Raw genomic sequence first — 72,089 nt, 5'->3', positions numbered from 1 at the left:
AATGTTGTACTCCTTTAATTTCAAACATCAGCAACAACACACCATGGTTTTGCCTTTAAACAGGCTGGAGGTATTTTTGGGTACTTTTATAGGTGGTGTTGACCTCCATGCACCTGTCTGTTCTCCTTGTAACTTTTCTGAATTTTATTTTATACATACATATATATATATATATATATATATATATATATATATATATATATATATATATATATATATATATATATATATATATATATATATATATATATATATATATATATAGATAAATAGATAGATATTTGCTGTGCTTTATTTTACAGCTTTATTTTCAGCATAATCTACAGCATGGATTCAATGAGACAGCATGCACTGTAATTGGTCAGTATGGAGAATTACAGTGATTAGAGGGAGAGGCCTGTGTTATTCAGAGTCTATGGAGAGTTTTATTAGTGATGATTACAGCCACCAATAAAACTGGCATGAAGCAATTAGTCAAAAATTAAAAGGACTGCTACTTGCCACAAGGCTTGTTTCTCTTTTTGACATTTAACTAATGATAGCAGCAAGAATGTAATAAAAGATAATTTACTTTGTTGCAACTGGCATTCTGTCTGGTGCTGGTGTTTCCTTTATTGAAGCATTTGGGCTTTAATTACTTCAGCAGTATTGCTGTCTTTGAGTCTGGGTCTTTCTGACTGTATGTGTTGGGGATTTTGCCCAGGTTTGGAGTTTGTTGCTTGGTGTCACTGTTTGGGACTACTTCCGGAACTTGCAGTTGTCCCTGTTTTTTGCAACCTATTTTGCAAAACTTAATATCTTTCTGCCAGAGGCTCCAGTGAGCTTGACTGTCATTTCCTTCAGAGACTGCTGATCGATTGTGACCCTCTCATGGTACTCCTTCCTAGACTGTAACATGTATACAATTCTGAGGGTCCTGTCATTGGAAGACTGTGCTTGTGCTTCTGTGGAAGTGTCATTTGGATTGGCTTGGACCCATTGTTATTTGTCATTTGATAAAGTCCAGGGAACTACCACACTGAAAATACACCCCTAAGAGTTGACCCAGTTGTTTGGGATTTGGGAACTTACATGGACAGTAGCCTAACTTTTGATCAACATGCGCTTATTTTTCTAAGAAAGTCTTTCTATATTGCACAGATTATAAACAAAAGGATTGTGTCTAGATCTAGGGCTGTGAAATACAAATGGATACACTCAGTATTTCCAGATGCAGACCTCTCTACATTAAGCACAGTGTCCCTTAAGAGCACACTGGGAACACAGTCAGCTCAGGGTTTGGATTTATTTATATCTGTTTCCCTCCAGAGCCCCACTAAGGCTCCCCACTAGCACAGCTATAGGGTTAAGTCCTCAACTGAGTGCCCAAGCCAAGTCCTCCAGCACTCTCTCTCTATGAAACCAGTGCTTCATGTCCCTGCTCAAAGTAGCTGACATACACACACTGTGAGATTTGATTTTCACACGTGCGCGCTCACACACACACACACACACACACACACACACACACACACACACACACACACACTCCTGGGAATGGCTGGCACAGATTTACCTGCTGTTCCCCTTCTGCCCAGACTATCAGGTAGTTATCAACTGCCAGTAGACACTACAAAGCCAGCTACCTAAGTCTCTTGCCAGGGTACTCAATTATACTGAGTGAAATTAATATTAATACAAATGGTAATGTTCACCAAGTAGCCAGGCTTCAGGAGTGGCTACAGCATCACCAATAGATTTAAGTACTCTCAAAGGTTAAAATATTCTCTAAAGGACAAGCCACATTGAAAAGTTTAAACATATTTAATAATAGATAAAAGAACATGAAAATACAAAATATCAATTTGTAGTAAACACTAGAGTTTCAATCACAGGAAATATTAAAAATAACACAGCTGGAAAGATTGCCCCATTTACAGAAAAACAATACTTAACTATTCTAATTATATTTTCCTGACTGAGCTAGAGAATTACTATTCCTACTTACTTAATAAAGCAAGACAAGATGAAGTAGATGAGGGATCCTTCTATGTCATGTTAATCACATCACATACATCTGGTCATCTGACTTCTCATTCCCATGCAACTCTCTATTGCTAGAAACTGCCAGGATTTAGCACCTACATGTCAATAATACACACACAAGAACATTGTTCAGAACTGGTGCAGCTTCTGAAAGTCATAAAACAATTACAAACTTCTACTCCTACTACAGAGACTAACAAACCATGCTTCTCACAGGTATTGCATCTCTGGCTTCATTTAAAACTGTGAGATAGCATCATTATGGCCTAGGTCGAGTAATTTAACTTCTTACTATTTTCTATAGTTAGCTGGGGCTGTGCTTAACATCTTCTCTTCCAGTATCCTCTGTTAATATATATATATATATATATATATATATATATATATATATATATATATATATATATATATATATATATATATATATTTAATTCAGTTACAATGCAGTTAAGAGCCATTGCTGGTACAAAAGCAGCTTTACAAATCCATTTTTAACACAAGCATCTGTACAAATCACTTTGGCATTCAAATGACATACACTTCTTTACTAAATTCCAGCTAACTGTGCTGGCATATGTTACACATCCATGACCCTACTTCTCCTGTAATAGCTGGCAATACCTCACATCATCACAACAAGGCCTAAACAACATGTCCTATATGGACTGACTCAAAACCCTGTCACTATAATCAGTATCCCACAGACTGTTTAGAGGTGACCTGTGTCAGGCACACAAGGCATCATCCTTCCTGTTACTGATAGGTTCATGGGTAGGTACTAGGCTATTGGCCCAAGGGTCTAAGTAAACCTAGCCAACAAGGTTCCCTGGCTTACACCACCAAAGAAAGTTAATTTCCTGTGCCCCTGTCTAACAGAGCCACAGAAATTATCCCCAGGGTGTATTTCCTATTTCCCATCCACTCATCAAGATTTTTCTTGAAGAGTGCTAATGAGGAACTTTGCTTGACATAGATGGGTAGCTTGTTCCAGAGTATAGGAAGTTTCTGGGAAGGGAATCTATCCCTCCAGCATGTCCTGTTTATTGTGGTGACAAGGTTTAGGTCCCTAGAGTGTGTAGCTCGGAGGGATTGGGATTTCTTTAGGTGTAGCATGTCCAACAGCTCTAGGTTTAACATAGCTTTATATGCTAGGCAGAGATCCCCTTGGAGTAGACAATATGCTACCAAGTAAAGCTGGAGTTTTTTTAAGACAGTCAGTGTAGGGCATCTGTTTGAGGCCAGTAATCCTCTTTGTGAGGTACTTCTGTGGCCTTTCCAGCTGCTGCAGATGTCTTGTGAGATACATTCCAAAAGGGGTGTTGTACTCTATAATGGGTCTAATGAGTGCTGAGTAGAGGGGAACAATGACCTCTTTTTTCCTGGATGAGAACCCTTTTGTGATGAGGTGTGACACATAGAAGGATTTCCTGACTACTGTGGCGATGTGATTTTCAAAGGAGAGACTACTGTCCACCTGGGTCCCAAGGTCTCTTATCACACATTTGGCACTAAGTAGACTGCTGTTTATGTGGTAGTTTATGGGTACAGAGTTTTTACCAATGGGGATGAGAATCCACTGTTTGGCAGTGAGCTTGAGGCCATGCCTCTGACACCAGGCATCTGTCTCAGCGAGGCCCTTTGGTAGGATGTCCACATAATTTGGGGACTCAACTATGGCTCCTAGTTTGCAGTCATCTGCGAACTGTGTTAGCCAGAGGCCTTCTCTGTTAGCCTGTACTTCAGAGAAGTAGATACCAAACAGGATAGGTCCCATGACTGAACCCTGTGGTACTCCACTTGTCACTGGTTTGAAGTCAGATTTGGAATCTACAACATTTACAGTGTGGGTTCTGTCAGTGAGCCAGTTGGCAAACCATCTTGTGATGTAGGGATTTATACCTAGTTTAGTGAGTTTAGCTATAATTCTAGAATGGGGGATGGTGTCAAAAGCCTTGGCGAGGTCAAGATAGGCTGTGTGAACCACCTTACCCTCATCTACGGCTTTGGTGACTGCCTCAAAGAAGTAGATCAGGTTCAGAAGGCATTATCTGCCTTTCACAAACCCGAACTGGGTGGGGTCCAGAGTTTGGAGGTTACCAATATCTTTGTTTATGAGTTCCATGATGATACATTCCATGGCCTTGCAGACCAGGCTCATCAGGCTAATAGGGCGATAGTTCCCAGGATCAGTGGTGGCTCCCCCTTTGTGGATTGGGATAACTGTTGCTGTGCACCATTCAGTGAGCACAAAGCCTGACATGAGACTATGATTGAACATGGTGCTTAGGTGGGGAGCCAGTTCGTTCTGAAGTTCGTGTAAAACGCAGCCTGGGATGTTGTCCGGTCCTATGGATGCTGTGTGTTTGGTTTTAAACAGTGCAGCTTTTACCTGCATAGATGTGATTACAGGGACTCTGCATTCTTCCTGTATAGATATGGGCCCTTTAGGGGGTGAGAGGGGAGTAAAGTTAGCACTGAACCTATCTGCCAGGATGTTGGCAATATCAGTTGGTTCTGTAATTTTTGTGCCATTGTGCTGTAACTCAGAGCAGATCTGGGTGTTGCCATTGAGATTCTTGACATAGCTATAAAATGCTTTGTGGTTGCCCTTGGAATCAGTGGTGATTTTGTTTTCGTAGCTAGCTTTAGAGGATCTTATAAGGGATCTCAGCTTCTTACTGAGGCTGATCAGGGAACTCCTCTCTTACTCTTTTGCAACAGTTTCTTCCTTCTGTTGTAGAGTTTGTTTATGGCAGGGGACTACCAGATTGCCTTCCTTTTTCTGGAGGATAGCATTTTGGTTCTGTTTAGGATGGCACAATCCATGCATTTGTGTAAGTGCTTATAGAGTGCATTTGTGTAGGATTCAGCAGTTGTAACTGTATTGTCCATCTGCATGGGTGTCATGAAGTTCGCCACTTCTGTCTTAAGAAGCATGAAGTTGGCTTTGGCGAAATATTTTGCCATGGTTTCCTTAATGGTGGGTGGGGGGCTGGATGCGGATATCTAGGGTGATTAGCTTATGGACGGATCTGACTAACGAGGAGTTGACTTCAGGTGTGGAACACCGGTCACTCAAGTTGGTAATGACTAGGTCTAGGATATTGTTGCCCCTGGTGGGGGTGTGGATAAGTTGATCAGGGCATTGGAATTTATGAATTCCAAAAAGCGTTGAGCGAAAGAGTTGGTACATGAGTAGTTTTCCCAGTTAATGGTGGGACAGTTGAAATCGCCCATTATTAGGGTGCTTGGTTGCACCTTAATATTTTCCAGTATATCAAGAAAAGAGGAATGGGAATCCTGGGGCATGATGGGGGATCTGTAGCAAGCTACAATTTGGACTGCAGTTTTGCCTAGAGTTAGTTGCACTTGGATAACCTTGGATGCATTATGCTGCGCATCTAGCCTGGAGTTGTGGATATGCTTAATGAATATGGACACACCTCCACCTTTAGTGTTCTGGTCCAGGTTATATGGCCGAAAAGTGTGGTATGAGTTATAGCCTGGTAATGCAGGGGTGCTCTCTAGAGCCTTGAACCAGGTCTCAGTCACAACACAGATATCAATGTTCTCCATTTTAAGGATTGCCTCGAGTGACTGCATTTTGAGATTTAGACTTCTAGCATTACCCTCAGTTTTTGCTTGCCTGTTCATGTTACGGTGGTGAATTTGTCATTTGAACTTTGCCTAAAAAAGTTACCAAAGATGAATTTACTGCACATTAGCAAGTCAAATGGCATCAGAAGTACTTGGTCTAAGGATGTAAACCCCTTCTGCAACATCAACAGAACAGTTTAGAAGGAAATGTATATCTTGCAGATGATATTACTGCTGTGGAACAGACTCTCCATCCACCTAAAACAAAGTTCATTCCTGTCCATATTCAACTGCAACTTAAATCTATGGATGGAAAACAGAAAATGTATCCCAGGACTTCCCCTTGTACTACTAATAGACAGAGGCAGCTCCTAAATGTTTTATCCCATGCATGGGTCCCCTCAAATTACCTATGGTATGATTCCCATTTATTCTCATTAGGGGTAATATATAATTATCGACCATGGGATGGGTAAGGCCAATATATAATTAAATGGGATAGGTTATTTCAACCACAAAAAGGGAAACTGGATAGGCTTAAAATGGCCTGCAAGGACAGCTAGCCTAGTATTTACCCAATGAACCCATAAATCAGTTGCAGAGAATAAGTTTATTCCATACATATTCTTTATTACTTTGACAGCTGATTGTTCATGATAATGCATCACTTACCAATTATTTATTTTTTGGTTCCAGTTTATATTGCATGTTTAATGCTTTTAATAACCACTTAGGAAATAAGAACTATTACAAACCTGAGGGTGAACTTAAATTTAGTCAGTAAGCTGACATATAGCTGGCAGTAGAGCTGGGCTCTGAACTCAACTTGTGACTGGAGAATTAAAGGTTTAGGAAAAGACTTAACAGGACTCTAATGCCTGAGTGATTTCTCTAACTGATTAACCAAAGAACTGCTTACTCAAACAAGCAAGTCAGCACAAAAAAATTTTAACAATGTTGCACTGAGTAAGAAACTACAACACATTTCAGCCATTTCATGAATGGAACAATCATTTGAGAAATGCTGAGCTTCTGCCTTCATAATTGTGCACATCAATTTCACAACCATTCAGAAACAATAAGCAATCAAAGCCTTTGTTTGCAATAAGTGTGAAGTGAACCAGGACAAGCTAAAATATTTTCTCATCCTGAGCTTAACCATATGGCAAGCTGCTTTCAAGACTGAATATAACTAGCTGGGCATTACAAACACAATGCATTATTATGGATCAACACAAAACTTGAGAAGCAGCAAAAAGTAAACTGTTCACTGTGTAAAATGCTTCATGGAAAAGACATCACTGCATAAAATCCTAAACAACATTTCCACAAATTAAATAAAAGCCAGAAAGCATTGACAGTTGTCTGGGTGCCCATAAATTCATCCTAGGGCCTGACTTATTTGTCCTCATTGAGGTAGGAGGTGCCCTATGAGGGTGGGTATTGGCAATGTGAATTGGGATCTAACTCTGCCTTGTAACCTATTTTAATCTATGAATAAAAACAAATATGCAGTGCAATAGAGAAGTAGTAAAGTATAGTGTTAGCATCACTTAATAAGTAAAACTTTACTAGGCCGCCAAGATCCTTCCCTATTTCATCATACACCATGGTGCACGGCTTCTTCTATCCTGAGGTTAGCTGTGTTTAGTACAACATTAATCGACATACAAAGTCTTCTTCACAAAGGAGAGAAAGGAGTGCAGATATGTTACTCAGGATGGACATGCTGTTCTAGATCCATTTTGTGGTAAATACATTAATTTTGTAGATGGTAAGAGGAGATCCATCCTTAGTAATAACAAGACAGAGCCTCAGTCTAGTTCTCCTGGGTGGTCTCCTTCATGAAAATATACCCTTTATTATGGCAACTGCAAAAGAAGAGCTACTGGACAAATATCATCAACAACCGTATGTTTAAACATGCAGTATTCAAGTCGAATGACCTTTTGGGGCAGTCGGAAAAGACCCGTTGTGTTTAGTATAATACAACATAAAACAGTAAAAGAAAATCTGGCAAGAATTACTTCTGAAATTTTCTGACCTTGTTTATTTTTTGAAACAAAAGTTGGCTGTCAAAGTATATATCAAATCAATCTTAGCTGATGGCACATTCCCATAAAACAGAGCAGACAGTCTCCAGGACTGAACTACTAAGGGAAAAATATCATAGGATCATAGGAGATTACTAGGCTATTGACCCGGAGATCATTTTAAGCCTAGCAGTTTCATCCCAATGTAATACCAAAGAAATGCAAGTCAGTACCCAAGATTGCATTTAGTGATGACTGCCCATGTCCAGGAAGGTTCTGGGCACTATCCAAGATAATAATTTATAGCACCCCATCCACTCATTGAGGTTCATCTTGAACAGTATAATAGAGGTGCTCTGTTTCACATGAATTGGTAGCCTGTTCGAAAGATGCAGCAGTCACTGGGAGATAAATCTGTCACTCCAGCATGTCCTATTTAAGTTGCAGACCATATTTAGGTCCCTGGAATGGGTAGCCCTAGTCCCGTTTGATTTACAGATATATAGCAAGTTCTTTAGGTCTCCCCTAAGAAGTCTATATGAAATGGAGTATAGTGACAGGAGCTTTAGTTGGTCTGTCTAACGCACATGCAGGAGACCCCTGACCTTCTTTGTTAGAAACCTCTAAGGCCTGTCCAGTTGCTGCAGGTGCTTAGTACGGTACATGCCAAATGGGGTATTATACTCAATTATGGGCTGGATAAGTGACGAGTTTAGAGGGGTTATAACCCCTTTTGCTCTTGAGGGGATGCCTTTACTAATCAAGTGTGCTACGTAGAAAGCTTTCCTTACTACAGTAGACACATGGTGGCCAAAGTAAAGGTCGCAGTCAACTTGTGATCCCAGGTTCTTTACCAATTAGTGGGTACTTAGGGTATTGTTGTTGATTTGATAGTGTGAAGGGACATTGTTTGTGCTAAAGGGAATGATGATGCATTTCTCTGCATTCAGTTTGAGACCATGACTAATACATCAGTCGACCCCCCTGGAGTATACTAGCATGATTTGGGGATTCAATGATTGCACATAGTTTGCAGTCGTCTGCAAACTTGGTCAACCACAACCCCTTAGTTTTGACCTGAACTTCTGAGAAGTATATACCAAATGGTAGGGGGGCTCAGCATGACCCTTGTGGCACCTAGCTGGTAACAGGTCTGCTGATTGATGTGGTGTCATCCACTTTGATAGTGTGTGTCTGGTTTGTGAGCCATTTGGCAACCCATCTTACAACGAAGGAGTTTACATTCAGTTTATCGGTAATGCCTGCTCTGCTTCATTTATTGCACTTGCCCATACCTTGTATTTTTAAGCTTTAATGTCTCAGCCTAATCGCACCGTATAATTTAACTGCATAGGTGACTAGACAGCCTAATTGTTACTAGTGTGTGTGGTGGAATTCTTTTCTCACTAAATCTCTCTCTGCTGTTTTTATTGCACTCTTTTTTTTCATGATTTTTCCACTGCTGCAAAAAGTTTTAAAAATTCTGCTACTGGTGTGCGCCACAATAGTTTTAACTTTTAAAAGTGCTGTTGTAGTTTAGAGTAGCCCTGGTACAGATTTGCTGTACTCAAAATTTTCTGGTTTAATCTGAACTTTCTCCTGGCCATTCTTGTTGGTGGGAGCCCCTCTGCATCCTACTGAGAGTAACATGCTGACCAGAACTCCCTGGTGAAATGGGACAGGTCAATGGCTCAGTGTGTGGCTCCTTATTGGATAGTTTTTCTCCAAAGGAAGGCTCTCGGTGGTGGTATTTAAATCTCACGTTTGAGCGGGCCTGCGCTTCATCCGAGCTCCTGGAGGTGGGCAACTAGCCTAACTGCAGGTGTAAGCAGAAGAAAGTCAAAAGCTAAGTTATTATTATTTTTTTACTGCTCTGCTTCATTTTTGCACTTGCCTGTACCTTGCATATTCATCTTTAATTTCTCAGCCTGATCGCACTAGGTAATTTAACTGCATAGGTGACTAGACTGACTAATTGCTATTAGAGTTTATGCTAGAATTTTTTTCTCACTAATTGCACTTTTTTTTCACTGTTTTTCCATTGCTGCAAAATCTTTTAACAATTCTAGCTGCTATTGTTGTGTGCTGCAATGGTTCTAACTTTTAAAAGAGCTGTTGTTGTGTAGTTTAGAGTAGTCTTGGTGCAGATTTGCTGTACTCAAGACTTTCTGGGTTAATCTGAACTTCCTGGTTTAATCTGAACTTTCTCCTGCCCATTCTTGTTGGTGAGAACCCCTCTGTATCTTAGTGAGAGTAGTGTGCTGACCCTGGTGAGACAGGATAGGTCGATAGCTCACTGTGTGGCTTCTTATTGGGTATTTTTTTCTGCAAAGGAAGCCTCCCGTTGATGGTATTTAAACCCCACATTTGTGCAGGCCTGTGCTTGTTTGCACATTGTGCAGAATTGCTGTGCTGTAGTAAACCTCTGATGAGGTATTCCTGCCTCAGATTTTCCCTGAGCCAAGCCTGTGTGCTCTTGAGGTTGTGAGGCAGCAGTGGTGCATTAAACTTGTTCTGCCCCTGTATATATCTAGTTAAATACCGCCTCAGACCTTCCACCCCTTCCTTCCCTACTCCCATTGACCTCCTTGCAATTCTGACAAATATGAATGGGCAGCTGCCTTCAGTTTGCCCAGCCTGTCTTGTTGATATGGGCATCCTGTAGCGTGTAACAATTGCCTCATGTACACAGACACCTCTCTGCTCTTAGCACCCAAAAACACAATTTATGAGAGATGTAACTTCATTAGGAACCTGTAAACAAACCTCTCTCACTCACAAAGCACTATATCTGGCTCTGAGAAGGTTGTTTGCACAAACATTGCACCTCACACACCATCCACACTATCACAATTCACACCCTGATATGCAGAGGTTCTCACCAGAAATATACCAAAACACAAAAGACCTCCCAAGCAACAACAAGCACACTTCTCAGAACACCACATCACACAACACACACATTACACACACCAGTGTCTCACAGCCTCTAAGGCTGAACTATAAACCCAAAATATTAGTCATAGGAGACTAATATGTGCCCCTCACCAGGCTGGATAAGGAGAAAGTTACAGTGAGTTGCTTGTCTTGTGCCAGAATCTAGCACATTACGCAAGCACTCAAGTCTCTCAACAACAGGGACTCCTATGACTCTGTCATTGTCCATGTTGGTGTGAATGTCTTGAGACGTACCTCTCTGGACTATATGAAGAGAGACATGATACAGCTCACTGAATGTGTCCCAGCCAGGTACATCCCTAGCCTTGAGCAGTATTTTACCATCACCCAGAATAATGCCTTGTTACAAACAGACAATGTCTGACTTCAATAATTGGCTTAGTTTCTGGTGTCATTCCAAGGGGATCCAGTACCTGACAGCCTGGGATGAAATGATCGATAGGCCTTGATGCTTTGCCAGAGCTGGCCTTCATCTATCATCCTTGGGCTTCCAGCTACTGGCAAAGGCTCTTGCCTCCCCCATAGTGCCTTTTTAGGAAAAGTGACAAGGACAAAACTTCCAATGTAAAAACGCCATCTAAACATGCATTAAAGGTTATACTGCTGAATGCTAGGAGCCTAGACACAAAACTGCCCTCACTAGAAGTACTCCTAACCTTGGAAGTTGCAGACATTTGTGCAGTCACAGAGACCTATTTCAAAGCTAGTGTCAGCACCCGCACATTGCCAGGCTACTCATCCTTTCATACATTCAGACCCCTAACCAAGCCATAAAAGGCCTTATGGCTATCCTTGGCTGTACTGCTAAGTTTCTCTCAAAGGAGTCATTAGAGGATTTGACAAGTTGTCTTATTTGCCTGTTGAGGCTGAGGAGGATGCTTTTCCATTGTTGTGGCCTCGCCTTTGTTTTCTTGGTCAGCAACTTTTTGCATTTATTGTAAAGTTTGTTGACACTGGATGTCTACCATGGAAGCTTGTTTTTACTTGAGGCTCTGGCTCTGATTCTTTTTAGTACATCCAAGTTTATATAGGTTCATAGGTAGGTACTAGGCTATCTGCCTGAAGGCATTTATAAGCCTAGCCAGAATGTGTTGGCTTTCGCCTCACCCTTAGATTAGATCCCTGTGTATACTTATGGAAGTGATTGTACAGGGCTTTAGTATAAGCTTCAGCATAGTTACCACTTCTAGCTTGGGGTGGGGCTTGGAATGCATTTATACTTTCACCTAGGAGGGAATATTTTGCCTTGGTGAAGTTTTTTTGTCTGATTTCACCCTTTGTGTGTTCTGGTATTAGTGTCAGCTCAAAGATGACTGATTCAGGGTATGGACAATTTGTTCCAGGGCATATGAATTAACAAAGTCAAGGAACTTTTGCGTGAGCAAGTTAGGACTAGCATAGGTTTCCCAGTTGATGGTGGGATAATTGAACTCCCCCATGACCAGTGTGTTTGGTAAAATTTGGATTGTCTCCAGTTTGTTCAAGTAGATTTTGTGGACATTGTGACCCATGGAGGGGGATCTATAACTGACTATGACTTAAATGGGGGTCTTATCCACTGTAACCTGGACTTGGAGTAACTCCATGGAGCTAGCCAATCTAACTAGACAGGAGGTGAATTTAGATTGAAACACTGCCTCCTTTGGTTTTCACACATTCATTTTGTGGTCTAAAGGTGTGGAAGGCATTGCAGTCTTGCAAGGCTAGGGTACTCTCTGAGACCTTGAACAAGATATGGAAACCAAAGGGTAAAAAAAGTCAGAGTTGCAGCCAAGCTAGAGTCATCTATACGAAATACCTTCTCCTGTAGTGGAGGCGCATAGGTTATATGTAAGGACATACCAGTATTTTAGCTATATGATTTTTACTTTTATAAGCACAAAGGAAGAGGTAATTTCTAAACTCTGTCTTTGGAAAAGACCAAATATTGAGGTTTTACAGACAATGTTTGCAACCCAGAAACCATCCCTGAAGACGTAGCAGCAACCATGAAGTGAGTCTTCCAATAAATATACTTTTAAGTCTGTGAATGATGCAGATTCAAAGGTGTACAAGGTCAGACATCCAAGAAGATTGCACATTAACAGCTTAACTCTAGCTCTCTCAGTGTGAAAACAGAAACTCAGCAGGGAAGGCCAGTAGACTTGTGTTTATGGGTAAATATCAGTAACTGGCTAGTAAGTGTACTGCCTGGATACCAGGAAAAAATAAATACAGAGCACCTGAAAAGAAATCCGCAAAAAGTGAGGAAGAAACACTGACTGGGGAAAGTTCTGCACCTGTTCATCAAAAAGCGATGCAACCGCCAGATGTGTCTTCCAGTAACCTACAGGAAGATATAAGACAACTGCACACAGACCTGGTTAAAATAAACAAAACACTGATGGGGTATATCTACACAAACAACAAAAGTATGAGAAAATGGAAGAAGCTTTAAACAGATATTCAGATGAGATAATAAAGCTGCATAAATCAGAGACTGCAATGAGGAAAAGACTGAATATGAAATTGCTTAGGAAGAGGTGTTTCAAAAATAATAGAATTACAGGACACAGCACATAGGGAAGACCTAAGATTTTCAGCTATACCAGAGAAGCTGGAAGGAACAGACTGCATTAATTTTATGAAAGCCAAATAAGCAACTGGACTGGTATTCCACAGCAGGAGTTGTGAGTTGAAAAAGCATATTGTATGTATGCTCCAAACCTGGCTATGAGAAAGCAGCCTAGACCTTTAATAGTAAAGGTGCAATCCTACCAGCAGAAGGAGTTAATTCTGACAAACTGTGACATGAGGACAAGATACTAAAAGTGGGAGAGAGCAGAGTATTTGTGGAGAATGATTACTCATTGTACACCAGGCAGAAGAGGAGTACATTCATTCCACTATTCAGGGAATGTTGAGAGGCAGGTGTGAGATTCAAACTGCTGGGCCCAGCTCTCTCCAAGGTATTCTTCCCTGGGGGGATCATTTTTTGATAAAGCATATGCTAAGGAGGAAATACAAATGTTTGTCCAAAAGTGAGCTGTGAAACAGAAGGAGATTCTGCTTCTTGTTCTTTTGGTAATAAAGACCACTGAGAGACTATACCTGTGAAACCTTTTCCACTGTTTCAATGAAAATGTTGGAGAGAAGGAAGAGAGTACAAGAGTTGACTAGAAGAATTGAGAGTACATTGAAAATTAAGCAGAGACAGTATTTGGGAGATAGAGATTAACAGTAATAAAACCAGTAACTTAATGTGGGATCACAGTACAATAATTATATTTGTGAAATATGACAGAACAAGAAACTCTGTAGATATTGGACTTTTTCAGAATTTGTTGGACTTGTGGGGGACTCTGAAGTACATACTCTATGCTTTGGGGATGGGAAGAGAGGGCAGAAAGTTAACTGTAAGTAAAGAAAGTATTTTTTTCATAATAGTACTATTTTTGTGATGTATGGCTTTCTCTGCATGCTATAAGGTAACGTTTTCTCAGTTATTTTGAAGTATAATGGGGATTGTAAATAGGTGCTGCTGTTCTTTATTTTTCTCCTTTCTTTCTCCCTTGCCTCTTTCTTTTTTTTTTCACTTTTAAAAAATGTAGGCACTACAATGTAAAAATAAACCTGGTTAAAAGTGTATGACAAAAGAAAAATTAATGTGCTTGTTCTCATTCTTGCATGGGGAATGACTGGGTTAAGGACCTTAGATTAATTTAGTAACAAGTTTTAAGAGAAAGCAAGTAAATGAAAAAGAATATTTAATATTATGAGGCTTTTTTTCTAGCAAATGAATGTATGCTTAGTAGCAATTCTGTATCTGGTCCTCATGTCTCCTTGGAAATAATTTGGTAGAGAAATTGACTGCCTGGTTCTCATATCTCTGTGGAGACACTCTGATAATGAGAAATTGGCTGTCTGGTTTTCATGTCTCCATGGAGACAATCTGATAAAGAGAAACTGGTTACAGTCTGGTGGTGAGTGACTGGCTGGGGAAAAAAGAAAAGAGAAATTGGCTTGGAGATAATGTTCTCTGAAAGCATTCTGGGTTTTTTCCAGCTGGGAGAGCTATAAAGATAAGACAAAACCAGTTAACACTTAGTAGAAACACAGGCTGCACCATGCATCTTGGTGTGGATAACCTTTCTTTTAGGATAAATCAAGTTTGTGAGTGTGGCTGTCAGTTTGGGACATTTGTTCCTATAACAGGGGTAAAACTTTAATATTTGATGATATACATAGTTCTTTGTGTTAGTATTAAATTAATAGGTCTTATGAGGAGTATAGGAGTTTTTTTTTTGTTAGAGGGCTTTCCATAATACAAAAAGTTTTGTAAGATGTGACATAGGCTGTATGCATGTAACACAAAAGCTGGAATTAAACATTTAACAAAAAAGGTGTTATACATAAAAGGTCAGAATAATAACTTTTTGATACAATGATGCTTTCTGTAATGTCTTTGAATGTTAGTGGTTTCACAGATAAATAAAAAAAAAGAACAGTGAGCTATATTAAAATGTAGAGTGCAAATAGTTATGTTACATGAGATGCACTTGGAAAGAAGTGAACATTTGAATTTGATAAAGAAAGGTTTTCAGGATGGTTGTTCAGAAAAATATCTGGGACAAAGGAAAAGAGGATTACTTATTTTACCTGCAAGAGAAACTCCAGTAGGGATAGAAGAGGATAAAGATAATAATGCCATATTTGTAATGCTAAAGGGCTACTGGTAAGGGAGGAGCATTACACTGGCATGTATTCATATTCCACCAAAAACTGATATAATGTAACGTAAGAGAATTCTGGGAGAAATAATCAGTTTTCAGCAAGGAATATTGCTTATAAGTGGGGGCAGGAATTTGATTTGCAGCAGTGAAGATGTGTCTGGGGGCCCAGAAGGAAAAGTATCATAAAGGAGGGTAGTTTGTTGAAGAAATGTATGAAAACATTTGGCATGGGAGATGTGAATTCAGTAATAGGGGTTCAGAGTGAATTTACATATTAATCCCCCAAGATATAAAAACTGGGCTAGGCTAGACAGAATTTTCATTTCATATGCATATGTGCATTTAATTGAAGGTTTTAATATGCACCCAATAACTACTTCAGATCATGCGCCAATAATAAATAAAATAAAAGCACGGGGTAATGAAATAAAAATGAGACACTGACACTTTCCCACCTATCTGTTGAAAAGAGGGGAATTTAAGGAATTGGTAGTACAGATTATTCAGGAGCTATTTGAGAGGATAGAAATTACTTCTGAAAATATAACTAGGGAGTGGGATAAAATTAAAGTGGAGTTTAAAAATAGGGTGGACATAAAAGTAAGGGAGCTAAGGTTAAGCAGTAACAAGAATTATTTAGTGGGACTGACAAATATTTAAGTATTGCAGAATAGGGGGAATCTCAAAGAACAAAAAGAGGATCAACTGCAGAATGCTAAGTAGAAAATAAGGGATTACCTTGATAATATGAACGTGATTTTAGAAAGATTGCTGTTAAGCAACTGTTTTTTGATAATAACACTAGAGCACAAAAACATTTAGCACAAAGACTCAGGCAACAGAAAGTAGAAAGGGCTGTTGCCAAGCATAGGAAGCTTATAACAAGGAAGGTAACAGATGATCCTGTAGAGGTATTAGAAATATTTCAGAAATTTTATTAAGGTCTGTATAAAGCAGAGAAATATAGAAATCAAGAAAAGATACAAATATAAATGTTTATGGAAGAATTAAATATGCCAAGGTTAGAGGTAGATGAAGCTCAATTACTAATGGTTAGGATATGAGGAGATGAGATAAAAATTGTGATGTATAACCAATCTACAAGAAATTCCCCAGGAATAGATGGCATTCCTGTGGAAGTTTGGAAGCTAGAAGGGAAAAAACTGATAAAGATCTGGAAGGTTTTATTTAACAGTATTCTAAGAGGAGGAGGAGAAGTACCAACATCCTGGAAGAAAGCAGAGGTTGCTGTAATATCTAAATAGGGTATAGATCCATCAGATCCAGCTTCATACAGCCCTGTTTCAGTACTAAGCCATGATAATAAAGTGTTTGTGTTTGCAATGGCTAAGAGAATGGCAGAAGTAATGCCATAATTGATAGATATGGATCAATATAGTTTTATGGAGGGGAGGCAAAAATTTGGCAACATTGATGATCCAGAGGGAAGCAGAATGTAAGAAAATACCATTGTTGTTGGTGGGTCTTGATGCAGAGAAAGCATTTGACAGACTAAGCTGGGACTTTATGAGCAAGGCAATGGAAGCATTTGCATTTCCTGAACAACTTATAAGGCTGATTAAGAGTGCGGGGTCCTCTCTGATAATTTCTACTTGAGCAGTGGAACCAGGCAGGTTTGTCCTCTTTCCCCTTTGTTATTTGCATTATATTTAGAACCACTGGCCAAGAAAATAAAGAACTCAAATTCAAGGATATAATTGGTATGGTAGTCAAGAAGAGCTGGCTCTATTTGCAGATGATATTATTTTATAACTGTCAAAACCAGAAGGAGACATTACAGTGTTGTGCAATATTTTGAGACAGTTTCAAGTCTTTTCAGGGTACAAAATTAATGAAGATAAAACAAATGCAATAGCAATAAATTACGCACCCACATACGAATTGGTTCAGCAATATCCATATTTATGGGGACATGGTAAAATGAAGCATTTAGGAGCATAGATTAAAAAATATTCTGGAGTGGCAGCTAAGGATATGTGGGAAGTGACTAAACAAAAGATGATGCAAAAACTGAGAAAATGGAAGCTTTGTTATATGGATATGGATAACAAGGTACAAGCAGTTAAAATGTTTTTAGTCCCATTAGTCTTGTACACAGGTCAGGCATATTTTTATCAACCAGAGGAGAATCTGTGGATATCAATTAGTAAAAAGCTGAAGGACTTGATCTAGGAAGGGAAGATGGCAAGATCAAGTGGGATAAGATGATTCTTCCAGTAGAACAGGGTAGAGTGGGATTACTCAATTTGAAGGGGTATCTCAGAGCTACATGGTTAAGGTTCATATAGATATCACAAGCAGAAAACTATAATTCAAAGTGGAAAGGGATGATGATGAAACAGAGAGGAAGCTCAAGAAACAAGGAGAGACTGGGATTTTGGATGCAGGCCTTTAAGGAGAATAAGAATAATCATACAGAATATTGCATCTATAAATTAGCAGAAAGTATAAGGATGACTGCAATTAGGGATATAGGCAATAGGCAAGAGGGGGTTGGAATTTATTGGAGAAAACTGGCAAAGGGACTAAGGTATTAGCAGCAAATAACTAGAGAGGGAAAGATAATAGAATGGGAAGATGCCAATAATTTGTTTGGACTGCAGGTTAGAGATTGCCTTCCCTATCAAAGACTGATATCAGAGTATACACAAACAGAAATAAATAGGGGGTCCTAAATGAAGGACCAGCACTGGTATAGTTTTTAATAAACTCTAGAACAGAAGCTGCCATTAAAAAGGAATAAATATAGAGCATATAAAATATTGCATGATAACTATAAAAATCAATCAGAGGAGGTTATAGAGGATTGGAAAGAGAGCTTGGATAAGCAATTCACAAAGAAACAATGGGAGGATATATGTATGTCTCCAAAATATGCAACAAAATCTAGAAGACTTGGGAGTTTTGCTTGAAAACGTTTATATAGATATTTTTATACCCCAAGTAGACTCCAGAGAATTTTTCCTCAGGTAGACAGCAAATGTTGGAGGTTTGATGGAGAAGAATGTGATAATTGGGAATATATTTTCTGGCTGCAGTACTGGCATTTTCCACCCGTCTATGTCCCACAATTATTTATAATACCTGAATTTGAAATATTAGGTTTTTTTTAAATGTTCTTTGCATTCATGGACTTCTTATAGGTAAATAATGGCTTATTCCCAAAGACATTAGCCATTTCTTTGTTCCCCAGGATAATCTTCCAGTTGTTTCTTAAGATATTTTTATAACTGTCATTTATTTATTTATTTTACATTTGTTGACCAAGATAGTCCATCTGGATATATGTCCATTTTCAGCAGAGGCCCAGGCATAAAAGCTCCAAGATAATAATACACATTGAGCATTTGGTAAATGCTAGTTTCAAGCAGATTACAGTCATAAGCAATACCAGCATTTGGCACATATAGTACTAACTTATTATAAAACACTTTACAAAACATAACATTATTTTCAAAGTTATATATACATAATATTACATTCAGGTTTAAGACACATTGAGCAGCAGTTATACAATTGTCCCTTCCTGTAATGGTGTGGTAGAAAAAAGTAAGAAGTAGTTGAATGTAAGGCACCTAAGTAATAGAGAGGTCAGTAGTCGGGGTTAGTGCAAGTACATAACCAATGAGTTTTGAAGTATTTCTTGAGTTTGTTTTTGAATCGAGTTAGTGAGGGTTCTAGGGTTAAGTCAGCTGGGAATCTGTTCCATGTTTTTCCAAGAGAGTTGGCAAACAGAGTCCCCAGCTGAGTAGTTGGATTTATATGTTTGAATTAGGAGTCTAGTGGATGATCGCAGTGGCCGGGTGCTGGTGTAGGGGCTGATAATATTTTTTAGTGCAGGTGTATTTTCTGATGTGCCACTATTAGCTGGTTGAACTGCAGCAGGCTAGGCAATTCAAGCCATCCTAGGCGATTTAGGTTGAGACAGTGGTGTGTCCAGTAGGCTGTGCCAGTAGCAAATCTGGCAATGTGGCTATAGCAGGATGATAGTTTAAGATCTGTTTTGTTTAAGTTGGAGAATAAAGGTGAGGCGTAGAGAAGAGTTGATAGTAGATGGGAATGGGCAATTGCAGTTCTAGCAAGTGGGGTAAGGAAAGGTTTGATTCTGTAAAGAGAGCCAAATTTTTTATTAATTGTTTTGATAGTTTGATTGATATGCACATCAAACTTCAGGTTGTTATCAACTATGACACCCAGTAGTTTAGTCTGGGCTACTGGGGAGATGATAGTGGCATTGTTAGCGGTTATGTTGAAGGATGGCAGGGGGGGTACTACATGTGGGGGAGAAGAGGAGCAGCTTAGTTTTGTTGGGGTTTAGGATTAGATGTTGATTGGAGAGCCATCTTTCCACTGTATTGAAGGTAGTTTGGGTTAATATGAATAAAGCAGCTGGTGAGGTGTCAGAACTAATCAAGGTGGAGTCATCCGCATATTGAATGCAGGTAGCATCTGGGATGGCTGAATGAAGGTCATTGATAAAGATGGAGAAAAGAAGGGGTCCTAGTATCGAGCCCTGGAGGACTCCTAATGTGAAGGTGTAGGTGAGATGATAGCTTATCTTGCCATAGGACTGTCTGTTGCCTGCCCTGCAGGTAGGATTGAAACCATTCCAGTGCATGGTTGTTTAAGGAGAAGGCATTCAAGGTATTTATAAGCATTTTGTGGTCAACCATGTCAAAAGCCTTAGAAAGATCTAGAAAGAGTGCTGAGGATAGTTTGTTATTATTGCGGTTGTGGTTAATGATGTTAGAGAAAGAGAGGAGGGCAGAAGTAGTACTGTGGTGTGGCTTAAAACCATGCTGAAAGTTGGACAACAGCTTGTTCTGTGTGAAGTAGTGCATGAGCTGTATGTGTACACACTTCTCCATAATGTCATTATGTCAGTATACGTCATGTCAGTAGTGATGGGTAGTGGGAATATCCCCTTGTATTGTACATCTAATAAACTGTACTGACATCCAATGTACTTTGTTAAATTGTTGTGGTATCAGAGGGAATAGTATTTAAAATAGGTTTAGCTTTATTTTATCTAAGTATGATAATTTTGTGTAAAATATCTGACAGCAAGCCAGTATCATAACCCTTCCTGAAAAAATTGTCTTAAGCTTCCTTTAAAAAAGTTTGATCTGCTCTTGTTAATCTACTGACATGACTGTTATAAAAAAATATCTTAAGAAACAACTGAAGAATTAACCTGGGGAACAAAGAAATTGCCGATGTCTTTGGGAATAAGCCATTATTTACTTAAAATAAGTCCACAAATGTTAAGGGTATTTTAGAAACACCTAATATTTCAAATTCAGGTATTAGAATTAATTGTGGGACATACAAGTGTGGAATATGCAAGTACTGTAGATTTATAAATAATAGTTCAAGTATTCATTTAAAGGCAGTTAATTAAACAATAGTAGCCAGGGACAGATTTTATTGTGATTCCCGTGGGTTGATTATTTGGCTTTCTGTGAAACCTGTTCATGATGTTATATTGGAAAGAACATTAGGAAATTAGCTGAAAGAATTTACAAACATGTTTCTGCTATAAAAAAGCAAGGATGTTAATAATGCTTTAGTGAAACATGCAATTTCCTGTCAGGATTTCAGAAAATTTACATTTTTTTGTGTGTTAGATGAAAGTGACTTAAAAAGCTTCGCAGGCAATCACAATGTGTTACTAGAGTGCCGTAAAGTCGAATGACAAGTAAGACTGGCTGCTAGCAAAAGACCAGGGTTAAATGAATGTTTTAATTTAAAATATTTCTTACTAGCTCAGAAATTGTAATTTATGGTATTGGTTTACTGAATTTTAAATAAACAATTATTTACTCATTATTCATTATTTATTATTTGCAGTTTTAATGAGCATTTTAAGGTAGTTCATTCATAAATTGGTACATGATGTTTATTGGTCAAGAAAGCCATATGATTTTAAGGCTCAAGTTTTAAATTCACTGTGAGTAGTTTACTATTTATTTTCTGATAAAGTTTTAATTAAATAAAGGAGAAAAATGTTCAAAATTATTCTGTAGTCTCCAGCTTGCAGTCATTCCAGTAGAACTGTCAGGTACATTCTTGTCTTAGAATTAAATTGTGGATGCCTGTTGCATGATGTGCTTCATTTGTAAGAAGATGTGAAATACTGTAGGCTATTTTAGGTACTGTAATATTTTTGAAGTAGTCTGTTCAAAGGGACAGTGAAAAGAGTGTCATCTAGGATGAAACCTAAATATTTTTGCAGCTTTGTATAGGTGATCAAGGAACCTATGAAGTTGCCAGAAACTACAAAAGTGATTTTTTTTTGTATTACTAGTCAATTTGTTAGCAGCAATCTATTTCTGAATTAAATAGAAGTCATTTCATAAGGCCGTATTTAGATCTGCCTGATAATTCATTAAAGACTGCAGTTTTTGTCTGTAGTATTGCATTGTTGCCTCACAGCAAGAGGTTCTCCAGTTAAATTCTTAGCTGGAGTGCCTTCTGTGTGGAGTCTGTATGTCCTCCTTGTGTTTGCATGGGTTTCCTCCAGGTACTCCAGTTTTCTTCCACATTCTAAAGTCATACAGTATGTGGAGTGGACATTCTAAATTGGCCGTATGTGTGATAGTGCATGCAAAAAGTGTGTTATTGAAGAACAGATGCAGCAGGGCTGGCCGCCTGGAGGGGTGAGCAGCAGGGCTGGCCACCTCGAGGGGTGAGCAGCAGGGCTGGCCACCTCGAGGGGTGAGCAGCAGGGCTGATCGCCTGGAGGGGTGAGCAGCAGGGCTGGCCGCCTGGAAGGGTGAGCAGCGGGGCTGGCGCCTGGAAGGGTGAGCAGCAGGGCTGGCCGCCTGGAAGGGTGAGCAGCAGGGCTGGCTGCCTGGAGGGGTGAGCAGCAGGGCTGGCTGCCTGGAGGGGTGAGCAGCAGGGCTGGCCACCTGGAAGGGTGAGCAGCAGAGTTGGCTACTTGGAGGGGTGAGCAGCAGGGCTGGACACCTGGAGGGGTGAACCTTTGGGTCTAGATGACTGTCACTGTTGAAGTGACACCCAACCTCACATGGAAAATGGGAAAAAGTGGGTGGGGATGGATGGATATATACATATAGGCATACATACATGCACACACATACATCTACATGTATTATACAGCTGCAATATATTTAGTGTGACACCTTAAAAGCAGCTGAATGACACTCTAGTTAGTTTCAGAGTCTGTAGCAGAATTTATTTCTCATAAATGCAGGGAAAATATTATTATATTTTTTCACAAGATTTACTATTCATCTTCCTTATCTAGTATTGGGTCTGTCATGTGAGAAAGACACGTAATTTGAAATAAAGCATGGAAAAACCCATAAGCTGTTTTTAAGCCAAGACTCTGCAATAGCAATGATGTTAATGTTATACCAGTTTGCCTAGGTTTCCAATTGCATACATTTGTTATTTACACTGCAAATATTTAAGAATACTATAGACAGATATTTGGGGTTTTGTTGACTAGAGGCAGGGCCGGGATTAAAACTGATTTCACTAGACCAGCAAGCAATGAGTAGCGTTAACACAGAATTCATTTGCAAACAGTATGAACAGGATCTTACTTCGACAGGAGTTTTGGTTGAGTAAATAAAGTATTCTTTTTGTTTGAAGTACAGACATGTTTTATTATGTATCCTCCATACCTGCCTCTAAACAGGAGGAGATTTATTGTGAGATTTCTTGTAATTTGATTGCTTGTACAGTAGAAGTCTGTTGTAGGGCTTTTGCTATAGTTAGGAATGATTAGGTGCAAGGAAGGATAAATAAATAAAGCCAATTCATTATGAGTTAAATATATGTATGCATCGCTTTAAATGATAGAATGATGTAATAGTTTTGTAGCTGTGAACCACTCCAATAAAGATGAGAAAGTAGGGGTGGTAGCACGGGATTGGGGATGTTGGGGGCACATCTTCTGCTCTAGTGGGAGCCAGTCTGTTGGAGCAGATGCACATGTTCCTCTCAGCTTCTTAGCTCAAGAATGACAAAATAGCTTTGTGGACATGAACCAGGCCAACAAAGCTGTGATGGTAGTGGATGGCATGAAATTAGAAGTGGGAGGGGAGTGCAGTGCACCAAAGCCAAAAGTGACAGGGGTCAAAGGCCCAAAATCAGGGATAGATTTTAAATATTGCTCTTATCAGTTGAGAAAGTTGCTAGAATAACAAGTTTTGCATTAGCATGCATTTTTCAGAAGGGTATGAAGTCTGAAATTCAACTGTCTGTCATTAGTTAGTGAAATCAGTCCTCAAAGATTTGCCTGGAAACCACAAATTTTATGACAGACACATCAGAAATACAAAGCAACAATCTGGATATTTTGAAAAATCTGGCACAGTTGAGAGATGTGGATGCATAGTATAGCTATGGAACATCCTCTAATCAGAAGTGCAATGCTGATCAGTAGCTTAAAAGAGACAACAATGTTTACAAAACAACAGTGGTCTTGTGTATTAACACAATGGACTTTGCTGTTTATATACAGATGAGTACTGCAACAGGTTAAGACAAGACTAGTGAAATCCCACTCTGAAGTCATTATTAATAATCAGCAGCAGTCAGGTCAGGAGTTAAAAGACCACCACTCTAATGCAAATATAAGGAATGCCGTTACACTGGTAGACAAAAATAAGGACTAACTGACCACTTCTGCCTCGAGGCCTTTCATTCATAATTCAACCGAACCAATGCCTTTTCTGGGCAATTCCAAAATGTAATGCAAAAAAAATTAAAGCAGAAGGTAAGTTTGGTCTGGTGATCTTAGAGGGGTTTTGTCTGTGTCTGTGTGTCTGCGTGTGTCTCTTTGTTGGAGGGTGTAGCTATCATCTCCCATACATAAAAAACAACGAAAGAGATTGTTATTGGATACACGTATTCACCATTGTAGGTAGTTCCTGCAAGCTTGGAGATGTAGATTTGGTGTTATAGTGAATGTCCAGTCTGTTACCACTGGACTGTTTCTGTCCACTTAAGTAAGTCATATGGTATCTGGCACCATGGAAACAGCTGCAGCCATGAGACCTACTACCTTGAGACCTTATGAGAAAGGTGAACTAGGACTTTTTGGCAACATTATAATGGAGAAAACGAAATAGTAAATTCCAATGAAGCTATCAACACCACAAAATAAAATGGCAATGTGAAAAACTAGTAAACTACAATAGAGAAAAACTGAAGTTAATTTTGCATAAATTTTCAGTTACATGGATCAAACAGTTTATCTGTTGCAATATATACTTGGTGAAGCTGCCTAGATAGGACATGATACACAGAAACTGTTCTAGTCTGACAGTTCATTAAAACTATATTTTGTAGCAGATTACTGCAGTACTGTTTGGTTTGAGTGCTGCTGTAGAACCTACAAAAATGGGTATTACAGAAAAATTACAGTCACAGATATATTCATTATTTATTTATTTACATTTGTTATCTCAGAATGTCCACATGGGAAGACCCATTGTAAGTTGAGCCCCAGTGACCTAACTCAAGCAAAAAAATGCAATAATGGCAAACAAGTTACATGCTACATTGCACAAAAGAGTAATATATTACTAAATAGGACTGCCCTTAGCAGTTGTGGGACCCAGTTTGGACCATTTTCTTGGGGAGGCCCTATCAAATCCCCTTTTCTACCATCCCACCCCACCTCAGCTTCCCTTCCACCAACTGGCCCCCAGAAATTAATGATTTTTCAAATAAGGCATGACTAGGTATTAAAACAAACTGATGTTAAAACAGAAGTAGACTATAAACCTGTCTTGGTAATTTAAGCACTTTGCACACATCACCATCTTTGGAAGGTGTTGCAGCTATGATGGTGAAGAGTGAAAGGAGAAATTAATTTGTTCCACTAACAATTTGTAGCAAACCATAAGCCTCTGAAGTACGCTCACTTGAAACATGAAACCTAGTAAAATGTTCTGATTTGTCATCATAGCCGGCTTTAGGCACCAGCGAACCCTGCAGTCGCTGGGGCCCCCCTGTTCCTGGGGGGCCCCCAACCACAGCAAGTTATTTTTTCTTGATATTATGCACTGTCTGTAAAACCAACAAAAGCCACTATAGGACTCTTGCATACTTAATAAGCCAGGTGAGTAATAACTCTTATTTATAACTCCTTTGAAATTCAAAGATGACTCTACTGATGCTAACAGTGTTTTATTAATTATGAGGCATCAGCCGTGTCACAATTACATTAAATATTTTACCACTGACATACTGCCCCTGACTTAGGTAAACCCAGCTGGTGGACATTCTCTCCACTAAAATTAACAACATAGCCAGCTTTAAGTAACTGCAATACCTGTGGCTGCAGGGGGGCACTTTAAACATCCTTGAATGTGTGAGGGCCCACAAAAGCTGCTGCTGTTTGGGGAAAACAAGGAGAAAAAAATTATAAATTTTCTGATTAGCTCTTTAACCTAGGCAGGACTGTAATATGACCCTGTTAGGGTAATCCTACAGATTTATGAGGGGAGATCCATGCCTGGCATACAGGGCATTGTCAAACCCCACTCTGATGGACCTCCTACATGTCCACAAAACAAACAGCACCAGAATTAATGGACACAGACAACCTGTAAGTGGTTCATCTCCCAGACCCCTTCTTACACTTATCAAGGGTATCAGAACTTCTCAGCGATTTGTGATGCATGGCTAGGCTTAAAAAGGCCCTTGTGGTTGTTAGCCTAGTAAACACCTATGAACCTATGCTGATAATGAATATGAACACGGTAAGCACTAGAGAGCTCAACAGCCCAAAGTGACTGATCTCAGTGCAAATGTTGCATTATAAGAAGAGCTGATGCTTCTGCTCTTCAGGAATGGTTTTCTTTTATGGGAACCGTATAAATGCTGGCAGAACTAGATAGTATAACTTTCAACTTGACTGTCACTGAGTGATTTATAAGCAAATCAAAATTTTTATAAAGGACAGAGCAAAATTACAAGCAAAATCAGTGAAGGTCTGTGAAATCAGAGAAAGTAAATAAACCAAAAAGTGAAGCACTACTGTTGTGAGTCCCAAACACTCTTTTATTAGTACAAATAATTAAGCGCTTTCGTCAGTCCGCTTTGACTTCATCAGAATTTTTTTGGTAAATCAGAGAAAGTGGCAGGTATGCATTAGTCCACAATGAGGTAAATAAAAGTGACTTACTCCTGCTGCTGTTTGATGACTGCTAAACATCAGTCACTGATCTGGTGTGGCAGTACCAGTGTTGCACAATGTATTTCTATTTGCTGAAATAAGTAGAAAACTAGTATTCCTATAGTTCAATGCATGTGCACTTGTGTGTGTGTGTGTGTGTGTGTGTGTGTGTGTGTGTGTGTGTGTGTGTGTGTGTGTGTGTAAAAAAAAAAATCAAAGATTTTTATCTGTGCACACACCCAATGATGCCAGACAGTAAGGACTGACGAGGCATGCTATCGTGTCAGTAGACACTTGAAATGCATGACTGTGACAATTTGAACCTCTGTGTTCATCCCAATCTAACACCAGAGGGGTACATAGGCAGTAACTGTCTTTTTTTTGGGGGGGGGGTTAGAGGACAGGCAGTATTCCCAGATAGTACCTATGTATCCTCACAACTGGCTTCTTAGTCTATTGTAATCTACTATTTTGTCAGCTTTGAACATTAATGTCTTCCCTGAAAAAAAATAAGACTGAAATTCTTTTCTTACCCATGATTTTTGTTTAGGTCACAGTTGGATTAAAAGGTTGGGAAAATGCTCTAAATTGCATCCCAGAGCATCTATAACCGTATGGCTTCTTGGGCTCTGGCTTTTTTGAGTTACTTCCTAAATGTTTATTACTGTGCTGTCTTGGTCAGGGAAAGTGTGCTGAAAGGATTTTCCTTAGTCATAATTTCTGTTTAAGCCATCATTGGATGAAAATGTTGTATAAAAAGAAAAAAATAACTTTAAAATACATTTCAGAGCATATTGAAATATATGACTTCTTAAAAAACTGAAAGCTAAGGCAAAATGTACAAAACGTGCATAATCTTGGGATCCCAAGATGGGGGAAGCAGAGGGGAGGACTGCAGGGTGTGTGTGTGTGTGTGTGTGTGTGTGTGTGTGTGTGTGTGTGTGTGTGTGTGTGTATGTGCATGTGTCAGTGGGTGGGTGGGTGCATGGGTGTGTGTGGGGGGGATGACATAGTAGGCCAAGGGCACCATATGACCTTAATCCAGACATGGACATAGAGATGCTGTAATATATCATTGTTGCAACTAAATGCCAGTAACTGGAATCATTCCGCTTAGATGGGTCAATACAGTATGGTATACAGGTCTGTTGTAATGTAACATCATTGTATCTACAGGTCAGTCTGCATGTACTACTCCTAAACGTTTGCAGCCTGAACTAAAAGGTTACTTAGGATTAGTGGCAGTGACAGGGTAATACTTAGACTAGACGTGCCTAGGGGGCCCCCAAAATGCTAACACCGACCCTGCTCATCATAGTTCCCAGCTCTCATGTCCCGTGCCCACTACCCTTGAGTGCCAGGAAGTGTGGGACAAATAAGTCAGTTGGGATGGGCTCGATGGCTGTGGGAAGACCTGGAAGTCAAAAAGATAGTGAAACTTTTCTAAATACCATTATATACTCGCACTTCATTTTGCCCCTTCATTCTTTTATGGGCTTCCAAATTCCATTATATATTCGCATTTCATCTTGCCATTTTATTCTTCACCTCCTGTCCCTACCCTGAATTGCTAGAGTCACAAGTCCAGTTAATTCTTGTATCTTGTTACAGTCGGTGTGTTTCCACAAAACCACATAAAACTGTTGAAATTACTCAGAATGTAAAAGAATAATAGTGATAACAATCTCCAGCCTGTCCGTAGAAATGGCATTGCGCACACACCATCCCACTTCTAACTATTTCTGAAAGCTTCCTTTTTATTTATTTATTTGCAGAACATTCCCAGCTATAGCCCAAGCCAAAAGGGCAGCAGTAAAGACTAAGTGCCAGGATCATTTATAGTAGCATGTTTTGGCAAATGGGAGGAAACCAAAATAGCTTAAGGAAACCCTCATGAACTTGTGCAGCACATGCAAAACTCACAGAATTTGTTCAGGTTTATATAATACACTTCCTCCCAAACTCTTCCCCCATCCAGACCAGCCACTTTGTATCTTAACATTTCTACATGACCCCCACACCATCCCACCTACCACCATTTTGTTTACGACTAAAACTGGTGTTTCCCTGCAGTGCCTCCATGAGTCAAACTGTCTTTGTTACTGTATTTTCTCTTTTAACCAAGTGTACTCCTTTTTCTGTCCACCTTCACCTTTTTCCACTCAACAAATACATTGTTCCTCACTTCTCCTAGCTGCAAGTATAGCAATGGTTTCTCTGCCATACCACTGATCTAGTAACATTCTGGATTACTAGTGGAGGGAGGGGCTTACTAGTGTTTGCTTTTATACTGGATGAGGCTGACTATTTCAGCTATTTTTTATTGAATTAATTAACAAACGATCACCCAGCCACATCAGCAAGAGAAACAAAAGAAAACCATACCACTGTCAGCTTTCAGATTAAATTCAGTGTTATCTTCCTCAACTGTAACTGGAAAGATGCACAAAGCCAGATGGTTGCGCTGACCACAGTTTTGGGCTGAACACATTAATGAGCATTCAAGAACAGCAAGTAACTACTTTAGGTACGAGTAACTAACACTGAGTCATGCGAGTGGAGTGAAACTGCACTGTTAATAATACTACATTAGCTATTAGGGCGATGAGTGGCAGACGATATAATCTGTTCCATTAACAACTTGTAGCTAAGCAGAAGCAAGACTATAAATAAGAAAATGCCTAAGCATCTCTCAGGCAGGTCTGGAGCCACATAAGACATAAGATCCCTGTCATAGCCTAGTGAGGGGCACTTTATGGGAGGGGAGTCCTATAGAACCAAATAGGTTAAATTGGCCTAAGGCTGGCCCTGACACCAACATAAATTTCTAAACAGTAGCCCAAACATTTATGACTGGGATTCAGAAATGGCTACTGCCAATGGTAAGCCCTAACATAGGTATCCAATTACTGGCATGTGCCCTTTCTGTTTCATTTAGAGACAAGACAAGCCCACCATAGTGATTATGCATGGTCAGTAGAATCACCACTGTGGGCTGTCTCCACAACCATGCTATAAGCTAATAAAGCATTCTAAGGGAGTGGCCTATGATAATTAGCTATGTGCTCTTCCCCATAAAATACCTGTGGGAAGGGATTTATTTAACTGAGTTATTCAGACAAACATAGCACAGCCCACCATGTAAATTAATATGAACAAAATGATGGACCCCCCCCCCCATTATAATGAACAGGAGAGACTGTGTTGCAATTAAGTGCCAGGAGCTTTAGCAGAGAAGTACCAATAGGGATGTATGTGAGTGTGAGTCTGTGTATGGCACCACGTGCGAGTGTCACTAGGTGTGTGAGTTGTTTCAGGTGACTATGTGTGCGTATTTGTGACTGTCTGAGTAGTCATGGGGGTTAGTTAGTAGAGTAGGTGTATGTGGGGTGGTGAATAGGTGAGTGTGTCCATGCATGCAGTTAATTGGTGGGGTGTCACATGTAGTAAGTGTCCATGTGTGAGTGTACATATTTGTGTGCTGGAGGGGTAGCCACCATACTGGGGGAGGGGAACCTGCCGACAATAGGGGAATTTTTTATATATTATTCTAAGTCACTTAGAGTTAATAGAACAACATGGTTTGCATCAATATCCTGTTCTAAACAATAAGTATGAAACTCTAATGTCAGGAATTAGTGACTGATTGCAATCTTCAGTAATTTTCCAAAATATTAAATATTTTGTGAGGGTTAGGACAAAAAAATAAGAGGCAAAATTAGAGATGCTGTGTACAATCAAGGACAGATGAGAGGTATGAGGGTGTGTGACTGTGATATGTGTGTGGCAATATCTGTGCTTATCTGTAGCTATGAATGATTACTGTATGTGAGTGTGAGTGTACATGTGCAAGACTCTGTGTGTGTGTGTGTGTGTGTGTGTGTGTGTGTGTGTGTGTGTGTGTGTGTGTGTGTGTGTGTCCATGAGTGTGACTGAGTACAAGGGGATATCATGCTGAGTGACTGTGTGTGCTTGTGCTTGTGTGTGTGTGTGTGTGTGTGTGTGTGTGTGTGTGTGTGTGTGTGTGTGTGTGTGTGTGTGTGTGTGTGTGTGTGTGTGTGTGTGTGTGTGTGTGTGTTTATATGAGTGCTGCTTATGTGTGGGAGAGCAAATTAGAGGAATACATGTGCCAGTACAATGCACAAGCCACCAGTGGAAATTATCACCAAAAGTGTGGTTTAGCACTATTGATAATTACACTAAATTCATAAACATGCAGATTAGCTGATAATGAAGTCTTCTTTATTGTGGCTAAACATGTTTCTGAACTGCTTTTCCTACGTTCGTGATAACTGCAACTTTTGGCTATTGCTGTTTATGCGGAACAGGAATTTGTTTCTGATTCAATCTCAGCCTATAGGAAGATGTTATGTTACATGGAGTAAAACTTCTTAGATGTAACATAAAAAATGTGTAACATATGTGATTCTTTGACACAGGCTACATAAATTCCCTGATGTTAAATAAAGTTGATTACTTACATGGAGCCAAAAAAAATATACACAACTCGAAATGTGCAAGTTTGGGCAGGTAGTGCAGCAGCCCTTGAAACATATAAAACTAGGCTGCAAATGATTTCTAAGAACTGCAGTTTTATAATACTAAGTATAATATAAAGCTATGGTGAAAAATTGTGCAAGACTGTGATGCTACATTAAAACACAAATATTACAATAAGGCAGGACATAGGAGATGTCTGAGGGACAGGCCAAGAGGATTGATCACAAACATAAAGTGGTAATGCACACTCAGGAAAACAGACCTTACAGAAAGTATGCACAACAACTAAAAACAAAAGACTCAGAAAGCCAATAAATACATCTGTCAAAGTGTGCAGGTAATTTTCCTCAAAATACCTGCTCAGCAAAAGGAAAGCGGTATCATTTACGTTAACTGTTGTGCTAAACGGTGTACATCAAAGTTCAAAAAGCAAGCCAGATCTACCAGAAACATACTAAGCTAATACATCACACTCAGATGAAAAGTCAAATCCATCAAGTCACCAGTAATCAAAAAGTACAAGGACAAATACAAAAAGTACAAGATAGGGGTCCAGGGAAGTAAATACTGCGGGAATAAATATCCAGGGAATTGTTATGGCTAGGCTTGTATAGGCCCTAGGACCGATAGCCTAGTACCAACCAATGAACCTAAATAATGACTGGCACAGAATATTGTGTGAATTCTGTTGTAACAGAGAAGGGAAAGCTTGAAGGTAACAATTTATATGGAAATATTGGTATCATTTCACACTGATTTGGGAGCTGCAGTAAACAGGTTCACATTTCTTAAAGTGCTTCTGACCAACCACAATGCCAATAAATCTGAAACATAACATTAAGTAAACCAGTAATATATAAGAATAGTCATTTGAAACAATAAACAAGCTATAAATAAAATCTTAATAATTAAAAGTAGTAGTGGAAGTGAGTCTTACAAGACTATTTTAACGCCGACAGATTACAGCACCTCTAATCTACAGGGGAAGGAGGTTCCAGGGATGTGCAACCTGATGGCTAAAAGATGTCTCTAGATGCATTCTGGGAAAATCAAAAAATCCAGAGATGAGGACTGAAGGGACCTAACTTGACAGAAGGGAACCAGGAGCTCACTAAGATGTGTAAGACCAATGTTGTATAGGACTAGAGAGACCAACAGCAGAACTTTAAAAATAATTTGTGGTTAAGCAAGTAGCCAGTGCTGACTTTGAAGAGCAGGAGTAATACAAGGGCAACTCAGAGTACAGGATTAATATGAAGGCAACACAGCGTACCTATAAGTAACCAAGTTGCAGAGTTATGAATTAGCTGCAATCCAGTTCATAGTTAAGGACCCAATGTAACACAAGTTGCAGTGATGAAGAAGAGAACATTTAAAGATGTGCACTACCACTTCAAGGTCTTAGGAAAGGAGAAGGTATTTAACACGTGAAATGTTACAAAGACAAAATCACAATGTTTTCACTACAGAGAAGACATGTCCTGGGATTCAATAAATGTTGTGTAGGCTTCATGCAAAGCCTACACAGTGTTTACATGTGTGTGCAGTGGTGCACGGCTGTGAGCAGCAGCGCTCACAACTGCACAATGCATATTCATGCCGCACGGCACATTTAAACAAGGTTTCTTGGCTAGCAACAGTGTTGCCGGCCAGGAAACCATGTAAGTGAACACAGACAGCAATCCTGTTTACAGCAGACCACTTACAGTCCGTGATTTTGCCCGGACTGTCACAGTGATCACCAGGGCTTCACAGATAGCTCTCAATCTCTTAGTGCAAGACATCTGGACAAAGGCCAGCATAATCCGGGGACAGTGACCCAGAAATAGGGGCATATCTGACATATAGAATGTGGTAGAATTACCAGGGGTTTGTATCAAGATGAATGTTATGAAGGATTTGAAGTATGAAACTCAAACATACCTCTCAAACTCTTACAGCAAGAAATCTGGACAAAGCCATAAATAACGGGGGGACAAAGGGCCAAAAATAGGAACTTTTATTAAAATATTACTCTAATAAACTTAAAAAGTTGATAGAACAACAGGTTTTACATCAGCATGAATTTTCTGAAGAGCATGAAGTATGAAACTCAAATGTCTGTCATTATTTTCTGACTTCAATCTGTGATGATATGCCAATGATTTGCCCGAAAACCAAAACTTTATAAGGAAAAGATCAAAAATATGAGACAAAGATCTTGACATTCTGCAAAACTCTGGACAGTTGAGAGGTATGAATACTGTATGTAATATTGAGTCACATCAGTCCTGAGATCATCCCAGTCATTTGGCAGAAAGTCACAAAGTTTATAAAGAGCACATCTGGACATTCTGTGAAAATGTGGACAGTTGACAGATATGAATGCAAAGCATATGGTACAAACACAGTACAGGAAGTGTATACAGTTCAGAGTATTGTGATATCCCATTCATGCCATACTGTACTGACGCTGTGTAAATGATCTGTAATGGTACATGGACTGCCATCTACAAAAAACACTAAGGGGAGGTGTGTGTATTGAACAGGGACACACAGATGAATTGAAAGAATGAACACAGGGAAAGAGGACAGGTGAAACAACCTAATGCATGGCAGATGAGGGTATGTCAGTGGCAGATGGTTGTAGCAGCAACACCAATCACATATCTACATGGTATAGTAAGGACTGCACAGTGAAAATGTGTTTTATGTGACTGTCACACAAGGTGACCTAACAGTGAAGAGGATGTCAGTGTGAGATAAGTATCCTTATATGACTAATGCAGAGGACATCTATCAGGGATCTGACATACAACTGGGGTAGGGTGCATGTTGTGAAGCTGTGTAAACTGATATGCCTGAATACGAGTGTACTTTCAGCAGAGGTCTCCTGCAAATGGGACACAGGTAAAGGCTCATGGAAAACATTACAAGAGCCAACCACAATCATGGACAATATCAGAATAATACTACCAGTAATCCCATGCCTCTGACATAACATGTGATTGAGAGTAATAAGAGATGATACTGCACAAACACACTTGAACAACTATTATGATACATCTGCACTCTGAGGGTAATCGTGCTCACTGTCTGTCCTGATACTGTAACATCTGCTGGAGGTGTTAGGAGGGATGCTGCTATACCTGTATGTGAAATTATGAACAATACAGGCTAGTTGAATAGTTTGTATGGCACACACACACACACACACACACACACACATATATATATATTATATATATATATATATATATATATATATATATATATATATATATATATATATATATATATATATATATATATATATATATATATATATACATATATATATATATATATGGCACAATCCGCACTGTCACGAATGATATCCATGCCATTAATGTTGTCAAACACCTATGTATGTAGTGTGTGCATCAGAAGAACTGATAGCACACATGCATCTGCTGTAACAACTTGATTGGTGATCCACACCATCAGGCAGTCATGTATATGCCACAAAAATACTTGGGTATGGCCAGTAAGCCTTGTGACAGCTCACTGTGATAAAGGTGGTAAATTCAGTTACACATCACTTGCAGTGAGCTACATGAAGGAGGGTGCATTGTATACAGTTATTAATGTGATGAAGGCTGGGAACTGTGAAGGTATTACAGCCTCTGATATGGATGTCCTACACATACTCAGTAATTGTGTTACATACAAGGGAGTAATCAGCATTGTGACCACATGCTGGTGGACGTTCCATATAACATCTACCCCAGGACACAGGTCACATACCTATTGGTCTGATTATAGGTTGTGATGCCCACATTGTACTTGGGTTGTGTGTTTGTTTTCTTGATGTAACAAATCCCCCAATGTTTTATTGTCATTGCAGGTGTTGTCATGGCTGGGGCAGAAATCTTTGGTATGTCTTGATACTGTCTGTATTATACTCATTTCACAGTTGGAGTCAATGATTGCCCACAATTTGTAGCTCTTCAGGCAGCTGTTTGGACACAGGATGTGTATGTCATCGGGTCACTGGACCTATATCACTTTATCAAATAACCTAAACATCGAATACCTTAATCCATTAAACCTATCATTTAAGCAAATTTTTTCCCAGGAGAAAAACATGATTGGCCAACCAACCAAGCATCACAAAAATCTCAAATTTTAAAACCCACCCAGGTAGGGGGCTGTGCCCCCACACTCCCCCCTGACTAAATATACCAACTCCGAGATTGCATTACAGTGGGGAAAGGGCAAATTCCTGATGATGGCCCACTGCTTGTTTTCCCTGGGAAAATGTTTGCTTAAACAATCATTTGATGGATTAAGAATTTGACGGATAGCGTTCAACAAAAGGGTATTTGATATTTAGGTCTTTCGATAAACTGATAGTGACCACTGTCATCTGTGATGTCCATCACTTAAATAATGGGCAGGACAGGGCCTAGTAGACAGCCCTGATATACGGACCTGATCACTGAACCTGAGATATAGATCATGTCACACATTTCATCTTAGTGAGATGCCATGTATGTGATACACTGGTCTACCCACTTGGTGATATAGCTATTAATTCCCACCTATGACAGTGTAGAGTGAATTCATCACTGTGTATTTGTGTCAAATGCCTTGACCTGGTCAAGCTCCACAAGAAGATACTGTTGTCGTCATGCATGCCCTTGATGACCTCTTTGAGGACATCTATCAGATGTAACAAACATCCCCTCTTATGTGTTCCACTAGTGCATGATTATGTGCTTATTTTATCACTAGATTTCTGAAAAGCCTAGGCAGCAGTAGTTGGTATTCTTCTTCTTGTGTAGCCATATTTGCTTTGAATAAGTCATTTTGTATCTCATTTATTGATGAAAAGTAGGTGTATCCAGTTCCGATTCTTCTGCTACAACTGTAGTTGTATTTTTCCTTGCGCTACTCAGTGTCATCTTCCCTCTGTGCCATTTTAAATATTCAAAGCAAATAAATGAAAATGGTGCAACAGCCCAGAATGAAATAACACAATCACTTAAACAAATAAAAACTCCGAACAACAAACAATGATAACAATAGACTTTTCTGAAATTATTCAATGTTAAAAAAAATCACAAAACACTGCAACAGTTAATGGTTTTGTCTTTAATAAAAATAATTTGTCATGCTGCACCCATTATTTCAATTTACATTTAAAATTAATAACATCATTCAGTCCTTGTGGAACACAGGCATTCGGTTTTATCTGCCAGTTATATTCCTTTACATCAAACATATTTTCTTCATTGCAGTTGTCCTTCTCAAATCAAAACAGCCCACTATATAAGTAGAACATCTGCAGAAGACATTTATAACATCCTTAGATATAACCGCATAACTATGTTCATACATTGTTATTAAGTTTCCTTAATGTTTCATCATCATCATCATCAATTCCCTTTTCCCATTTTCTACAAGGGGTCGGGATTTTGTGTCAACTGTTGCCATCTCTCTATTCAGTGGCAGTCACCTACCTTCTTTGACACAGGTCTTCTCTTATACAGTCCATCCACCTTTTTGCTGGATGCTCTTGTTTCCTCTTGTCTTCCTCCTGCCTGTCCCAAATCATCTTCAGCAGATTGTCTTCTGGTTTTCTACACATCTGCCTGAGCCACCGTAATCTGTTCTCTTTGGCCTTCTCTGCAATTGACGCTACTTGGGCTTCTGCTCTGATGTCCTCATTACTTTGTCTGTCCCACACTGTGCATCCTATCACCTATACCCGGCACTTCATCTCCATCATGTTTAGTTTCCTCAACTGCTCTGCCTTCACTGCTGAGATTTCTGTACTATACAGCAGCACTGGTTACACCGCTGGTTAGTACACCGTACTTTTCAGCTTTTTTTTGTATTCGTATGTCACATACTATCCTTGACACACTTTGCTATTTAGCTGAAAACTCTCTGATTCTAGATTTGACAACCTTATTTAGACTTAATTTTGCCTCAACCACCCCTCCCAGATACTTGAAGCTGTTAACCTGTTCCACTATTTTCCCTTCTATCTCAATTCCCGGCTTCTTCTGATTTCTCCCATTTGCTGCCATTACATGTGCCTTATCTGTACACAGTTTCATCCCATGTGCCTTCAGTTTTGCATTCCATTCCCCTGTCCTTTGCTGAAGTTCTTTTTCAGAGTCTGCCTGTAATGCCACATTATCTGCATATGGCAACTTCTACATAAAATGTCATACATTCTAAACAATTTGCAACATATACAACCCCTTTTAACATTCAGTTAAAATACCTAGGAGACTAAAATTACCATTAATTAGGCAACCTTCAACATTTTTTCAGAAAAACCTGCATTGTGGACAGAACCAAGAAGGAAAAGTCCCTCTTTTTTTTTTTGTAAACGATTGTTCACATTCTTTATGCATTCTATTAACAATAATTTGAATTTTGTTATATTTTAAAAACAAAAACAAGTCTAACTTTTTTGTAAAAGATAATTTACATATTAAAATCCTCCAAATATTTTCAACAATATTATTTACTATCTTAGTGTCTGCAGTAAATAACAAAGCAAAATCATGGTTCATCTCCTTACTATCATTATTTACTGACTATACATCCATTACTTACTTTCATCTATGGTTATCCCATTTCTGGTTCCATCCAGACACTAATAATGAGACTATTTAAAAGAATCACATTCTTCCCATTGCATCAACAAATCATTACATTAGGGAAAACTTTTCCCTATTATTGCATCATTTGTTAAACTGGGTACTACAGCCAAAGGATGAACTACTCCCCCCCCCCAAACATTTTTTTCTAGTTGTGTAAAATATACACTTTCTTATCTCAGTGAACGCACACTATTTCAACTGCTTTGTTAGTGAGGGTTTTGCATTTATACATACTATCCCTTTATTAATGTAACCATACTGAGTGAATCAAGCAATCTTTGTAGCTCTCTACCATCGTTTAAGACATTGCATTTAATTATATTTGCTGCAGAGCAGTAACAGAATGTATAATTAATTAATCCAGCAGATAATTCATTAATGGAACCTATTGTTATGCTGAAGACATGCTGGTGGTTGGACAATCAATGGTCATAATACCGCTATCTGTGAGCACATTGTATATGTAAGACAGTATGTACATGTAATGTATTTGAGATAGAGTTTGCACATGTAACCTTCAGTGGAGTGGCATCCCAAGCCAGATTGATTTAAGCTTTAAATCTGTACTTTTTGTGTTTCTTGTTGATCTAAGCAAGTAAAAAACACACCACCTATCTGCAGTAGATACCTGCAGAGGCGAACATATATTACAGTAAAACAATAAACTAATAATGTCCTGTTCACATTTTTAATGGATAATGTAAATCAATGTATTTCAGCTAAAGATAAAGTACCAAATGCGTTAGCATTATATGGAAATTGTTAGGTACTTTGTGCATAAGCAATATCAGGATCCAGCCATCATTCAATCCTTTTGTCATAATTTGAAGTCAATGAAAGATTACAAAAAAATTAGAAAAATCTCTCAAGGTTACTTCCACAAAACAGGTAATGAATGTTTTTATGGGTAATCAACTGTAATGGAAACAGATATTTAAAAACATGGATCTATGATATGAGTGAAGAAGGAACATACAAAGTCATAGGAATAATAAAAGGACAGCAGCAATCATAGATACTGCACAACTGTTTTTTTTAGTCATAGGTTTGTTGCCTGACTTCTGTAAAAGAAGTTTCCGGTATTCCATACTGGGTACAGGTACCATGGTCACTTTTCTTTATGATTTATCCGCCCGTCCGTCCATCCATCCATCCACCCACTATCACCTTTTCCCATTTTTGTACATATGCATGGATGCTGCTGTCTATGATCATACAACTGCAATCAAAAAGATGAAAGGTCAGGAGTTGGTGAAAGAGAGGGGGGCTCCATTGTAAGGGATGAATGTTATTATGTGCTGCAACTCCATGGCTGCTAATGGTTCTGTGCGCACTTAATATGAATGCAGATACTTTTTTTACTATTATACCAGGAAATTGTCACTGAAAAAAAAATCTTTATACCAGAATGCACAAAGTGAGAATACATGTCAAAACATCATCTTTCTACAACTATTTATATATAAAGAACTGTAAAATTCAGGAGACTCTTGTATAGCAGTTAGGACATGCTTACATGGGTTGACAGTGGTAAAATGAGAAGAAGGAAGTGAATGGAAAGGCAGATTTTGTTATATTGTACCATGAAAACTTGCTAATAAGACTGCAAATAAGCAGTAGTTTTAGAATAAGCATATTTTAAAAGCAGGCCCAGCAAATAAATTATTTTGGCTGTTATAGGGTTAAGGTGCTCATAAAATTACAAACATTTTCTTAAGTAATGCCAAGATATTTTATCTCACACTACTTCAAAATGTTTCCCATTAGATTCAGGGAGTAGAAAGCATGCCTTTTCCTGGCAGGAGTTATTTCCAAGAACACATACTTTCTTCATAGTAGACCTTGGGAGCAAGTCACTTTGCGCAGTCAAGACTAAACAAAGCTGATGTAGTTTTGTAGCCTTCTGCTGACAGTTTGAAACTTTGCACCAGAAAAAAAAAAACAATACCAGTGAATTATCTGTTAAATGAGTTAGTTTACAACAAAACATTTTACTGCTATCATTTTAAGAAGTATGAATTATATTATTTCCTAGTCTTGTACCCTATAAAGAACCCTTGGGACTTCAAGTGCTTGATGTGGCAATGGGTCAGTGTTCACTTTGCAGTTATTTTTCTGGATAGTAAGAGAAGGTTCATTCTGTCTTACAAACCATGGATATGAGTAAATAGTAACTCAAAGAAAGGTGTTAAAATTAAAACTGTGACAATGTAATCAGTGAAATATGTATGCAGACTGATATAGCATTAGTCTATGGCAATAAGATGTTTGGTGTCCATCTCATGACCTGAAACGATTCTGCTCCAAGTGTCTGCAAGGACTGAAGACTTGATGAGAAAGTGAGTGAGCTGTCTATGGCTGTCTCTATAAAACATTCATAAGGTCAGTGAGAAGGATAATATGATTTTTCTGTTCCTCCCATATGTGTGTGGATTATGTTATATAGGTTATAAACAACAGGCAGTATCACTTCCTCCAGACGTCTATTACCCCCCATGCACATGGGTATGGGTGTAGTGAACAGTCACATCTAGACCATTGAAGAAATTATAGCTACCATTTCCTGATAAAGGATACAAGGACGTCAACTCCGTCCACTGATTATTTATAATGAGTAATGCAAATGGCTATTGCCGTGTAAGTGGTGCATGTAATGAACAATTCTCTCATTGCAACTTTGCAAGGAGAACCTCAGTCTCAGAAATGAAACCAAAATTCTACTCCTAGTTAAGACCTTCGGTGCTGGAACTATTGAAGATATTTACACATGTCCATGCAAACTAGAACATGTAAAGTCCTGATAACAACGGTTTACACCCAGGTACTAAAGCACTGCATCTGCTATGAAATGTTCTTAGAGGCAGGTTTTATAAACTCAAAATAGCATTGCTACCACACTATCATACCAGAGTATCATAGGCCAACACACAGGTTCTCTCTCTCTCTCTTTTTTTTATGTAAAGATATCATTTGCCACAAGTGGTCAGTCCATATGCATATACCAGCTTAGTAATTAGGAGTTTGAAGATGTCATTCTGACATGGTTTGCAAATTAGCTCTCCAACATTTCTGCAAAGGCTTGGGTGGAAAATACCTTTTGCAGAAGTGGAACAGTTTGATCTGGGGTCCAACAGGGATCCATTCCAACCACAATCCTTTCTCTCTCACTCTCGCTCACTCGCTCTCTTGCTCTCGCTCTCTCTCTCTCTCTCTCCTTGCACTTTTTTTCTAAAGATGCTTCTGCCAATGATGGCATTCAGAACTCTTTACAGATTGACTTTGACAAATTCTGCATGTGCCTCTCTAACAAATAATTGTTGTTGACCCAAATAAAATAAAAATTACTGGGAGAAGCGCAATATGACAGGAGCTTAATTCACATGCTCTAAGTTGTGGGAAGAAAACCACTGTTGAGTGTTAGCACAGTTCTGTTCATGTTAACTAAAAGTTCTTATTTCATGAGGCAAAACAAATAGTATATCTGTAGGATGTCTGTTTTTTTTTTTTTGAAACTCAAAAAAAAAAAACAGCACAGCAAATAGCATAGCAGATAATTCCTCAGCATCTGGCATTCAACCACAAGCAAGCTTTATTTAGTTCAGAATAAACAGTTAATAAACTGATGGTTCTTGTGTCATAGTCTTCATGATATTATCACCAAGCTTGGGAAAACAATTGCAAATAAAAGGATGACATAGGAAATTTTCATTGATGAAAAAAAAATCTTTGCTAGCTGGTCTAGCATAAGGATAGACTGGAAGGTCCAGATACTGTAGCTTTTCAGAAAATTAACCTTAACTGTAACCTTCCAATGTGAGTATGAACCACCTCTGGACACGGAAAGAGCACGCTGGCTACTGTATCTCATTGCTAATCAACATTCCAAGGCTATGCAAATTGTCTTTACAGTTCTGAAATAGAAGTCGACGGCTCCGTGCCGCCTCAAGCTCTATCTGCATCGAGAAAGACAATCTAATCTCAGATCTAGTTTGCAAGCAAACCAATCTACATAACAGCACATTCATGCCATACATCTATACATACATAAACAGACACATATAGTATACCAACTATGTACACAGAATAATGACAGTAGCAAAAATGCTTCTGGCCAGGCATCAAAGAACATTCTTCCTAAGGGTATATGTGATAGTGTTCAATATCGCCGTTTGTTCTTACACATGGGTAGCCCCCTAGCTCCTAATCCTGAGGAACTCACGGAGGGCGTTTTGAGCACAGTGGAACCAAAGGTTGCGCTCTCCCTAGAAACCTTATGTACTTTATATTGAGAAATAAATCTATGTGGCAGCATCCAGAGGTAGGCGAGCTGCATGAGCCAAAGACGAGATATTGATCTTGTGGAATGTCCTTTGGGTTTGTTTAGAAATACATAGATTATACAATCCGTTAACCACTTTGAAAGAGTTCAAAGCCACAAAGAGTTGATCTGTTTTCCTGTGATCTTTTGTTCTATCCAAATAAAACCTTAGCTGTCTGTGAACATCCAATTTGTGATGGACTGATTAATGTTGTTAATAGAACACACTTTAAGAGAAACTCTGTCAGAGTGAAAGATCAGATAAGGGTGCTTGATGTTTCCAGGACAAAAATTTTAATGGGCAAGAAGAGGCAGGTTCAAAGGCAACATTAATTTAGATAGCAACAAGGCTCCACATTCTTCCACATGGAAATTGAAATGGCAGCCAATTGAACTCTTAGAGTAGCAGGAGAAGCACCCTGATGAAATAAGTCTGTTAAGAACTCTAAAATCTTATTCAAAGGAGCTGTAAAGGATCAACGTGGTGTGATATTCTGGACTGCTGGTGACAAGAGATCAGACCTGGCTAAGCTAGATGGAGTGACAGAAGCAGGATGGGAACCCCCCCTGACGAGGAGTCAACAGACAGGGTCCCCAAATGCAGTGAATTTTCAGGGGAGAACCAAATTTTGACGAGGCCAGAATGGAGCAATGAGGATTATCGCCCCTGTGAAGGTCCCCTGGCTTTGGAAGAATCGTATCAGAGGAGAAAAGAGGAAAAATGCTGCAGGATCCCGGGGCCAATCAGAACCAGTGCGCGCCCTGGGGGACCTGAGGTAATAGAGGGGTAGCAAAAGTAGCCATTCCTGCATTTCATTTTGATAGGACTTGGTTTCCCCTTGTTTGTTTATGTACCAGACTACCACATGTTGTCCGCGTGAACTGCTGCAATCCCCCCTAGAAGAAACCCTCAACTCTAGAACATTGATGTGCAGATTGTATTCCAAATTGGTCCATTCACCCTTGACTGGTCTGTCCTGAAAGATGCCCCCCACCCTATCACCCGTGGTCACCGTAACTGTGGCGTGGGTAATACAAGGCCTCCCCTGGAAAAGGTTGTCACTGGTTGAGCCACCAGTTTAGAGAATGACCATTGAGCAAATAGCAGCCATTGTAGGACTCTCTCATGTGCAACTCAGGGGAATTGCAGACGAATGTGAGTCTGCAGTGATGATATCCTTTCTGGGAAGCTCAGAATCAAAAAAATGGCGTGGTTTAACTCTGCCCTAAACACCTGGAATCCCTGACATCTCAAGTGAGACGCTACCACTGCCATGCATTTGGTGTGAGACCCCTGGGGGCTGAGTCAGAAATGATCTCTGGATGCCCTGGCCATTTTGATGTGGTAGTATGCATCCTCTAGATTCTCTTGAGAGCATCCACTCGTCCTTAGAAATTTCTTGAAAGTATTGAGGTAACTCAGGTCTAGAATGGGCCTCCAGTCCCTGTTTTTTTTTTTTGGAAAAAAGAACCTTGAGTCCCGTCCCCCTGCCTCCGTCCGGACTGGCTGACTGGCTGGATTTTTCGGATAGGATAGGAAGGGTATGGTGTAAACCTCTGGTAACTACGCTTTTACCCAATTGTAGTTGTTATATCTTGCCTTGCCAGGCCTATAAAAGCTAAGCGACCCACCCCAGCCTCCAGAGCAGAGCCAGGACACTCCTCTCAGGAGACCTTGACTGCGTGAAAAGAAAAATCAGCCTGGCGGTTAACAGTAACAATGTTAGGGTATTAAGTTGTTGCGCTGTCACTTTCAGCTTCTCCCAACTCTTTGACTAGATCCTCTGCAGACGGTGTAAAATGGGTCAATGGTTCAGGGACCGATGGAAAAAGCCGCTGAACTAAAAAATGCCCCTATATCCTATCCATCGTCCTAGAATCTTTATTAGGCGGATGGACAGACAGAAGAGACTGACATCTCTCCTTTTTTCGGGCCTGCAGCCACCACCATATAGCCTACTGGAACTCTTTTAGTAAGGGTAAATTTGGAGGGAGGTGCTGTGATGTACTTTTTCGGGTTTCCTAGTTCCACTGTGTCACAAATGCCTTCAGCAGAACTGACTCATCCTAGAAGGGGAAAGGGACTGCCAGTCACACCTCTGTTTCAGGATCAAAAAAAGTGAAAAAAAGAGACATCTTCTGGTGGGACCCCTCTGACTCATCTAAGTCAGTATCAGATGTTATGGATTCCTGTGGATCTCCAAAATACTCCACACTACACCATCTCTTCCTTACCTTAGTTCCCGGGGGGCGCCAAGAGAGAGCCGAGGGAGAGGGGGGGCACCCCAGGGGGGCTGAGCAGATGAAGACAAAGGCCCTTTATGGGGAGGAGAAGAACTTCCACTGATGATGTTGTCTGCTGCAGACACCTTCTCATCAGGTCGGTCGCTCCCCCGGTCCCGCGATCAATCGGTTCGTTCCCAAGAAGAAGAAGAAAATCCCCCGACGGCCACGGGCACGAAGGCATCCGCAGGACGGAGCCGGTCGATCGCCGCGGAGTGGAGCCCCCGGGGAGAGCCGGAACCGCGGTTCGACGTTCGCCTCTCGCCCCGAAACCAGAACAGACCGTCGGCCGGGACGGGTCCGGCGGGAACGAGGGTGAGGGGTGGCGAGGGGGGACAGCAGGACCGTCAGCAGACCCGAATGGCTCCACAAGATCCTCCCTCACAAAGACTGAAGCTCGGAGGAGGGAGAGGAAATGATGGAGATAGAGGAGGGTTTCGATACAGGAAGGACGCTGAAACCGAAAGTTTAATAGAGGGAAAGAGAAATAAGTTTCTAGAGGCACAATGGCCCAACAGCCCTGCACGCATACGAAAGTTTAAGCATCCAAAGCCTCTTGAAAGCTGGTTTCAAAGACCCCTGTCCATTAGTTTCCCTTCCTTTATTCGTCAGACTCCCTCCACTGAAAGAGTGACAGATGGAGCAATCCTGTAAGTGAGAGGGCCGCCAGGGTAGACACACAGAACTATATGGGTTCACTGACCTGAAACCAGACTTTGCCTTCTCAGACATTGTAGGGTATAAAACAATTCAGAAACAAAGAAGTCACAATCAGGTAAATGTCAAATCCGGTATAAATTTGTCTCAAATATGGTATATGATGGAAGGGGGTAGGCCCGAACCACAACACAATCACACTAGGTAATACTGACAATATCAAGTTAAATAATAGAATTCTCAATAAAATACAACAAAAAGTTATATTTAGAAAAATTTATATTTACAAGGAAAGACTCTTAAACCTGGCCAAGTAAACTGAAATCCTTTTCAATAAGTAATTGAAAAGGATGGCTATATAAACGCTAGTATTGGTACCTTGCACTTAAAAGGAAGGTATTCACAGGGGCAAGACAACACAACTGTAAGTACTTGTTACTCCAGCAGTTACGTGGCACAGGTTAACTATTATTCATCCTTAGCAGAAGATGTCATATTTTTAAAAAGGAAACACAGCTTGTAACTTTGCAAAATAGTGAAAGCCTTGTGTAAACAGAAGGGAAGAAGCCAATAAGGAAAGCCTGGCAAGACAGTAAACCAAGAAATTTTGCAGCAGTGCCAAAGTTTAATCAGCTATCATAGCCGCCAACTTCCCCAGGTCAGAAATAATGGATGACAAGATGAGGAGTTCAGTGGATGATTACATTAAGACATGAGTGTTACAGCTATTCCCGATGCCAGTGTCCAACAAGTTTGGGGTGCCAGTGGAGGAATGTGGAGCCAAGATGAATGACCTGAAACTTCACACTATGAAAATGGTTGAAAACTATCAGTGTTCTAACAAGGCTGACAACTAAAAATAAATGAAAATAAAAGTAAGGCAGAGGTGCCAGTCAAGAACAGACAGAGAGAGTGAGAGAGGAATATGAACTTATGCAAGTTTCATGAAACATTACAGGCACCTGTATATGACTGGCCACGAGGACTACAATTTCAGGGAAGGAAATGGTCAAGAAAATTCAGCAACATTTATGGTCTCCAAAGCTGTCTTCATCAAATTTCTTATTGTTGGAAGAGCCCATAAGGAAAGGACAATTAAGGAGCATATTTAAGATGCCATTAGTAATAAAGTCCCAGGACGTCTTGGAATCCAAGGTAAACATGCATCAGATCCCATCTCCCATGAGTAGCCTGTTTAGGTGTAACCACTTAGAGGAGAATATGTTCTAGTTTGCCTGTACCTCGTTTCTTTCAAAACTACTTAAACTAAGAAATGAGCCCTTAGTTCCAGGAAACTATAGATCTGTTTTTACTCATTAACATATAGGCCAAATTTTATGCCAAAATGACAAAAAATTGATTACTATTTTTATTAGGCAAGCTAATTAATGTTTTTCAATGAGAGTTTTTGAAAGAAACATCCAGTTGGAACCACAAAAGGGAATTAGTCACATTGATATAAGTGGATATGGCAGCTCTCCAGAAGTCACAATTTTTAGTAGATTTTGAAAAGTTTCTGATATTTATATAAATGTAATGCTTGAAGTATGAAATCAGTGTGTACATTCCTTATACTTAATGAGATTTTCAGAACTGCACAGAAGTTACATATCTGTGATCCATGGCTACAATGCTATATAAACTTTTATGAATTATCTACTTCCTACTGGCTAGACAAGGCAGGCTTCAATGCCTGTATACACAACATCACTCCAGATTGCTATTGAATCCCATGTAGACTTCTTCACAGGTGTCAGATATGATTAACCAAGAGAGGAGACTGCCTTTTATTAACTAGCTCTCCAATAAAGGACTGCCCAGTATTCTCAGATTCTCTAAATTATTTTCAGAACTGTCTTGATTAATTAAGTGTCTATGCTTCCTAGCCAAGTGTATATGCTTCCCAGCCAGTCTTATTGTTAGGAAAACTTAAAAGCATATTTCCTTCTATGTTAAATAAAAATTCTAAAATAGTGAAACACTTATCAATCATTTCGCATTATTTCTACTACCATCACCACCCCCAACACCAAGAAAAAGCTGGCGTAAAATTCCCGTCCACCATGGGAATTATTGTGAGATTTGGTTCATGCATTGTAGCATCCTTTTTATTTATTTATTTTTTTTTGCAATAATCCATCTGCTAAGATAGTAAGCATACAAATAGCTTTGAAAGATCAAAAGTTTTAAAAGCTAAGTGGTAATTCTATGTTCTGGTAGACATAAGCAGGCAACAATGCACACCATATTCATCTTCCATTAGGTAAACATGCTGAGCTTGTTCATTGTGTTGGCCTGAGCATTGGCTTTTAGCCTTTGTCATATATTTTGGGTACATTCTGGGTCTTGTTCTATGTGGGAAATTAGACACGGGCATATTGAACTGTTGCTTTCATATATGGATTTGTTATGGTTTGCTTTGAGGTTCCTTATCTTGCTTTAGAAGCTGATATAATCTGTGTGTCTATTAGATCACATTGGCCAAGTTAACAAAGGTGAGTGGAATGGTTTCTTTATGGGTACTTTCAGCATTTTTGTAGGATCACACTGTCCACTGTCTCCTTTACACTGTAGCAATCTGTTTGTTACAAATTTAGCAAACAGTTGCTACAGTTTGCACCCTGCCTTCACAGAGCTCAGATTTTAATTAAAAAAGAAAAAAGGTTTTTGCCTTTACTTTTAAATTACAGCAAACTGTTTGCTAGCAATAGCTGCTACAGTTAAGACCACACACAGAGGGCTATGGTGCTGAGGTTTGACTGCAAATGCAATACCGAATTTTAAAAGCCAGTATTACATTAAAGAGCGATCGGGATTGGCTTGTCCAGGGCTGTGAAGACCTCTCAACTATCCAGATTTTCGCAGAATGTCCAGATTTTTGCCTCATATTTTTGGTCTGTTCCTCGTAAATCTTGTGTTTTTATGGCAAATCAAGGAGGACTGAAGCCACTAAATAATAACATATATTTGTGTTTCAGACTTCATGTCCTTCAGAAAAAAGCATGCTATTAATCGTGTTATTCTAGCAACTTTCTAAGCATCATAAGAGCAATATTTAAAATCTGTCCCTATAGTTGGGCTGTTGCTTCCCCTGTTATTGTACCCTTTGTTTCCAGATTTTTTGTGCTTAGAGGTTATGAGGTATGGTGTTGCTGCTCTTACCAATGTCATAATATATATATATATATATATATATATATATATATATATATATATATATATATATACATACACATATACATATACATACACACACACACACACACACACACACACACACACACACACACACACATAGATAGCAGTGTGTATTTTTGCAGTTTACACTGGAAAAACAAAACTGCAATGGGAATAGGATATATGGGCAGGGACCTACTGTGATCTCACAAAGTGGGAGGAAGTTAATAAGGGGGATAGGAATGTTAGAACATCATTACTGATGTCACAAACAGGGAGGTGATTAGCTAAGTGGATGGTTGTGTTTTCAGCTTCGGTCTGAGGCAGAAATGCAATTTTAGTGAAGAGAGAGTTTCCCTTTAACAACTGACACATGTCTGTTGCACTCAGCCAGAATATTATTAGTGTCCATTTAGAAGAGGTCCATGATAACATGTTGGTCTACCTCACAGTTGAGGAGAGTCAGGATGTCTCTATACATGCATGCATCAGGTGCTGTGCCCCCAGCTCAGATGGATGCATGTTGATGTACACCCTTCTACAGGAACATAGCCCATGTAGAGGGTGTTTTAAGTATGTAGTCGACCATATCAAGAAGGTGTATGTGCCACACTACAGGTCATCTGTGATGTCACAGCTAATTGATTCCATGTGATAAGCCTGGATGAAGGTAAGACAGTTTATACTAACTATTGTTAGTATAAACTGGCCTAGGGTTTGGACACAATCCCCCACTTTCATTGAGGAACTCTCTTAGCTGGGAAGTAACCCTTACTTCATTAGATGGGTAACCAATTGGCACACTGACAGAACATATACTGTGAAAGTTGGTGGATCAATATGTATCAATAGAGCTGTCACCACTGGCAAACCCCAGGGATCTGTGCTTGGCCTTTCACTGTTTGGACTCTGTTTCTTGACAGTTCAGGCTAAAGTATATAGCTTACCAAAGAACGAAAACAAAAACACCAAACAAACCACTATTACCTTTGCTGCAAAATATAAGTCCAAGTAAACAAAAAACAGCAAAGGTATGGCTCCAGATTCAAAATAGGCAGCAGTATCAAGACAATCCAAAATAACAGCAAGGAACGTGAAAATCCAGGCACAGAGACATAAGGTTTCTTCACTTCACATTAGCTCAGCTTTATTCACAGAGGTGCTTTCACATATATAGCTTCATCAGGTGTTTGAAGTACACTGAAACTCTATACTTTATATACACACCTATCTAATCATGTGACCATTACATAATACAAATTTAAAAATACATGAGTCTCATAAAAACAATAAAAACATAATAACAAATACAACTATGTAAAAACATGACAGAAAATCTATTTAAATATAATGCAATTAAAAAACAACTTTTTATTTCTTCCTCAAAGGTCTGTTTTGTAAAACTGGTTTGATTGGAATATGGTCATTAAGTCCATGACCATAATTAGCCCTTAGCCTAGCTATCCAGCACGCTTCTAGCTCTTCAGTCCTATGCCTAATGTTACCACGTCTCACATTCTCATGAGTAATACCTAAATCTAGAAACTTAAACTCATGCTTTATATCTGTACTGACAACATGTTTAGCTAATGCATTTGTGAGATTCTTTTTACTAATGTTATAAAGATGTTCCCTAATTCTCTCCTTTAAACAACGATCAGTTTTTCCTACATAATATTTGTGACACAATTTACATACAGCTAAATATACAACATGCTTTGTATTGCAAGTGGCTGTAATATTAATATGAAAAAGTTGACCATTGTCTGGATGCTTAAAAGTAGTATCAGTAGAAATATAAGCACAGTAATTACATTTACCACATGGTTTGGTTCCAAAGTGCATGTCACTAGGACTATTAAACTTTTGTTTGTGACATAATCTATCTCTAAGCGACCTTTTATTCTTAAATGTAAATTGTGGTTTCACACCCACTAATGACTTAATATATTCATCTGTCATCAAAATATTCCAATGCAAGCCAATAACCTCTAAGTATTTATTAATGTCCCTAGTGTAATGTAAAGACATTCTTACTCTATTGTAATTCCTTCTCTTTTTACGATCAAAAGAGTCAGAAAAATAAGGTTTAGCAACAGTAGACCTCAAAACATCCATCTCACCTGAAATATGTTGTACCATCTCTTCATTATACCCCCTCTCTAGTAGTTCATTTACTGTCTTAGATTTACAGCTTATATAATCATTATCATCTCTTTTTACGATCAAAAGAGTCAGAAAAATAAGGTTTAGCAACAGTAGACCTCAAAACATCCATCTCACCTGAAATATGTTGTACCATCTCTTCATTATACCCCCTCTCTAGTAGTTCATTTACTGTCTTAGATTTACAGCTTATATAATCATTATCATCGACATTAAGCCTGGAAGCTCTCAGCAACTGTTTTTTAGCTACACTCCTAAAAACAAACTTCAGATGCATGCTTTGTCTACTCAATAAGTGATTAGCATGACAAGGTTTGTGAGACGTGGTAACATTAGGCATAGGACTGAAGAGCTAGAAGCGTGCTGGATAGCTAGGCTAAGGGCTAATTATGGTCATGGACTTAATGACCATATTCCAATCAAACCAGTGTTACAAAATAGACCTTTGAGGAAGAAATAAAAAGTTGTTTTTTAATTGCATTATATTTAAATAGTTTTTCTGTCATGTTTTTACATAGTTGTATTTGTTATTATGTTTTTATTGTTTTTATGAGACTCATATATTTTTAAATTTGTATTATGTAATGGTCACATGATTAGATAGGTGTGTATATAAAGGTATAGAGTTTCAGTGTACTTCAAACACCTGATGAAGCTATATATGTGAAAGCGCCTGTGTGAATAAAGCTGAGCTAAAGTGAAGTGAAGAAACCTTATGTCTCTGTGCCTGGATTTTCACGTTCCTTGCTGTTATTTTGGATTGTCTTGATACTGCTGCCTATTTTGAATCTGGAGCCATACCTTTGCTGTTTTTTTGTTTACTTGGACTTATATTTTGCAGCAAAGGTAATAGTGGTTTGTTTGGTGTTTTTGTTTTCATTCTTTTTCAAGTATATATTTCTTACACCAAACTACCACAAGATTATGGCTGTAAGTAATAATTCAGTTGATCTTATTGAAATTGTTGAAACTACTGAACAATCTAACTGGACAGAGATGAATGTGAATACATTCATTTCACGTGTCACTGTCAAAGATAACCCTCTTTTGACTGAGTTTGTACCGGTTGTGGGTGATGAAGAAGTTTCCCTTGATTTCTTGGCACTGAAGAGTGATTTACTAATGTTGGAGAGTGACTTGTGTAAATTAAAAAGGGTACAATATGAAAGGTTTCATTTGCAGTTATGCTTGGCAGAACAGATTGTACCTCGTGGACTGAGAGTTATGAAAATGCCAGCACAGACTGACTGTGATCCAATTTTATTATCTGAATGGCAACAGTTAAATATATCTACTAGTATGGGCTACTTGAGACTATTAATTTCTTCGGCGACTAGGAATGAAGCTGAAATATTAAGTGTAATTAAAACCAAATATTTATCTCTTTGCTCCAAGTATCGCTCGATAGTTTTGAGTAAACCATTGACTGATACACTAGATAATGTTTCGGCTTATGGTAGAAAGCTGTTACAAACTAAAATGAATAAAGTAATTTGTGATCGTAAAGATTTTTCAACTGGCAGCATCTTCACTTGGCCACGTGATAATGTAGACCAATCACAAAGTATGCATGCACAACAGCGTAACATGATGCATCAGAAGTGAGTTGAAGAACATATGGAAGCTACGAGTGATGTTACAGCAACAAACTGTTCATCCTTTGTAAGTACAAATAATTCGACTGAAGCTTTGTTAGATACTATTTTAAATACATCAGTTCTTGCTGATAATGTAGTTAAAACAACCAGAAAAGTGTTAACTACAATGGCCGATGTTCATAGATCAGATGACGTTATTATTCCACCTTTAGCGTCCCCGAGTGAGCACAACAATGCGTTAACTGAGCATGCAGCTAATAATAATTGTAATACATGTGATTTAAACAAGAAAGGTCTCACCTTTCCGCTCCCAATGAGAGTGAGATCTATAAGTCGAGTAAGGGGAGGTTCACAAGTTGTACAACAGAGAGGAAGAAGTGCAACAAGGCACAAACGGAAAATGGGAGAAGGACATGTAAGCCCTTTAACGATAAAGAGGGTGTTTCAAAATGCGAGACATTAACATATAATTTGTCTACTTACAATTTGAACACTCATGAAAAGAATGTTTTAAGCAAAGGGTTGTCTTTTATACCCACTACAGATACACAAATTACTGATATTGTTTTTGACATCAAAATGTTTACGCGTAATATTATGCTTAAATGTATGTTTAATGGCGTTCAAGATGCAGGTATGAATGAATTTAAAAGACCAAGTTTGTTTGTTCCAAAACTCGATTCGTTAGTGAATGCTTTTGAGCAGTTATGCATATCTAGTGTATATGAAGTTTATAATAAAGAGCAGTTAAGTAAGAAAGGTAACAGAAGTTATAATTTGACTAAACAGGAAGATGAAGCTTTATTATTAATGCAAAGGAATCCTAATCTAGTTATTCGACCGGCAGATAAGGGAGGACAAATTGTGTTAATGGATAAAGTAGATTATGACATGGCTATGGATGAAATGCTATCAGATAGGAGTTTTTATGAAATTATTCATTCAACACGTGTAGATTCTATGATTAAAGCTGTTCATAATACTATTGAATGGCTGGAACTTACTACTGTTATTGACCATGATTTAGTTAAGTATTTGTTTATTTCTCACCCTACTGTACCGGTAATAAACAGACTTCCTAAAATTCATAAGAATATGATTAAACCTCCCATGAGACCTATTGTCTCAGGTAGCAACTGGTGTACAGAACCAATGTCTATTTATATTGAGGAAACGTATTAGACCTTTAGTAGACAAGTCAAATGTAGTTTTAAGGGACATTGAACAATTTTTATCTGAGTTATATGATTTTGCTAAAAATATTTCAAGTTCATGTGCTTATATATTTGTAACATTGGATGTCGTTTCTTTATTCACCAAGATACCGAATGACATAGGTATTGAATTAGTGATGCAATTTTTGAAAAAGTCCAGTGAATACAGAGCGGATGAATTATATGTGATACAAACACTGTTGAGTTTAATTTTGCATAATAACATTTTTGTATTTAATGAGAGAATATACTGGCAAAAAAATGGTGTTGCCATGGGCAGTTCCTGCTCTAATAGTTATGCAAATATAGTCATGAGTGTTTGGGAAACAGATAATATAATCAATGGTCCATTCTCCACGAATATTATTTTTTATAAAAGGTTCGTGGACGACCTTTTTTTGTTAAGGAGAGGTAGTGAAATAGAAGTTATGTTCTTACCATAACGTTCCATGTTAGTTGTCTTCTTCGCCTTTCTGCTTGCTGGGGGGTTTGAGGCCCCCTCCGACTGTCCAGATTCCACGTCGCCTCCAAAAGAAATCGCAGAAGAAAGGGGAACCACTTGTCGAGGGAAGTATGAGCACGAGCGATGGGCCTTCGCCTTCTGAGCGATAGCTTGCATACTTGAGAGGAGAGTTGAGGAAAAGGAAGAAAGAACCCAGAAGTCCCCTTGGAAAACTTGACTTGCGGGGTCCCTGCTGGGTTGGCCTGGTAAAGGAATAATTCTGCATTTTGCACTGTTGTAGTAGTTTTGAGCGTGCAAGAAGGCTGACCCCACTTGAGAAATATCTCTCTCACTACAGAGTCTTCAGAGAGAGACCACTGCACAGAGGGCATGAGAGCTCTCTCCACTGTGATTGTCATTGATTGATCTCCTGAATCCCAACACTGCGTTATCGCCGAAAGAAATCGCCGAGTGTCGTATGCCCCATTACAGAGTGCTTCTTGTTGTAACTGGGGGGTATTGTCTGTTTTGTCTGTGTTTGTTGATGTACACTACAGACATATGTTGATGAAGTCTGCAATATCGCCCAAAAGAGGAAGAGAGTCTGAAGGGCTTGCAACGCTTAAAAGCACTGCTCATGCCCAGGCCATTTAAATGCTCACCTGATGGTTGCCATGTGCCCTGGACTGTCCTGCTCCTGCTCCCCCCCAGCCCCCAGAGGAAGGAATCCAAAATAACAGGAGCAGACCGGAGGAGGTGGAATAAATGGTCTCCCCCGGCTTAGACACAGAATGATCAATGCACATGAGAGATGTTTTTGCCGACCATGAAAATGTGTATGATCCAGCCTGAAGCTGGTATGTGGGATGATGGCATAGGGATCAATGAAGGGATGGCATGGCATGTGGGATGGGAGAGAGCAACTGGGGTCACAAGGCCATGATTCCCAAATGAACCTGACACCACCTTGCTTTGGCTTGTTGTTGTTGAGAAGAAGTTTACAGACCCTTGATTTCCTGATATTTTTGTGTCGTTACACATGCTTGACAGTTTACAGAGCGCCCAAATTCTGTAGTATATGTGTGATAGGCAACGACACTAAACAGATTAAAACAGAATTTATTGAGATTGAGAATTTGATACAGACGCCTATTGTGAGCCCTCTGGCTAAATCAATCAGATGCTTGAGAGTGAGTCGGCTGTAAGGAGATGCTAACCCAGGAAATGTAAATGGTGGAAGCTGCAAAAGGTGAGAGAAGGCTACCACCTGATGCCTCAGGGACTGGGTACCAGGGCAAAGGTGAGACCAAAGGGCAGGCCCTGAGTTGAAAATGCACGCCTCCCAGCCTGAAAGCGGAGGAATCTTCTGGAGCCGAGTTCATTTCGTGTGCCTGCGCAGTGACCATCCAAATCTTCTAGCTCCAGCTCTTCTGTTCATAGGGGACAGTATCCAAAATTGCATCCTAAATCTTGTTTCTTGTTTGGCCTGTCCAAAATACTGGTTGATTCCTGAATCCAAAATTGGCCTCCAGTCCCTGAATTCTTCTGGAACAAAGCAACTTTGAGTATTCAAAGGACTCTGCTGGCACTGCTGCTGGAGCTGATTGAAAAGCTTTTTGAAGAGTTTGTTTTTTGACGTAAGAGGATATCCCTGAGCGGGTGAAAGAACATCTGGAAGCCCATTTGGCTGATGAAAAGAAATGGAAGAACCGAAGCCGATGGACTGTACCCAACTGGGACTGTGTCTAGTCGTCAGGGGCTTCTGGCACAGTGGCATCTTTCCCCAACTGCCCCGGATGGGCAGTGGTGCAATGGACCCAATGCCCTAAGGGCTTGCTTCGAAAGGCTTCGAACCCGCCTGGCTTCTGGTTCTTTGACGGACCTAAAAGCCAGGGCTTATCATTGCTATTCCCACCGAACCACTGCTTCTGAAAACCACCTTGAAAGGCCAGGCGAAGTCCCTTGAACGGACTCCCGAACCACTAAGTTCTTCCCTTCTGGCCCTTATGGGTAAGTTTTAGAAGGAGACCCACGGACTGATCCATCAAAGGGTTGCCATCAGTCAGAAACTAACCTTGAGGGTTTCCAAGAAACTTGATCACCAAAAAGAGATGTGAGCTCATGATAAGTCGATGTGAAAGACGCCTAAGTCATTCATCCATCCAAAACAGAGGAGATGGCCATGGAGGCTTTGTCACACCCTGCATCTGTTGTTTTTCTGCGCGCCCATCGGGTCGCGATAACCCCGCAGCTGTAGGGAGGAGTTGGATCTCACCGTCCTCCCTTGGAGCCGCGCAGTTCATTTTTCTTGACGAGGAGCGAGTAATAGGGGTTCTTCTTTCCGCTTCCGCTGAGGAGACCAACCCCCGGGAAGTTCCAAGTGGGATGTACAGTAATTCAAGTTACCAGCAGTCCCTAGTCGCTGAGGAGAATTCCCGGCCTCCGCACCTTATCCATGCTGATAGAAGTGCTTGTTAAAGGGATGGACAGGCAATTTGGAGTCAGCCAGAGCTGGCTTTCTTATGTGCATAGGGCTGCATAGGCCCCACAGAAACTCCTTTTCCCGGGGAGTTGCTGGTCACTGCCAGGCTGTGAGTTGGCCCAGGACCTAACTGGGAGTTGGGTGATGTGGTCTCAGGATTTCAAGAGGCCTTTTTCCTGAGTGGGCTCACCATGAGGGGGTCAATTTCCTCTGCTTACGATCTCCAGAACCATAGAGGCAAACGGGGGGATACACCGATTCGCCCTCTGAAGGAGGGTCTGCAGAAAGTGTCCCCCGGGAGGGCTCTTCTGCCAGTGGGGAGGGCTGATGAGACATCTTCAATGCTGGAACGGGGAATCCCAGAATCATCCAAGAGTCTTTCCGACGGGGTAGACTCAGGAGGAGCTGGCTGCTTCGAGGCGAGACGAGGAGCTGAGTCAGGGGCTCTTCCGCTCGCTCCGAGGAGCCTCGAAAGCACCGGCTGTCCCAAGAGAGGGCTGGAGCCAGCTGGCTTCAAGTGTCCGGGGATGTCAGGTGCTGGCTCTGACCCCGAGGCCCTGAGCTAGTGAGCCGACTTCCCCGAGGCAGAGAGGGCTCCAGTCCTAACAGACAGTGACGAGCCTCAAAGCCGAGTCGAGCCAGAGCCAGAGGCACGTGCCCGGGACCTCCACCGGGTCGGACCGCACAGTGATGGCTCGAAGCCCCTCGCGTCGAGCCTCGCTCCGACTCCAAGGCTCGAAAGTGGGAGGAGGGAGGCGGCAAGGGTCCCGGCCGGACGAGGGAGCCGACGAGGGAAAGGAGCCAGTTCCGAAGAGGTGAGAAGAAAACGAAGTCGGACGTCGACGGCGGGCCCGGACGTCTCCCCGCACGAGGACTTAGTGTAGTCGACCGGACACGCATCTCTGTCATTCTCGGCTCCGTCTAATGACCTAAAGAGCGATGGATCGGGCAGGCAATCCAGACAGGATGGATCCTGGAAGCAAAGAAAGATTGGCCGGACTTAAGTAGTCTTTTCACGTTGTCCTGCCGAATATGCATGGAGAGGAGCGAACACTCCAGGAGGATAACTCCTCGGCCCCTAAGATCTTGAGGCCACTCGACTGGTGACACACAGTTATACCCTGTCAGAAAAATTTATTAATAGTAAAAATAATTACAATTTTAGTCAAAAATAGAAATTAAGCACACACACACCCTATGGAGGAAGGGGCCAGTTCAAGGGCAGAAGAACCAGTTGTTCTTTTAAAAAAAAGAAAAATAGAATAAAAACTATAAAATAAAAACTATATTCTACACTTGAGAAGAAAATTAAGGTAAAAAAGAAAAATAAAAACTTTTTAAAAGAAAACTGAAACCAGCAACCAACCTGAAGCCAAACCAAGCGGTGCACTGGGAGTAACTCAACAGTTGAATGATTTTGTGAGTTATATTAATAACTCTACCACTTTTCTGTCTTTTACTTTGAATTTTTCAAATACACATATTAATTTTTTAGATGTGACTGTAAGTAGGAGTACAAATGTTTTTTTTAAAAAGCAGCTTGTATAGAAAACCTTGTCATGCTAATCACTTATTGAGTAGACAAAGCATGCATCTGAAGTTTGTTTTTAGGAGTGTAGCTAAAAAACAGTTGCTGAGAGCTTCCAGGCTTAATGTCGATGATAATGATTATATAAGCTGTAAATCTAAGACAGTAAATGAACTACTAGAGAGGGGGTATAATGAAGAGATGGTACAACATATTTCAGGTGAGATGGATGTTTTGAGGTCTACTGTTGCTAAACCTTATTTTTCTGACTCTTTTGATCGTAGAAAGAGAAGGAATGACAATAGAGTAAGAATGTCTTTACATTACACTAGGGACATTAATAAATACTTATAGGTTATTGGCTCGCATTGGAATATTTTGATGACAGATGAATATATTAAGTCATTAGTGGGAGTGAAACCACAATTTATGTTTAAGAATAAAAGGTCGCTTAGAGATAGATTATGTCACAAACAAAAGTTTAATAGTCCTACTGACATGCACTTTGGAACCAAACCATGTGGTAAATGTAATTATTGTGCTTATATTTCTGCTGATACTACTTTTAAGCATCCAGACAATGGTCAACTTTTTCATATTAAAGTTACAGCCAGTTGCAATACAAAGCATGTTGTATATTTAGCTGTATGTAAATTGTGCCACAAATATGTAGGAAAAACTGATAGTTGTTTAAAGGAGAGAATTAGGGAACATCTTTATAACATTAGTAAAAAGAATCTCACAAATGCATTAGCTAAACATGTTGTCAGTACAGATATAAGGCATGAGTTTAAGTTTCTAGTTTTAGGTATTACTCATGAGAATGTGAGACGTGGTAACATTAGGCATAGGACTGAAGAGCTAGAAGCATGCTGGATAGCTAGGCTAAGGGCTAATTATGGTCATGGACTTAATGACCATATTCCAATCAAACCAGTGTTACAAAATAGACATTTGAGGAAGAAATAAAAAGTTGTTGTTTAATTGCATTATATTTAAATAGTTTTTCTGTCATGTCTTTACATAGTTGTTATATTTGTTATTATGTTTTTATTGTTTTTATGAGACTCATATATTTTTAAATTTGTATTATGTAATGATCACATGATTAGATAGGTGTGTATATAAAGGTATAGAGTTTCTGTGTACTTCAAACACCTGATGAAGCTATATATGTGAAAGCGCTTGTGTGAATAAAGCTGAGCTAATGTGAAGTGAAGAAACCTTATGTCTCTGTGCCTGGATTTTCACGTTCCTTGCTGTTATTTTGGATTGTCTTGATACTGCTGTCTATTTTGAATCTGGAGCCATACCTTTGCTGGTTTTTTGTTTATATGGCTTACCAAGTTTGCTGACTCTTGCATATTGGGTGCAATCTCTGAGTCCACCAATGATGATAACATGCTACAGAAGGGGGTAACACAGACAAATGATTGGTGACAAAGCCACAAGATCTACAAATGAATGCAGAAATGTAAGTCCATTTTAATTACAGGATTGACAACAGTTCTCCTTTGCTGAAACCCAGTGATGCCGGAACTGGAAGTGCATGTAGATAGCAATCTGAACTTCAACCAGCAAGTGTCCACACTGGCATTGAAAACCTATGTTGTGCACATCATACGTAATACCATCATATTCAGATCTTAGGATTGTATGACAGCACTGTACTCAAACCTCATCAGAACACTAATAGAGTATAATGCTCTCTTTTCCATGTACATCACCAGACCCATGCAGGAGCTGGACAGATCACAGAGCTTTCTCATCAAGAAAACACAGGGCCTACAAACCATGTCATAATGTATGTGGATAGATTGAAAGCCGTGTCAATGTATTCTGTACCGTATAGGATGAGGTGACTTCTGTCTCACCTCCTGGCTAGTCTCTGACCCTGCCCTGATGAGAATAGTGCATATCCACAAAACTGATATAGCTGATATCAGCCATGTCTGTTGAGAAGAACAGTCCCACATGCTGGTGTAAAAAGCTCTATGTAACATCAACCAAGAGGACAAACACACACACACACACACACACACACACACACACACACACACACACACACACACACACACACACACACACACACACACACACACACACACACACACACACAGTTGACTGCAGTGAGATTAGAGCCCCTATTTATCTTAGTACACAGACTACAGACCTTTGTATTAAAGGCAAGTGCCACAGCTCAAGTCTGACTTGAAGTGCCTCAGACAACACTTTATAGCTAGTGACATCAGCAGCATCTGTTGAGGAGAATATGGTAATAACAGTGTCCCACACGTCAGTGTAATTTGCTCTCTGTAATGTCACCCAAGATCACACATACACACAGTTGACTACAGTGAGAATAGAACCCATATCTTCCTAAGTACACAGACTACAGAACTCAGTACTTTACATAAGCACCACAGCACATGTCTGACTTTTACAGGAGTGCAGGTCAACTTATAGTGGATGATATCAGTAGGCCATGTGGGAGAGCAGATGTTGGGAGGCCTGCATGAAATGGATGTGTAGGCATGGGCAAGTATCAAAATACTGTCAATCCATAGCATTTTGAGCAGTAACTGTAGGATACACATTTCTGCTGTTCTGTCTAGACACACACACAGTTGACTGCAGTGAGAACAGAACTCCTACGTACCTAAGTTCACAGGCTACAGAACTCAGTACTTTATGCAAGAGCCATGGCACAAGTCTGACTTTTATGAGAGTGTAGGTCAACTTATAGTGGATGACATCAGCAGGCCATGAGGGAGAGCAAATGTTGGGAGACTGCAAAGGTTCATAGCTTCATAGGAGGTTACTAGCCTAATGACCCTAGGGTGTTTACAAGCCTAGCTGTGTAAAAACACAAGTACCCTTATTAAGTACAGTTAGATGGTCATTGTTAGAGCAATTTTGTGAGCAGCACCACCAGGGCCCGTCTATGAGGGACATAGGGGTCACCCCAGGGGTGACTTTAAAATCAGTCATCCAATTGTCAAGGTTGATCTTAAACAGGGCCATTTAGGAGCACATGCAGTGGAAGCCTATTACAGAGTAGTGTCAATCACTGGGGGATATATCTGTCTCCCACTCAGCATGTTCTATTTATGTCACAGGCTAGGCTGAGAACCCTGTGGCAAGTTATTATTGTCCCATTTGATTTGCAGATGTCCAGCATTTCCAGTTGGGCAGGGTCTGAGACTATTCTGTAGGCCAGGCATAGGTCACTTCTCAGTAGTCTGCATGATACTGAGTATAGTGACAAGTCTATCAGTCTTTCCATATATGTTATGTTTTGGAAGCCCTGGATTCTCCCAGTCACAAACCGCTGTGTTTTCTCCAATTTCAATACAGGTGTCTGGTGAGGTACAGGCAGAAGGGAGCACTGTACTTAATTAGTGGTCTGATAAGGGTAAAGTAGAGAAGAGCTATGACCTCCCTGGTCCTGGATGTGATGTCCATATGTATGAGGTGTGGAATGCAGAATGTGTGTCTGACCACTATGTGCACATAGTGACTAAAATGTAGATTGCTATCAACATGTGTTCCCAAGTCTCACAACACTGTGTTTGAGCTTAGAGGTGTGCTATGTCATAATTAGCAGGAATACATCATTATCAAAGGGGACAATGAGGCATTGTTTGCTTTACAGTTCAGTCCTTGAGTTGGGTACCAATCATTTGTCTATCAGGCCCTTCTGTACTATGTTACCATCAATGGGAGAATATATATGAGTTTGTCCATTTTAACAGTTATCTGCAAACACAAGCCATCTACCATTGCCTGGGCTTCAGAGAAATAGTCTGCAAACATTTGAGGGCCCAGCACAGATCCTTGTGATATTCCATTGGTATGTGGGCTAACGGTAGAGGTGCAGTCCCCAACTTTGACAGTGCATGTTCTGTCAGTGAGCCAGTTGGCTATCCATCTAGTAATATATGACTTAATTCCCAGATGGGAGATATTTACTATGAGACATGAAGGGGGGATAGTGTCAAATGGCTTTGATGACTCATCATAGGCAGTATGTCCTGTTATCCCTCATCCAGGTCATTGGGGTCAGTATCAAAGAAGTCCACTAGGTTTAATGAGCAAGAAATACCCTTGACAAAAAATAAATTGAGTCTGGTCAAGTGTGTTGGAGGTCACCTATGTCCCTGTGTATAAGGTCCATGCTGATTCCTTTCCTAGCCTTGCAGATAAGGCTTTTTAGACTTATAGGTCAACAGTTGTAGTTCTGCATGTTACCAGATTGATGTGCATTGCATATCACACAACACTGGATATTACCTTCTGTAACTGTACGTTATCTATGTGCAGAAAAAGTACTTAGACACCAGGGTTGCAGTGCTTGGGGGAGGCAACACATGTCTGTACTGTAAATATGTGACTTATTGTTAGAAAAGCCTTCAAGTTTGTTAAGTTTCCACATGTAACATCATATCATAGACAGGAAGTGGACAGTAAACAGCAGCAATAAATAATAATATCTCGTTTTCCATAGAATGGCAAGCAGTGGGTTTGCACGATTGGCAAAGTCTTAGCAAATGCGAGATGCACATATCCAATACTATTCATGTTTGTGTGTAACTAAGCAGTGCACAAACATGAGCAGCATTGCTAAAGTCTGAGAGTTAGTATTAACTCTGTGAAATGCACCTGCTGCTTAACTGACTCTGTGACAGCATGTGTTAATGCATTGATACATGTCTTTTTGAGCCCAGGTGATACTGGGTTCAAATCCAGGTGTATCTACTACTTTTAAATACTTTTCAATAAACACTGATCATGCAATGACATGAATTATTTATAGTACATATGTACAGTAGCTGTGAATTGGCATAGTGCAGTGGGGTTAAGAAGCATTGCAGGGAGGTAACTGCAGCAGTTTGCCACAGCTCACTGTTGCTGCACATTGGTGTGTGATGTGCACCTCCATGCAAACATAGAGCCCAAAAGGTGAAGGGATCCATTGCTTTTTCTGCTACTTATGTGTGTGATTCTGTTTTTTGACCAGATTAAAGTGGTTAAAATGGGGTAGAGAGGAAAGTGGTGATAGCAAGCAGGGAAAAGAACAAAGAGAAAGCAGGACAGGAATGTGCAGGAGGTAGGAAAGAACCATAGCTATCCATTTCTTTAACAGTGTAAACTGAAAATATGTGCAGAATATTAATGGAATTTGGACTGTCACCTCCACAAAGAGGGGTGACCACAACGCAATCATGTTGTATAGCCAGTTGGACCAAATCAATTGTGTCAAGATGACACGTCTGCAAAGTGGAGAGCTATGTATAGGATTTTTTTTTTTGTGAGACAGCTGCCCATTTATTTTTTATTAGAGAAAGAGGAATGTTGGGGAAGGGACGCAAGTATGTCTGGGTCAGGTAACTTGGATAAGTAAGGAAGCAATTTTAGACCAACAAGACAAGCAAGACAAAAGATAGGAATGGTGATGGGCACAAAAGGTTGGGGGACACAATGATTGTGGTGAGGTTAGGGACAACCCAGGACCATCAAGCTTGAAGACAGTGAGAATGAGTCTTCACCCACTGGACTGTCATCACTGCCACCTTACTCCACAGGTGGCTGATGTGCTTGATGTCTTCTCCTCCTCTTCCTTTCAAACATGAGGGACAGGAGTCTCTCCATCAAGCATAGAAGTGCACCAATGCTGCTGTGCGCAACCTGACCCACCATCCCTGGAAATTCGCTGCAGGTGATGAAATCACCACCTCCACCACTGCTCCCTGAGGGTATCACTGGACCAGTCTCCAGGGCAGGACTACCTGAGGGTGCAGATAGTGCAGGGACAGCATAGGCAGTGCTGACAGTTTGGCTCCCAGAAATGCTGGGTATCAGTGCTGGAGCTGGTGGAGCAGGGGCAGGATGATCCAATGGGCCTGGCCTGCCTCACTGTACTGTGGACCATTTAGTGATGTGGTACACATGTATCCATGGACACATTTTGATAACACATAATAAAAATAAATAAATACAATAAAAATAAAATTATTTCAAAAAATAAAAATGAAATACAAATTTTTTTTATAAAATCAAATAAAAATTAAATAAAAATTATTTTTAAAAATAAAATGAAAATAAATAAAAAGAGATATAAGGGTTGGGATGAAAGAAAAAAAGAGAAGATTAGTACCATCATATGTGACTACAATGCATTAATACAATTATACAACTCTATTATCTTATGTTTTACATTTATGTATACCTCCTAACATACACACTGTACTACAGACTACTGCAAGTAATCCTCAAAATGTGCAGACTTGCCTATATTCAACTTATTGAAAGTCTTACAAGTACTCTCTTTAGCTGATATTTACACAGTTGTGTGATGTCCACAGTCCTAAATTCTTCCAACCAATGGTTGAGAGTATCCCTCTTCCTCTCTATAGGTCATTAAAATGATGCCTACATTGCTGTCCAGTGTGCACAATATCAGTGGCACTGGATAAAGCAGGACTAAACCATTCTATGCGTTAGACTTGTACTGGGAGCCAGAATAGTCCCCCAGCAGAAGCCTTTGACTGAGGTGCTTTACTAGGAGTCCATTAAATATCCTGGACTCCTGGACACCCCACCTCTGTACCCTAAACCCGGCACCTTCCCCATCAAACCAGCCATGTCTACCAGCAGAACTAGAGCAATGGAGATTTATGCTTTCCTGCCAGTTTCAGTTATTGAATTTATTGTGAATGTGCAGACCCGAGCAATGTGTTTGCTTGATGGTAAGCAGACAGCAGCAGTGCAAAGTAGTGAGGAATTAAATAATTACAATTGGAAAGTTAATCTGACACGACCTTAGTTTGAGGGGATGTTTACTGATGTAGCCTGGAAATATATATTGTAAATTGGAAGGTAACTGTTAGGTGAGTTAAGTTTGCAGACATGCACTGGGGGGCATAAATGTAATGACCTGAAACATTTGTTTTTACCTTTATAAACTGAAATAATTGATTTTTACACTGTGGAATTCAAACCTAGGCATAAGAGACAAAATATTCCTCCACAGCATTGATTTTCCATCTTTTCCATAGAACAAGTGCTGCTCAGACATAGTCAGGAATCTTACATGAATATAGCTAACAGTATGAGCTGCTACACATGTACGTGTGTGACATGACATGGTTATTGGATCTAGAGGTAGTTCTGTATGTGTCTTAGGCAAATGTGAAAGCCATTCAAGTCCAGATAGCAGAATTATACTTACAGAACTATAGTACACAGTATACCCCCAGTCATGCATCTGATAACACAATAATATCTCATATCTCATGCATATAATTAATATTGACTCCACCATCTAAAGTGTTATGTGAGAGTGAATATAATGGGAAGTGGAACAACAGTAAAAGTGTATGGAATGTCTTGTATTAGAACCTAGGACCCTGTGTATGGCAGCCCTACACTTACACCTGTTGCCACAAGAAAGTTGAAATAACAGTTGTCTGTGTTTCAGTTCATTGCTATGAACTGCAATGTCACAACAGTAAAAAAAGGTTGCAAACCCTGTACTAGAACCCAGAACCATCTGTACTCCAGCCCTACACTTACACCTGCTGCCATAGGACTAGTTACATGATATTATCTAATTTACTAATCATTGTTAAGGTCTCTGTTAACTGTGCAATGCCACTTAGTGGTTTGTGCACTGCCCAATATAATTTATTGAATGTATCCGTTTTCTGTTTTTGGCTGTCTGGATCCTGTCTGCTTTCTTGTTGGGTGGTTGTCCAGTTTGCGCACTGCTGTGCATAACGCAAATGAGATAAGCACAGCCAACCCCCCTTCATTTCCTCCATTCTCATGATTGTGCTAAGAGCCACATCATGCAAACACTGCCCCCCCCAAAAAAAATTAAAGGAAATAAACAAAAAAAAAAGAAAGAAAAGGGGAAAGTAGTTGAAATGGGGAAAAGCAATGTATGACATACACACTACACATTTTTTTTCACAGTACAAAGTGTTAGGACACATGAGATTTCTACAGAGGTCTGGATTTGATCTCTCACTCCACTAAACCTTCAGAACACAAGTAAGGTGCCTTATCCCTCTTAGCCACAAAAAAAACAGCTTTGCAGCAAGGACCTAAAATCATTCTGCATACAACCAACTGCAACTTCATCTACAGTAATATGAAACCATACACGTGTTATTTGTACATTTATTATTTTTGGATGTAGTTCACTAAGTGATCACTCAACCAGTTATGATTATTGCTTACAAATATAGCTATGCCTTACCTTTCTGTGTTTGTTGGTCATTCTTCTCTTATCTGACCAGTAATCTGAAACATGCAGTTTGTAAGCCATTCTATATCTATGGCCTTAAAATGTGTGAGGATATTAAATGGAAATATATTCAGTTGCCAGTAAATGAAGGAGAGGTTGGATATTAATGAACAGAACCTGTAAATTGTGTGCTGTTACTTATATTTCCAACCTTGACAGAATTACATCTAACACATTGTAAGTCTAACTTGACACACTCACTGGATGCATAGCAGTCTGCATTGCTGTTGTGTTTACCTTCTCCCTACCAGTAATCACTCACAAATTTAACCCATTAAAAACAAACACTGAGGGAGTGCCTGCACTATGTTTACATCTGAAACACAAAACCAGGTATTTGGGATTCAGCAATTCTAATGAGTTCACACCTAATTTCCATATTCACTGTGCTAACAGCTCTGAATCTACACTATAAAAATTGAACTGTGTAGCTAGGGAAACTGAAGGTGAGTAGACTTTATTTATTTATTTATTTATTTATTTACATTTGTTTGCTGGGAAAGTCCGACTGGGCCAAAAGCCTATTTTCAGCAGATGCCTGGGGAGAAAAGCTCCACAGAAATATAAGCAAAATACAATAATTAGATAGTACAGTAGCATACATACAGTAAATGGAGAAAACACATCATGTAGTTAGTCTATACAAAGTAGTATTCAGTACAGTTTTCTAGTAGATACAGGTTCAAAAAGAAAAACACACAGGCATTTCAGTTAAGATCACTGTGAAAAAAATAAAATTAGTACTGTGTACATATTAAATAGTAGTTATAAATAAATGAGATTTCTTTTATATATTTTTTGAGTAGTAATAAACACTGAGGAGAGGGAGAAGGGAGAAAAGGACCTGTACTGATTGGCTAGACAGAGGGACCGAGCTAGTAAAGATGTGCAGGGGGTAAGGGTGATAAAGGATAATGAGGGAAACATACTCACACACAAGGAGAGTGTGTTGACCAGATGGAAAGAGCACTTTGAGGGGCTAATGAATGAAGAGAATGAGAGGGAGAGAAGGTTGGATGATGTGCGGATAGTGAATCATGAAGTGCAGTGGATTAGCAAGGAGGAAGTAAGTATAGCTATGAAGAGGATGAAGAATGGAAAGGCTGTTGGTCCAGATGACATACCAGTGGAAGCATGGAGGTGCTTAGGAGAAATGGCAGTGGAATTTTTAACCACATTGTTTAATGAAAGTTTGGAAAGTCAGAGGATGCCTGAGGAGTGCAGAAAAAAGTGTTTTGGTACCTATCTTTAAGAATAAGGGTGATGTGCAGAGCTGCAGTAGCTACAGAGGGATAAAATTGATCAGTCACAGCTTGAAGTTATGTGAAAGAGTAGTGGAAGTTAGGGTAAGGAGGGAGGTGATGATTAGTGATCAGCAGTATGGTTTCATGCCAGGAAAGAGCACTACAGATGTGATGTTTGCTCTGACAGTGTTAATGGAGAAATACAGAGAAGGTCAGAAGGAGTTGCATTGTGTCTTTGTGGACTTAGAGAAAGCATATGACAGGGTGCCTAGAGAGGAGTTGTGGTATTGTATGAGGAAGTTGGGAGTGGCAGAGAAGTATGTAAGAGTGGTACAGGATATGTACGTGGGTAGTGTAACAGCGGTGAAGACTGCAGTGGGAGTGACAGATACATTTAAGGTGGAGGTGGGATTACATCAAGGATCAGATCTGAGCCCTTTCATATTTGCAATGGTGATGGACAGGTTGACAGATGAGATCAGACAGGAGGCCCCGTGGACTATGATGTTTGCAGATGACATTGTGATCTGTAGTGAGAGTAGGGACCAAGTTGAGGAGACCTTGGAGAGGTGGAGATATGCTCTAGAGAGGAGAGGAATGAAGGTCAGCAGGGCTAAGACATAATCTATGTGTGTAAATGAGAGGGAGGATAGAGGAATGGTGAGGATGCAGGGAGTGGAGTTGGTAAAGGTGGATGAGTTTAAGTACTTGGGATCAACAGTTCAGAGTAATGGTGAGTGTGAAAGAGAGGTGAAGAAGAGAGTACAGGCAGGGTGGAGTGGGTGGAGAAGAGTGTCAGGAGTGATTTGTGACAGACAAGTACCAGTAAGAGTGAAAGGGAAGGTCTACAAGAGGGTAATGAGACCAGCTATGTTATATGGGTTGGAGACAGTGGCATTGACAAAAAGGCAGGAGTCAGAGCTGGATGTGGCAGAGTTAAAGATGTTAAGATTTGCACTGGGTGTGACTAGGATGGATAGGATTAGGAATCAGTATATTAGAGCGTTAGCTCAGGTTGGGCAGTTTGGAGACAAAGCAAGAGAGGTGAGATTGCATTGGTTTGGACATGTGCTGAGGAGGGATGCTTGGTATATTGGGAAAAGGATGCTAATGATGGAGCTGCCAGGTAACAGGAAATGAGGAAGGCCTAAGATAAGGTTTATGGATGTGGTGAGAGAGGACATGCAGGCGGTTGGTGTGACAGAGCAAGATGCAGAGGACAGGAAGAAATGGAAACAGATGATCCGCTGTGGCAACCCCTAACGGGAACAGCCGAAAGAAGATGATGATGATAAACAGAGGCTTTCTAGCCTTTCTGCTATCTGAAGCAGAGATAGACAGAAAAAAATATGACTGCAATTACTGTAAAATAATTCAGTCTGAAGTTACAAAACTGTAAGCAATACTGAGCACACAATACTATCTTTGATATACTCATTATAGAAACTTATCAGGGGACATGTAACTCTAAACACTCAAATATTATAAAATTACTTTTTTTTTTAGTAATGATAGGATTTGAAAGCATCCTCCCTTCATGTCTTTTGTAACTCTAAAAGACATATTTATTATGGTCAATTATTTAAATAATAAATTGCTTATTATGTCTGATGGACATGTTATTGCAATAGCACAAATGACATGACATAACTGAATACATTTTTAAGTCATTAAGACAAGCAGAACAGTGATAATACTCAGTGGACACACGGCTCTTGATTTGGGAGCACAACTTTATGTAGTTATTAAATTTGAAACAGGTGTGGAGACCAAGCCAGTTTTTCATGTTCAGGTGGGCTGTCGGGTAAAAACAAAACATGTTTTAGTGTGCTGGAACTTTCTTAAATATATGATTTGCAAAAAGAATGCATTTTTGTATTCAAGTTTGAATTTAGGAACACTTGTTTTCATGTTTAACATTGAAATGTGCTGGATCTGAAGACTGATGACATATCATGTTTAACAGTACATGGAAGTAATCAGGCAAGCAACAAAAGAAACTCCATGCATATCACTTTATGGCCACCTGGGAATGTAGAGCCAGCAAAACCCCTCTTTGGCAGATGAAGACTAGGCCATTTGTTATGTCTATATCTTGACGGTTGCTGTAATAACCGTTATGATGCACGGGTTATTTTCAGTTTATTTGAAAGGATATATGGATATACAATGATTTGGCAGCCCACTTTTTTTGCACATGAAGAAATATTACTGACCACAGGGATATGGACAGTCTGGAATTATGTTTGCTGTAGTTGCTGTAAACTATATCATTTGAATTTTATCCACAACAATAATTTTGTTTTGCATTTAACAAAGTCATAGCAGGTGTTAGGCAGAGTTTAGCAGCCTGCCCCTTTTTTTCACATTGGGACATTGCACAGTGAACAAATGCAGGCCACAGTGACTTTGTATACATAAACAAGGATTTTGTTCAGTAGTATTTTTTTTCTGTCAGGCCCCATACTTTTAAACAGTTATGCAAATTCTTGTAGCAAGCAGTAGGACAGTCACTGCCAGGACCAGTCTGCTGGCTCTTTCAAGAAATTAAGGCCTTAAACACACATAGGATCTTACAGCAAACAGTAGAATGATCACATCACAACAGTCTTCTAAACTCTCAAGAAATTAAGGCAAATAAATTAACAGAACCTCTCAGCAACAGGAACAACATAGCTGAGAGGTACACCCCTCAGGAGGGTATACAGTTCCTTTTCCCCAGAGTTGCAGACTCAATGCATGTCTTAGGAACAACAAGGCTGATAGAAATTTCCCATGCTGGAAAACAAAAAAAGCATGTTTTTTTTTCCTAACCCCTTAGCCACTGATCTCTCCATACCTGAGCAGCTCAAATCTGGAACTGTCCATATTTCATCAGAAGTAAAAGAGGCCCACTACTACAAAGTAAGAAATTTAAATGTTGGGTTATATTTTTTTATATATCCTGTTTAACTTATCTGAGGCTGATGATTATCTGTTATACACAGGAAACATTTAATTTTGAGTAAGATGGATGTGTCATTAACAATGTCAGAGGACTAATTTACAGTTATGTGTGTTCATTCAGACTTTCAGCACTGATTTAAACAGTGCACATAAATCTATTTACTTGCCCATAATGCTGTTTGGTAAGTAGACTGCTATTTCTATTTTTCATATTTTTTCCTGAAATATACTGCTTCACTAACAGACCAAACTTATAAACCTAGAAAATATTGATATTTGCAATAATAGATTCTGCAAAGAGAAACTGTCAACCAGGAAATGGAAACATACCCATGATGCAGTGCTATTTTCACAAATCATTTTTTATAGCCAATTTGTCTCTAGTATTTATTTTTTATCACATTCTGCACAATTTGATCAATATGCATAGAAAGGAAATATTTTATACAATAGCATTGAGAAAAAAAATGACTTTCGGAAATATCAGTGCTTGATAGTAAATTCTCTTTTGTTCTTTTAATTATAATGCACCTCCCTTTGATAATAACACATAAGCTACTATGTAAATTTATTTGCAGAATCAAGAAGTACTTGTATATGGAATTTTAGCTAACTTTTAGTGACAATAATATTGTGTTTTCTTGACATTTGATTTACAAGTCAGCATAGTGGCTTCTTTAGATTAAAACAGATTACTGTGAAGTGTTCTCGATTCTACTGCATGTTTAATTAAAGGTATTTAACCAAACACATGAACATTTGGCACATGAGGTGCATAATGTCAAGTACTAATAGTGCTTAATCTCAGTTTTGAAGAATTAATACATAACACTGTTATAAAAGGAAAACTTTGAATGTTTTGTGATACTAGCATAAATACAGACATATACAATTTTAATATCAGATTTTTTTTCCATTTGACATACAAGACTGCATTGTTTTACTGCTGGCCCCAACTACTCCTGGCCAATAATATACAAATAATATAGATGCATTTTTCTTAGTGGCATTATTACCAGATCAGTAGTCATGCTCTATTCTTTTGTTAAGAAATCAAACAACATCTTTTGTTAAGAAATCAAACAACATCTAGAATGTAGAATAAATTAGAGCCATTCTTCATTTTTATGTGTACTCATACTGTTTGACCATATTTATGTTTATAGTGACAAATATTCTTTTACCGAAGCATAATATTTAATAATGAATGCAGAAACACCACCTCTCCATTGTTATTTAGATCAACAGTCTTGTCATTTGATGGATTATCAGATCTCAAGGGGAGAAAGAAACTTACAAAAAGTTAACACAAACCAATTGACTAACAATGAATCATCAGAACAGCTTTCCTTTTTTCTAAATACTAAATTTGATGTTTTTGAAGATCCTGAAAAAATACATACTGTGTATTTAAATAGAACAAATACTTTTATATTAGTGATGCAATACATATGTGTATATATACTGTGTTAATATCTGTAGTTTACTAAATGGTGTGTTCAATAGACTTATGTATAGTTAGCACATGTAAGTAAAATAAATGCCTGCAACCAGTTTACATTATAAACATATTACAAAATTTCAGCATGCTGTTTCAGAAATCAGGTCTTAACTTTTAAAATACAGAATATGCACTGACATGTTAGGTACTTTCTGAGAAATTACATTTACCATACAAAGGTTTGGGCATTTATTTAAAGGCAGTCTTTTAACAACTCACATATGCATTTTATATCTCCCAGCTGTTACAACTGTCTGTTTTATAGGAGAACTTTACAATGAATGTTTGAGCATTTAACCTATTACTTTTCACAGAACAAAGTATAACTTGCTCTATATAAATTAGTCTCACAGACAGTACTTTGCTTTCTTTGTTAGACATGGGTGTATGTGGCTATCAGTTACAAAAATGACCAGTACATACCTGTTATGTATACTTTGTCTGGGCTTCTGAAACAGTGTACTAGTAACACAGACATTTTTTTGTAACTTTACTTGCACAATGGCCTATACTCATTTTCAACACTATTACACCTTTATATTTCTTATGTTTTGCTGCATAGTACAACAAAAGATTA

The sequence above is a fragment of the Protopterus annectens genome, chromosome 13.part0 (assembly GCF_019279795.1).
Source record: "Protopterus annectens isolate FY-2018-M chromosome 13.part0, PAN1.0, whole genome shotgun sequence".
In the NCBI taxonomy this organism is placed as follows: Eukaryota; Metazoa; Chordata; order Ceratodontiformes; family Protopteridae; genus Protopterus; species Protopterus annectens.
This window is presented reverse-complemented; position numbering follows the sequence as displayed.